This window comes from Panthera leo, chromosome A1, assembly GCF_018350215.1.
Source record: "Panthera leo isolate Ple1 chromosome A1, P.leo_Ple1_pat1.1, whole genome shotgun sequence".
NCBI classification, from domain to species: domain Eukaryota; kingdom Metazoa; phylum Chordata; class Mammalia; order Carnivora; family Felidae; genus Panthera; species Panthera leo.
The window spans coordinates 45,627,338-45,693,069 of record NC_056679.1 but is presented as its reverse complement, the minus strand read 5'-3'; the positions used below and the strand labels follow the sequence as shown (position 1 = coordinate 45,693,069).

The 65,732-nt window shown below is 35.7% G+C and overlaps 1 long non-coding RNA gene and 1 pseudogene across 1 annotated transcript; one reads left to right on the top strand and one right to left on the bottom strand.

Moving 5' to 3' along the window:
- Window positions 1–20,415: 20,415 nt before the first annotated feature.
- On the top strand, window positions 20,416–31,438 carry LOC122199257. The gene is made up of 4 exons (XR_006193444.1): window positions 20,416–20,498; window positions 24,824–24,962; window positions 26,916–26,987; window positions 31,164–31,438. It is a non-coding gene; the product is annotated as an uncharacterized LOC122199257 (long non-coding RNA).
- A 1,109-nt stretch (window positions 31,439–32,547) lies between these two features.
- Window positions 32,548–53,647, bottom strand: LOC122229301 (annotated as a pseudogene).
- Between the last annotated feature and the right edge of the window lie 12,085 nt (window positions 53,648–65,732).

Here is a 65,732-nt window from a genome sequence, read left to right as displayed (position 1 = left end):
AATATGTACTGAACAAAGTATATAAAGAGCAGTGGAGGAATGTCAACACATAATATCCTGAGCTTTTTAGCTCTAGTGTAGAAATCTCCATAATTATGAGATTATACTTAATGCTAATTTTCTTCAAAAGCTGGTGCAATGAAAAGATAACTTTGGCTCTAAATTAAAATCTCAAATTTGTGTGTGATCCTAACAATTAAAATAGTTAAAATTTCTCTGATTCATATTTAAACTCTATTTTCTAAGAAGACAACAGATTTGTTTATTTAAGGGCTTGTTTTTTTTTTTTCCTTAAGTCAAAAGCATTATGGTTTTTTAGAAGTGGTCCCAAAATATAAGATGATATGAAAGTTTTATTTAATTTCAAACTATTGATACCCTTTCATAATTCAAGTCATTTGACTTTAAAACAAGCTCACAGTCAAAAAAAAATGTTGGCATATATAGTATTTGATTTTTATATTTTAGCATGGTTGAGCATACTTTTTGTAAATAAAATGCCTGTACCCTGGACATCATTATCAAAGGTTGGTGTTTTTTAAACATGATGGCAATTTGCTCACTCTTTTCAATGACATTTTAAATATGTTTCAAAAGGTGCCTGGAATTAATCACAAAAAGAAAAAAAAAACTTAACATTTCAACAAAGAAAATTGGTGGACACAACCTTAACCAAGTGATCAAAGTTATTAACATCATCACTAATAGGAAAAATCACCACCATGTGTCCATGGATGTGATACACTCAGGACACTTTGTCACTTATGTGGTATTCTTGCCCCCAAATTCATAACCCGAATGACGAGATATTACACAAACCCAAATTGGGGGATATTCTGTGACATAACCGCCTGTAATCTTTAAGAGTGTCAAGGTCATGAATGTTGAACAACTGAGAAACTCTTCCAGAGTGAACGAAACCAGACACATGACAATAAATGCAATGTGAGATGCTGAATCTGATCTTAAATCAGCAGAAAAATACACTTCTAAAGGACATCATTTTCACAAACTGAGGACATAATATTTAATGTGGAGTAAAAGTTAGACAAAGCATTGTATTAATGTTATATTTCCTAATTTTGATGATTATGGTCAAGTAAAAAAATTTCCTTGGTCTTAGAAAATATATGCGGGAGAACTTAGGGATATAGGACACCACGGTTCCAACTTATGGAACAAAATTCCAATCAAATAGTATCAAAAATTAAAACACATATATTAAAAAATACAAAGAAATAATAAGGCAATTGGAGTAAAATGTAAACATTTAAGTGAATCTGAATAAAGAGCAGAAACTCTGTACTACTCTTTACAACTTGTCTCTAAATTTGAAACTACATAAATTTTTAAAAAAATTACCCAAGGGTTAGGGTTAGGGGAAGGGGAAAATAATATTTACAGAGAGGGAGGAAGCAAACCATAAGAGACACTTAAATACAGAGAACAAACTGAGGGTTGATGGGGGGAGGAGGGGAGAATGTGATGGGCATCGAGGAGGGCACTTGTTGGGATGAGCATTGGGTGTTGTATGTAAGCGATGAATCATGGGAATCTACCCCCCAAACCAAGAGCACACCGTATATGCCGTATGGTAGCCAACTTGACAATAAATTGTATTTTTAAGAAAATTACCCAAGGGGCACTTGGGTGGCTCAGTCGGTTAAGGGACCGACTCTTGATTTCAGCTCAGGTCACGGCCTTGCAGTTCATGAGCTGGAGTCCCGCATCAGGCTCTGCACTATTAGTGTAGGATTCTGTGTCTCCCTCTCTCTGTGTGCCCCTCCCCCACATAAGCGCTCTCTCTCGCTCTCTCTTTCTCTCTCTCAAAATAAATAAACCTTTTTAAAAAATTACCCCAAACAACAGTGCTTGGGAAGTATACATTATTTATCTTTATAAGGAAATAGAGAGTGTTTTGAACATTTGATAAGCCCACTTCATTTGTTACAAAATATGTAGTCTGGACTAATTTAAAAATATGTAGTATTATTTTATTTGCTCTTATCAGCAACTGATAACTTGGATGAAAATGTCGTTTGTAATTTTTTTTTCTTATTTCAAAGATCAAAGAAATAGCTCATTTTTAAGACAGTTACAAGTCCAGGTGAATTCAGACCAGATGTTTTAAGGATTTAATTCCACTCTAAAATCTCCGATACACACGGTAGAGAATGTCTAAGATGGAATGACCGGCCAGAATTTCCTATTGAAGATTGGATATTCCTGGGTCAGCCTCCAAGTTAAATGTTTATTTTTCAAACTGTTTTATAGTGAAGTTTGGTTAAAAGACTTGGCACAGTGCTCTTCAGTTTAATTTTAAGCCTGACAGAAATGCTGGCCTCAGTGTGTGCATGTGTGTAATTTAGTTGCTGTGCTACTGGAAGTCTATGGAAGATTAATGAATGGTGAGGCTCAGTGGCAGTTGTGAAGGGATGCAGGATAGAGAAAACCAGCCACCATCTGTTCAGAATGTCTTTTGTAGTGCTTTTAAGGAAAACAGTTATCAGCAGGAGACAGAGGCAAACAATGGCTTTAAATATTAATGTTTCTGTTGCAAATAAATATTGCAATTGTACTTCTATTACTTCAACAAATAAATAGGCACATATTATATTGTGACCATACTGTATATTCAAATCAATGCTCCAAAAAGCAGGAAAATTACCAACAACTTAATATCTTTATCAATATTTACTCTCAATTACGATTTTCAGAGATATATATATATATAGTAAGCCCACAGACAAACTCTGAAAATCATTTCTTTTCCTTACAATTCACCTTTTTCTGTAGAATCACAGTCACCGTGGTCTCATACAACTTACACAACATGCATTAATTATGTTTGCATAGAGTCGTTATCCCAATCTAGCCTTCACATCTTTTAAAATTGTCCTTTTATAACTGAAATGCTATCAGTTATTTATGCTCACTCAAGAAACTCTAGATCAGTATTTTTCAAACTTTAACAGAAGACAGATCACCTGGGGGTCTTTTTAAAATGCAGATTTGATTCCTTAAGTCTAGGCTTGAACCTAGCTTTCTGGTGTTGCCCAAGTTGTTGGCGTATGGTTACACTCTGAATGTAAGGATAGAAATTTATCTTCATGAACCTTTTACTGCAAATAATGGTGAAGGAGTCATTTGTAAAATGCTAAAAATATACAACCCTCCCCCCCAAATTTTGTTGTCTACTTGTCTCAGTCTTTGCAAAGTTTCCCATTGACCCAGGCACCAGATAATAAAACAACAACAACAACAGAAACCCTTTAATGGCTATATCAATAGAACCAGTATTGAGCCAGTATTGGGTCTTTCATCAACATTTTTGGTTATGTCAAAAAATCATATATTAACAACTTATATATTTTATATTTACTAAAACCATGAATGTTAATCCTTGTGTCTATCTTTAATCCAAGGCTGAGGTATTTTATTTTAGTTATAAGTCTGTTGATTGGATTTCCTTGTCATCTTTCATGCACAGAAGTTACCCATAATTCATCACCTTAGATTTCCAGTTTCCATTTATTTCAAGTGAAGCAATAACTTAAGTATACCTGCAAAGCACTGTAATGAGACGATTTACGGCAACTTCCAATTTTTTACAATTAGCTCGTCTACACCTAATTCAAGTCCAATTGCTTTAGAAAACTTTTTTTTTATTAATCCAGAGCACTCAACATAATTTCCATAAAAATAAAAACATATGTTTTCTTTTTCTCTTATTTATTGTTGTTGCTGTTTATATAGTGATTAATTGTTATACCTTCAAGGACAAATACAGCCAAAATATGGAACTCGCTACTTGACATTGAAAGCAGAATTGTGTGTGTAAACTAGGGAGTGACTGACCCAAAAAGGGTCCACTCTGCCATTAGTATCCATCAGTTTGTTTCACACAGTGAATTGGGAATAGTATTGAATCAGGGAGGTGGAAAACAGTTAAGAAATCTTCTAATCTTAAAGAAAATCCAGTGGTTATCTGCATACTTAAAATTGTTTTTAAGTATTTCGGGGCACCTGGGTGGCTCAGTTGGTTGGGTGACCAACTTCAGCTCAGGTCATGATCTCACAGTTTGTGAGTTCGAGCCCCATGTCGGGCTCTGTGCTGACAGCTCAGAGCCTGGAGACTATTTCAGATTCTGTGTCTCCCCCTTTCTCTACCCCTCCCCTGCCCACGCTCTGTGTCTCTCTGTCTCTCAATAATAAATAAATGTTAAAAAAATTTAAAAATTTTTTTAAGTATTTCAATTCATAATCTCCAGAAATATTTTTTGCAATCGCTTTTGCCATTTCCCAGTTCTTTTGTATATTTGGCTGATCTTTCCTTCCACATTGAGTCATATTTGTTTCCCTATCACTCTGTCATACCTCTTCCACATTGAGTCCACATTGAGTCATATTTATTTCTCTATCACTCAGTTACACGTCTCAGTTTCTCTCTGTGTGTATATCTACCAAACCATTTTAAATTGTTCCTCTTTCATTCCCCCTCCTTTTTTCCCAAGTTTTACCTCTAATTCTCTTACTTCTGTATCGTAAAATATCCAGGGAGAAATGGCAAAACAGAATTGTGACAGTCTGAAATTATTTCCTTGAAAATGACTTGTTTATGTCTTACAAATATTTGCTAAATTTGTTATTTATTTGATCCATCAATTTGTAAGCCAAGATAGTAGTATATTAATTCATTAAGGCACTTGTGTCCCAAAAGAATGAAGTAATTCTGTTGCTTACTACTAGAGAATGTCATTTATGATAAGAATCATCTGAGTGATACAAAATGAAAGTGTCATTAAATACAGCACAAGTAAATACACATGAGCTCATTATCTAGGACCAAAAAGCCAGCAAAGGTCTTTTTTCTCTTAATAGCAATGTAATTACCTTAATGCTACCAATTGACAATGTGATCACAAAATATGAACAAAAAATATAACTAAGTTATCCACTCCTCTTTAAAAATTTGTGATTTTATAATTCTTTATGATTTCAATCATAGTACATGAGGGGCCCAATTATTTAAAAACTTAAAATATACTATAGTCAAAAACCATGCTAGCAAAAAATTATATAAAACATTTGTATACTTAAAAAGAAAATACATTTTTAAAATTAACTTAATTACTGGTTGTATAAGAAGTTTGGTTAAAGCTTTTGTATTCAGGTTTTATTCATCATTTTATGATTTAGTGGGAAAATGACTGGGTTGGAATTCTGAAAACTTCAAAACTTGTATTAATTCAGTTGTTTATTGACTATATAACATCAAGTAAATCATTTAATGTCTTGAAGTTTACTTTTTACTCTGTTTTACTGTGATTTTAATATGGCTTTTGAAATTATTATTTTCAGAAAGAAACATCTTGTAAAATATTTAAAAGCTAAAATAGGCAAAATGTAAAATATTAATGAATGATTTGTATATTACGTTGTACTTAAGCAGACATTTAGATTGAAATTAGAGTATGGAAGGCAAATTGTTCTAATCATTTATCTTTTCCTGGTGAATAGCAAGTCATTTTTATAACAATAGATGTTTTATTCAATTTCTCTTTGTTAATGATTTGAAGCAATTAACAGTAAGTAAGCCTCTCCAGGTTCGGGAATTAAACATTTATAGTATTTATCAGCATATAATTGTATTTCCGTGAGTTTTGCTGTACACACACACACCTCATACATGAAACAGTCACAGCCACAGCTGCCAACTTATGGGTCTATAAATGGAAATATTCTCCTTTATTCATTATTGGTTTGATCATTTTAAAGAAAGCATGCATTATTTACAGGGCACCTATATTAGGAAAACCGATTCAATGTGGTATTCAGGTTAATTACTTTATTCTTCTGGGGTTTTTGACCTGATTTCTATTTTGGTAGGCAAAATACAGTGAAAATTGGGATTAAACTGCTCTTGCCTGTAAATGAATTTCCAAAGTAAATAACTAAAGCAAATTTCAAAAACAAAAACAAAGACTGACTACACTAAAGGAGTTACTATACTCTCATGTAGATACACTAAATAAAATATTAACTAGAAGAAACCAACCAAAACTTTTTTCCTGATTTAATATATCTTTATGCAGGAGTTTTGTATGCAATTTTATCATATAAACTGCACTGATTGAGACATAGAATTTTAACTGAAATGTAAGGTTAGGGGATAAGAATGAGTGGTTCTAGTTATTCTTACCTTTCAACAATAAAATCACTGCACAACAGTTGAATAAAATGAATCCGAAAAGTTCTACAAATATAAGCAAGCAGTTAGCGTCGACAAACAGCTTAGCTAACTCATGCTGCTTAAACACATACTACAGAAATATGGCCCTAAGGCAAAACTGGTTTCTGTACTCTCCTGTCCTTTTCAAAGATCAGGTTATCTGCGTATGTCCCTCAGATGGCTGTACATTTGCCCAAAGTCACACAGTATCAGTGGTACTTGCTCAAAAATTAAAACTGTTTCTAATTTTCCAAGTTACCCACTAATGTCTTTTAGAACAAGAAGTCACATGTGGTGGGCAGAAATCCTCCCCTCCGCCCCACCACCATGCACATCTTCAAAGATTTTCAATCCTAATGGCCAAAACCTGTGAATAGGTTTCCTTACATGGCAAAATGTGATTAAGGTTAGGGACCACAAGCTGAGAAGATTAACCTGAATTATCCAGGTGAGCCCAAACTAATCACACAAATTCTTACAAGTAGAGAACCTTTTCCAGCTGTGGTCAAAGACTAATCGATGGCAGCAAGAGAAGGATTTGGCTTTGATCATGTCCAGTTGCAGGTCCCAAGATGCAGGGGGCCGTGTACAAGGAACTGAATTCTGCCAACAACCTAAATGGGCGTGGAAACGGATCCTCCTTTAGAGCCTTCGGAAAGGGATGCAGCAGTGCCAATACCTTGATTTTAACTGGGGTGAGGCTGTGTTGGAATTCTGACCTATAGAAGATAATAAATTCAGTTGCTCTAGGCCACTAAATTGGTGGTAATTTATTAACAGCTAATGAAACCTAATATAATCCAGAATCACATGCCCCACTTAATTGCCATATCTCTTTAGTCTACTTCATTTTGCAAGTTGTTCAGTCTTCGACTGACTTTCATATCCTCAACACTTTTGAAGATTGCAGGCAGATTAGAAAGCCCTTCGAATGTGGGTCTGTCTTTAGTGTCTGCGTGGCTTGATCTTGGTTATGTGCGTTTGGCAGAATACCATAGAAGTGATATAATGGTTCTTCTCATTGCGTTTTATCAGATGGAGGATTTTATTTTTTTTCCATTACTGGTAATATTTACTCTGCCCACACAAATAATGTACTGTCTCCCAGGCTTCTCGCACTGTGAAGTTACTATTTTTCCTTTGGCAATTCCTAAGAGTTGTATAGGGAGTACTTTGAATTATGTAATTATCACATCTGTCAGCAAATGTTCTATTTATTTATTTAGCTACTTATTTAAGTGGGGATTCTTGGTTCCTTTTTAATTCAAAGGTTAAAATCATTACTGTTATTATTTATTTAGATTCTACCATATCTCTTCAATGCGTATTCTTGTCGCTGTTCTTGGATTCTGACTTGGGTCATCTAGCTCTGAGGATACACTTAGGCACCAACACCCCAGGCCATGCCCCCTTGTAGACACCCCTTTCACTCTTGTTGGGCTTTGGTGCTTCTCACCAGGCTGATCCTTAATATGGATACCCACCTCACTCTATTGTGCTATGACTTCTCATATTCGCAGTTTTTAAATCTAGGTTAAAATTTCATTCGTTCTTCATGAAAGCCAGTAATCTGAGTTTGAGAATTTATCAGTTATTGTAACATGGTTTCATGATATCATGGTCTCAGTTGTGAAGTGTCATAGATATTCAGTGGGTTATTAATTATTCAGTTTTGTTAGTAAGGGAAGTTGCTCTTAGATTTATTCATTTATTCTACAGGTCTAGAGCAGAAAATTTAAAGAGTTCTGTGATAGAAACATTAAATGCCAAGAAATTTCATATTTTTGCATTCAGAAAAATTCATTAAGAAAATGTTCTATGAATTTGTATTCACCTCGTTAATTTACTTAAAATGCTAACATACAGCACATACACAAAAACAGTAGACTCAATGACTTGAAATGAAAGTATTTTAAATGATAAGTCAGAAAGCCTGGTTTCAAATATCTATCTTCTAATTTATGTTGGACAAATTAATTACTCTAAATCTGTTTCCCTATTTGTAAATAGAAGAATGATGTATGCTTTGCTCACTTTAAAATCAGGGGGAGGAGAATGAGCTATGGAGTCAGATAATTTTGGATTTAGATTTCTGTTTTGATATCAATAGTTATATGACTTTTGACAAATTGTTTAATTTTTCTGATCTTCCATTTGACCATGAGTGACATGGAGACAGTAATGGCTATCTCAGATCTGACGTAGGAATGAAATGGGATATAAATGGGATATTGTGTATTAACACCTAGACCAGTGGCTGTTAGGTATTACACTATTGTAGTATTTGACACATAGTAGCATCAACAGTTGAATAAGAGAGAGATTATATGAAAAGCTATGTTGTGATTTAATTGGCCCTCATTTTTAATGATTTCCTGACACTTTGTGTTTCTCCCTTTTGGCATTACCACAAGTGTGATGATTTATTTTCTAGTTACTTTTTAGGTCTTTATTTTCTACTGAAATGTAAAGAATAAAGGAACCATTTTTGTGCTCCCACAATACTCTAGTGTTCATGTGTAAAGTCTTTTTATAGTTATTTGTGTTCATCTGTATCTCCTTTCACTAAAGAGTGAACTTTTCTCAGGTAGTACCCATAGAGATTTTGACTCCTGAATAAGTATCTATGCATGTTAAATGAAGGAATAAAAACATGTATGAATGAAACCACAGAATACTTGTGTTTTTAAAAATCTGTTTGAATATAAGAAAATGCACTTCACTTTATGAAAACTTCATATGAGTTTTGAATATACTAAGATATTAATTTCTCATTAAATGAAACTGAATTCACTTTTATTTATCATAAATAAAAAGAGATGATTGAAATTAATACCATTCAAAAACCAAAATGTATTAAGACTCTAAGTCACAGTTTGGAAACAGATTGAGGAATTGTTTCAAATTGAAAGCTATCAGAAAGGAGAAGCTTGAAGAATGAATTTGTGATTTTCATTGATATTTTAATGAATTTCATCTAAAATATTAAAACTCTAAAATCTTAATAATTATGTTATTACTTAGACATGTTTGTATTTTTTTCTTGTTCTTAAATATTTCCCAACCAAGTTGTGAAATTTTTCAGATTTTCCATTTTTCATTAGATTTTTTTAATCTGGAAAAAAAGTAATATATGCCAAATTCTTGAATAGGGACATGCAGCCCTGGCCCAGGAGACTAAATAACCTGATATCCAATGGACAAGGTTGAAGAGAGTGTGGTGTTGGATATCTAAGTAATATTGTAAGTTACTGAAATGTAGTCAGAATGAGAATCCAGACTCATTAATGAATGAAGAGGGTAAATCACTGTATTATATATGATACAAAAGCAGTACTAAAATAATCTTCCAAACATGTATAGACATAATTTAGCCAGTGGAGACTCTTTAAACGGACTTGGGAATCTACCTGATAATTATGGTTAACAAAGCTCGGAGTTTAACTTAAAGATTTAAAGCAACAGGTCCTAGAAGGAAGATAGTGAAAGATCTCTGAGTGCCTAATACTATAGGATGGAATGTAACCTTTTAGGGACAGTGCTGTGGAGAATTAGAATGGCCCGGGAGTAATTCAAGGCCATCATCCCACTTCACCTCTTCATTTTTCTACATGACTAAAGAGATAAGTATCTTACAGATCATCTAAGCTACCCACTGGTGGTGGTTTCTGGATGTTGATTACCTGAATATTACCACTGTTCCCAAAAGGCTAGTACTAGAAATTTCACTATTGGTTTTATCGTGGCTTGGATAATTCTTATGCAAGATATATTACTGAGAGCATAATAATACTTTTAAGTTATTGTTAGGCAGTTGAACTTTAAAAGGAGTACCTTTTCTTTTGAGACATAGAGCATACAGGAGTAGGGAGAGGAGCAGAGGGAGAGAGAATCTTAAGCAGCCTCTCCACTCAGCATAGACTCCTATGTGGGGCTGGATTCCACGACCCTGGGATCATGACCTGAGCCAAAATCAAGAGTCAGATGCTCAATCCTGATTGAGCCACCCAGGCACCCTAAAAGGAGTATCTTTAAAGTACTTTCAAGACTGAAAATGTTCATGGTGGAGAAAATGAGAGTATTAGGTTTTTAGCGACTTAACTGCAGTTTTTAGTTTCCTCTGAAAAATCTTCAAATTCTTTTAAAAGATGTAAACCAGTTAATATTTTTTCCCTGCTTAATACCCTTCTATGAATCTTCATTAAATAGGATAAAACCTATACTTCTCAGAATATAGTCATCTGGATTATGGCCACCATTCATCTGTTTCCATTTAGCCATTTTTCACACTATGGAGGCCAGTTTCAGAAAACTGCTTACTGATTTCTCTATGCATTTTATGTAATGTTTTCTCTGCAGGAAATGACCCATTTATTTACCCAGCAAGCAAGTACCCATAGAAAAAAACTCTGAGCTCATATGCTAGCTCCTCTGTGAATTCTTGTCAGCTTACGCAGGGTTAAGTGATTTCTTCTTTGTGGTTCCCATATGTCTAATGACATTATTGTAGTTATGTTTATATGTTCATCTCTTCCATCAGTTCCTCAAAAAGGGAAGCATATTCTATACCTCTGTGATTCTCTAGTGCCTTGATATAACAGGTGTTTTATAAATCACTAACAAAGAATGACTAAGTGAAAGATAGGAAGGGAAATATTACTGAGATGTCAAACATTCAAAACAGAGATGAACAAGTAGGTTATAAGAATGAAAATTCATTACTTGACAATTCTTTGGGTACAACTAATCTAACTTTCCTTATATAACCACCTTTCCCATGGTCTATATGAAGAGTAGAGTTGAAATGATGTCATTATGTTCAGCGGTTACAGTGAATGTCATCCCTTAAACATACAGTGTCACCCTGTCTTTATTACTTTGTCAAAACTTCATCTCTACAGCTCAGTCCACCCCTTAACAATTGAACACTTGTTACTGTTTTCTTAGATATTTTTAAGATCTACCATTTCTAATTTGCTTTTTTTTTCTTTCCTGCACATGTATAATGTCATCTGTAATGCTTTTATTCAACTTCTTTTGTATCTGGCACTCAAATGATGTTGACATTAAGGCAGATAATTAATATAATTTTGCATAAACGCCATGGAAGCTTTGAGTTCATGTGTACACAATTTGTAATCTTCTGCAGAATTTGATGGAAATATTTTATTTTTATTTTAACACAGTAGACAGGTAGTTGAACAAAAATGACCTTTTCATATCATAAGGTCTTCAAATCCTCTACTGTGATTCAGTTTTGCATACTACACCTGCTGAGTTTCTAATGCAAACTATCACAGTGTGTGGTCCCTGCTACTGTAAACATGAATTCTTTCTCATTGTGATTTCATATCTTCAGCACTGATTATAATGATTCTTTGTCAGCTCAAAGCTGTCAACATTGTTCTCAAAGGACTGCAATCTTAGCTTAAAAAAATATAGATAGCTAGTCACACGGAATTAAAGGTGGACCAGTGCTCTCAAATATAAAAGACAAAAGGAAAATAAACGTTTCTCTCTTCTCTCACTGACAAGAAAAAGAAATGGACTGTGTGGTTTGGGTTTTGTCAGAGCACCTTACTAATGAAATTCAATATTTTTTAATGAAGTACTTGGCATCACTTTTTTTTCATTTTACTACAGCAATATTCTAAATATAAGCCTCTGATAGTTATTCTTCTGCTTAATCCTCCTTAACACATTTCCTTTTTCATAAAAAGTGATAAACTACACAAACACTCAACTGCCTGATTACCCAAATACCTCTGCTAATTTGCCAAGGTTAGCAGAAATGGGGCGTACAGTATATTGTTGGCTATGCATGGATGAAGGGTGCAGAAACAGCACAAGGCTATATATTTCACACTCCATAAACAAAATGGTGAAACACACACTAGAAAGGTGCAATACTTATCTAATCTAAATTCAGGAAACATCAGTAGCTTTGATCTCTATTAGGTTAAATCACTGTCTCTTCAAGGAATGACCAAATCATTAACCCAACAAACCAGTTGATGAAAACACTCATATGTATGAATACTGAGTAAGCAACATTTCTGATGCAGTGAAAAATAACTCCACATAATTGAGCAGAACAATAATGACTGGAGTAGCTCTAAAGCTTTATCCCCTCTTTGATCTATTTGTCCATTCATACAAAAAGTATATTGAGTATCTACGAACTGAACAAAGTGCGAGGCAATGAAATAATAAAGATAAATAACAATTTCTGATACCCTGAAGCTCATGGAACAGCCAGATATATAGACAAATTAATAAAACAGAGCACAGTTAGTGCTTGTATCAGTAAGGATAATCTACGTCATAACCAATGTCCCCCAAATCACAGTGGTTTTTAACAACTAAGATTGTCATCATGGTTGCACTGTGGTTCTTCCCTATGTCATTTTCACTGTAGAACTCAAGCTAAAGGAATAGCCTCCCTGTGAAACATTTCTGACTTCAAATTTTCTGCCTGGAAGAGGCACCCATCAATTCCACTCATATTTTACTCGCCAGACCAAATAACACAGCCAAGATTGACATCATCCTGCTGGAAAAGTTTAATCCTCCCTTTGCAAGGAGCAGGGAAAAGTTTGAATGTAATTATGCAGCTCTTACGGTACCACAAAAGAGGAGTAGACCCAGTGCTTTTGTAAGATAATGTGCAAATCAGTGTTAATTCTGGAAAAATCTGGTGTGAGGAGGACTTCAGAGAGGAGGTGACAATCGAAGCAGGTCTTGAACAATAAATACATTCTGTCACACGTTACCCTATCTCGTGTCATAAAAGGGGGAAAGGTAATTCTCTATAGAAATTCAGAGGGAGGCTTAGAGATATAAAAGAGAATGGCATACTTGGGTATGAGTGAGAAATTCAGGATTGGAAATGTATTTTGCAGAAAGGGAAAGGGAAAGGTAGTGACTTAAGGCCAAATAAAGGGTCTTGAAGACTAGACTATGGGAATTGAAGTATATTATAACTTGATTTGAGGAATCAAAAAAGATATTTAAATGGGAAAGGGATATGGGCTGTAAGCAGATCCTTCTGGTCTCATAGGGTCATGTGACATCATGGACAATTAGACAATAAATTTCAGTTCTGAAATAGGGGAGAAACAGTAAGAATGGGAAAGAATGAACTATTTTTTCTTGGGAAGTTTTAATTTGTTCAAACACCTTAGTTAACATAGCTAGTTGGTCACTGAGTTAAAAGAAATTAAATACAGGGAAGAAAAGACATTTATTGAGTGACCCCCCCCCCCAACCAACTTTAAGCTTTATATATTAAAACACTGTATTTTTTAAAGTTATAAATTACTTACTTTAATAAATTGTGAGAAAATATACATAACATGAAATTTACCATCGTAACCATTTTTCAGTACACAGTTCAGTGGCATTAGGTGCATACACATTGTGAATCATCACTATCACACATTCATAGAATTTTGTTTTTTTTCTTGAAAAACTAAAACTCTGAACCCATTATACAACTCTCCATGATCCCCTGTCCTCAACCCCTGGCAAACATCAGTCTACTTTCTGTACCTGTGAATTTGACTGGGTACCTCATATGAGTGTTTTAATGGTATTGAAAGGAAAAAGAGATAATCACGAATAATTATATGGGGGATATTTTTTTAGTGTATCACTTATATTATAATAAACCAATTCATTAAATGATTATGAAATTTGCTCTCTCAGTGCTCCCACGGCCGTGTGAGTTTAGTGATTCAGTGGAGGGGCTCACGTGACTTAGCATAAAATTATACCTATGACTCACATTTATTACAGAAAAAAAAAGTACAGGAACATCCAGGAAAAAAAAATACATAGATAAGGGCTGGAATAATCAGTCAAAGAGGCTTTTTTGTCCTTCCTCCAGAGATGAACATTTTTGTCCACCAGCAAACTGCAGGAATATGTACCAGTATCCTTGCCCAAAAAAAGCCTAAGTCTTCAAATTCAAATTTCTTAAAGAGAACAAATCATATATCTGTCATGTGACCAGCCATGGTGCAGACCCCAATCGGGGCATCAGATGAACAACCCTAAATCTTCATGTTTACTCTGAGCATGCTAACAACCTGGTCCATCTTGATGTCCCTCTTTGGGTATGTAAAGTAGTATCATTCCCCAGCAACCGGGAAAATTCCACTTGGTTGGTTCTCAGAGTTTGACCAAGTGTAATCATCATGGCTACCAACATAAGCAAGAACAGAATCAAACAGGGCTGCTGAATTAACCTTTTCCTTGCATGTGCCTATTTTATTTTTTAATGTTTGCAAATACTCAGCATCTATGCAGAAAATTTCAATTTCACTATAGTCATCTATTTTAAAAAATAGTTGGTTTTAAAAAAACCAAAAACCTTATAAGTATTATTGATATGTACTCAATCTTTAAAAAATCCTTTGAGGGGTGCCTGGGTGGCTCAGTTGGTTGAGCAACCGACTTTGGCTGAGGTCATGATCTCACAGTTTATTGGTTCAAGCCCCTGTGGCTTACTGCTACCAGTGCAGAGCCCTCTTTGGATCATCTGTCCCCCTCTCTCTGCCCCTCCCCTGCTAATGCTCTTTCTGTCTCTAAAAAATGAATAAAGAGTTTTTAAGAAGTAAAAATAAAAATAAAAAATCATTTGAGTTCCTAGCATTACATACAATGTGCATGTAAGTCAATAGTACTTCTAGTTAATAGAGAAAAACTTGTCTCCTTAACTTGTAGTTATTCCAATAAAAAATCTTATTGTATTGGTCAGTGTTCCCTGCAGAATCTAGAAAATTGTCCAGGGCCAAAGGGCAACTGAAGGACAATTCTGGGTGCTTAAGGTTAGGTAAGGAGCATCAGGATAATATTCCTTGGAGCCCAAATTTCAAAATTATGTTAGGTCTTCCTATATTACTGTACATAGAAATTGCTTCTCTTTTTCTAACCAGCCTGTCTTTTTAGCTTTTCCCTACAGTACCTCAATAAGGTGACATGAGTATTCAATTTCAGAAAAATGGCTTGTGATTTACTCATGAATACAGGTTTTTGGTGGAAATCAAACTAGAATCCTAGACTTCTACTTTGTTTCTGTTTTTATAGAAGATTCTAGTTTAATTCTGGCTGGTCAGAAAACATATTTTATACAATTTTAATCTTAAAAAATGTATTCATACTTGTTTTGTGGCCCAGCATGTAGTCCATCCAGAAAAAGTATTTCATGAAGAATTAAAATAATTTGTATCCTACAGTCTTTGGGTGACTTGTTTTAAAAATATCAATTCATACAATTTATCAGTTTACTTAATAATGTTGTTCTAATCTTTTACATTTTTGCTGATCTTTATCTAGTTGTCTTATAAACTATTTAGAATGAGGAAATTGAATTCACTGAGGATTATTGACAAATTTCCTATTTATACTTTCAATTCTGTCAGTTTTGCTTCAGCTATTTTGGGGTCAGTTATTAAGTACCTAAACATTTTCCTCATGAGCTTACCCCTTTATCACTATGAAATGTCATCCTTTGTCTATAATAACATTTCTTATAGTCCATTTTATTTCATATTAATAGAGCCACTCCAGCTCTTCCATGGATGTTCTTTGCCATATATATAAATGGCCATCCTTTTACTTTCAACTTATTTGTGTTTCTGAATCTATGGTGTGTTCTTTGCAAACACTATATAGTTGAGTCTTGGTTTTTTAACTGGTCTCACTATCTCTGCTTTTTTAGTTCACCTATATTGTTGAATTTATATCTGCCATTTCAGTATTTGCTTTCAGTTTGTGTGTTGTATCATTGTTGTTCTTCTGCAGCTTTTTTGCTGCCTTATTTTGTAGCATCTATATATTTTTTTTATTGTGACATTTTATTCTTCTGTTGACTTTTAAACTATATAATTTTGCCTTATTTTCCTAATGGTTTCTCTTGAGAACACAATCTGCATTTTATGTTATCACAGTTGATTTCAGAATATTAAACTAATGATGATAAAATATAGAGCCTTGACTCCAATGTAGGTTTATTTCCCTCCCCATCCTCTCTGCTATGACTGAAATCCCAAGTCCACTGAAATGTTTTGAGCAAGAGAGAGAGATGGATTCAGGTATGCATGCCTGGCCTCTCCTAACCATGTCTGCAGGAAACCATATTTATGGAAACCTTGCCTGTCTAGAAGATCAAGACTGTCTGAATGAAGGGATATGGTTTTGCTTCAGCTCTGATACTGCTTAAAGCATGTTGTGTTATAGAGTTCGTCCCTCCTGTGGTAAGGAGCTTGTGTCCATGGCCTTTTCTAGATCAGTTGGGGTTACTCTGAATCAGCTTATGCTGCATCTCAGGGTAAGATAAAATGTGTCCATCCTTCTGTTCCTCACAGAGCTTGGTGCCCATATCCCAGTGTGCCCAAGCAAATGCTAGTTGCTGTGTTCTACCAGCTTGTGCCTGGCTCTTGCCCCCGAACCATCTTCCTTCGCCAGTTTTTATACACTGTAGGAACTCACTGAAGTAAATGTGACTCTTGCAACAAAATGTTTTTGAGCCTTAAAGATAGCCCATCATTAAGACAAATTTTCTTTTCCAGAAAAAAATATTTCATATGTATAAATATTAGTAATAAAGCACAATTTTTGAAATGACAGTGTGCCACCACAGAAATGTTCGTGTGCTTTCAATGATGGACATATGAGTCTAAAATGAGTCTAAAATCAGGTCTTCCTCTTTTTATTATCAACAAAATGAGACTGTGTATGACAGATGTTGCATTGCCTTTTCCAGGAAGTAGGCAGAAGCCAAGTTGTGGGCTGTCCTAACATGAGGAGGCAATGCATGTCAGACCCAGGGACCACCAGGACATTGAAGTAGAGGATGAATTAGGATCAGATACCTCAAGTGATGAGCTGTGTTAATAAGGACAAAAAAAAAGAGATCTAAAATTCAGAAGCAAAGTACTGTGATACAAAGGGTTTATCAGAAATGTCAAATAAAAGATAGAAGAGGGAGGCAAATAAACTTGTGAACTTGTGATCCAGAATGTTCCTTAAATGTAAGGTTATTTCTCTTGACTCTCCTAGCCCTACGTATGTTCAAACGGATCCTTCTTTAGGGAGGATTCAGGATTATGAAATGCTACTTAACTTAATAGGTGTAGTTTGATTGATCAAGTAGAGCAAATTTAAACTGATTTGTCTTGCCATGTAAATTTCATATTTAGGAATTTGAGGATTGTGCCCACTAAAGGCAGAAAGCTTCTTCCCTACACACTTCTGTTACTTCCATAAACCATGGTTATGAATCATGTGGTCCATTGAAGTTGTTGGGAACTCTATACTGACCATATTTTAGTTATTATGGACACTAAATAGATTTTAGAGCAGAATGTTAAAAAAGAAGGGAGTTGTAGAGTTTACCCCCATGAAAATAGAATGATGTGTGGGGCTGAAATAAAGGAAAAGAAGAGAATTCACATGGGTTCTCCAATAGAAAGAATACAAAAATTATGCCAACTCTGAACTTCCTTCTTATACCCACCCCCTCCTTGTTGGAAAATATACTAAGAAAAGATCTTTGAATTCTAGCCTGTAAGGAATAGGAATAAAGTAGGAAAAATATTAGAGCATTTGGTTTTCTTAGAGGACGTAGAGCGTCCAATATTCCTGTGAATTCCTTCAAAGTCGGAAGACTTCAAACCTTCTTTCCCTGTGCATGGTGTGATCTTCTGGATGTGCCAGTATGAAGCACATTACTTTATAGGCACAATGGAAAAACACATAGGGTAGTTAAAGTTTTTAATTTGAAAAATAAATTAACATTATATCACATAATTTATGGGAAATGTGCAATATATTTTATTGACTGCATGTAGAACTTGGAAATATGATTTATGTGAATTTGCTATTTCAGCATGATGAATTGATTGTCACATTGAGGATTATGGAATTAGCTGGAAGAACAGATGATTAACCACCACAGCCTTTTGGCTAGTGAAGTTTTACCTTCTGATTTTTGAACATTAATAAATCATACTTCAGCATATGGGACTATTTTGGCAATAGAGCCGCTATCAATTTAATCATCTCAAACCAGAAAGCAATGTGTATGTTGCAAATGCTGCAGACATGAAAAACAGTTACTAAGAACAATTGAGCATTATTCTTATAGTCACATTAATTACAGCTGAAACAAACCTTGAAGAGCTAAGAAAACATAGCACAACTTATCTACTATTTACTAGAGAAAAAAAAAGGAATCAATATAGCCATTAATTGCATAAATAGCAATAAATACCTTGGCTGCTGTCCAGGAAGTGTACCAACTGAGAGAATTTTTCGTACTGCTGGTTTCATTACACAGATCATAGTCACAGTAAAGCAAGCAGTGGACTGCTGTTCAATAAACTACATTTAATGTTACTCAATTATGATCATCGTGCTCAGATATAATACTAATAGGAATGTCAACCGCGATTACATTTTCAGATTTATGTAAAATAATTCAAATGCTATTTGCTATCCCTCAGATACAAGGTTCATCCGGTTGTTTATGCAGTTGGTCGATATTGATCGTGCACAGCAAGTAGCATAGTAGAGGCCCAATGGCAAGTATATATAATATCCCTTGTGCCAGCTGCCAGGGTGCTGTGCCAAGCACCGGGGGCGGCATGCCAAGTCATCAAGCAGACAGCACACCTCTGCAAAGCTGCCTTGTTTTTTTTTCAATATTTTTTTTTGAATTGCTCACATGTGCCATGAATAATTCTTGCCAACATTACCCAGCATGAAACAGAAATGAAGGCAATGAAATGTCTTTCTTAGAGAATTCTTTTCAGAGCTAAATGAATCTAGTGAAGATATCATTCTAGCATCATTATATGTTGTTATGTATGGCTGGGGCTGTGTCATTTAGCAAAGTATTACTCAGTGGGCCAAGCAGCTGGTATATATGATTTTGTATACCACCTGCAAAAAATATGCCAAACCATACAATCAACCACCTGGCCAAGAGAGTAGGGTAGCTAAACACCACTTTGCTGTTGCACCCACATTTTCAGGAAGTTCGAGAACATAAACAGACACAGGCAGAATGAACATTGTACAAGATAAGGTTTGTTAAAGCTTTTCTGTTCAATAAAGCATATAGTGCCTGCTGTTCAGAGTACTGTTGAACAGATTTGCTTTATTTCTAATGAAGGTGTTTGGGCATTTTCCTGGCACAAATGGAGTAAAATTATGTACTTAAAACAACATTTTCGAACAACAACACAACAAACCACCACTTCAATTGCACTGCAACAGATTGGAAAAAATGAAAATAGATATAAACTGAAACTCGATAATGAATTAGTGTCATTACTATGGATGAATCATTCATTTAGGAAGATCTTGCCTCGTCTTAAACAACCTGTATGCCTAGCAACCTCCACTGCATTTCTTTCTGCCTAAAACATGGGTTTATTATAATAGTCTCCACACATTACTCGTAGGGAAAATATTTTACAGGTGGCCTCTTTACTTATTTGGCTATAAGTGAATATGAGAGTAATTTGATTGTAAACTCATCTTTGTATCACCAGATTTCCAGTGTCAGCAATGTCAATCTCATCATCTCCCCTTTCCACTGGCTCAGCACTAGCTTGCTTTCTGTGGCGACGCACCTTTTAAAGTTCTAGTCCCTCATTGTTTGACAGATTACTGGAGGAAGAACTAATAACTAGATGAGGGTATTCAATGAGAAACAAAGGGAGTTGTTGCCTACAGACCAAGGTCTCTTGCTCTCATTATCTCTGTGTCTAGGGGTTTAAGCTCATTAGACTCTCCCTTTTGTCTCTTTTTAATATAAAAAGACGATTTGGGACTTGACTTCATCGTAACTCCTTACGTAAAATATTCTGGAATTTTCAACACTTCTAGAAGTTCTGCTACATAATACTAGTTTTCAACTTAGCTGCCTCTTTGTTTTCAGGGGGGTTGGTTATCTCCCACCCCATTTTTTTTTCATCTTTCACTTGAAGAGAAGATTCTCACATTAGAGCTTTTAACATTATTGTAGGTTTGTAAAAATATATGAAGGTATTTTTCCAGTAATTTCAAATGTATGGTTGTTACTTCTGTTTCTTCTAGGAAAATGAAAACAAAGGGGAAAGAAAAATAGAACTTTTAAAATCTATTAAAAATATATTGTGTATATTAAATGCAAAAAATAGAACATAGATGGCATGATTTTTTAATTCAAAGTGAATTCTAGACAAGATGAACCAAAGCATAAAATTTTCTTACTGTAAGTATATGATAATATATTAAATAATATTTTGAGTTGTTTGTTTACATTTCAACTTTGGCATTGTGGTAGTTAATTTTCTGTGTCAACATGGCTATGTCATGAGCTGCCCAGTTTTTTTGGTTAAACATTATTTCTGGGTATGTCTGTGACTGTGTTTCTGGATGAGATTAACATTTGATTCAGTAGATTTAGAAAAGCAGATTGTCCTCTCCAGTGTGGGTGGGAATTTTCACATCTGTTGAAGGGCTGTAAGGACAAAAATGTGGAGGAAGAAAGAATTCACTCTCTGCCTCACCATTTAAGCTGACACTTTGGTCTTCCCAGCCCTAGGATTCCTGGCTCTCAGGCCTTCAGACTCATATTGGAACTATACTGCTGACTCCTGGGTCTCTAGCTTCCTAACTGCAGATTGTGGGACTTCTCAGCCTTCATAATTGTGTAGGCTGATTACTTAGAATGAGTAAATATGTATATAATATATATTAATTATAATATACAAATATTTATTTTTCATTTGAGATGAAAAATGTGGAAGCTTCAAATTCTCATTCAGTAAATGACTTTTGGGTCTCCTGGTAGAAACTCTTCTCTCCTAAACCTGAAAGCTACATCTCAGCAGACATAACTCAAAGTCAGAAGTTTGGAAACGAAAATTTTGTATGGCTGTCATTAGGAATTATAGTGAGAAGTATCCCTTGATTCCTAGACCCATGTATTCTACTTATGGGAGAAACGGCTCCAAATATTCACTGCTGGTTAGAGCATATACCTCATGCTATAGGACACTACCACAATCTCTGAAATCATTAGCTCCCATTAGGAACAATGACTCTTGAAAAGGCTATTCTGCCATTGCATGAGCCCTCTGGCTTCTAGTGACAGGGTGCCTTGTAATATCAGTGAATCCCATGAATATTAGCCCATTGAATCATTTCTTTTGCTCAAAAATGAAACGTTTGATCAAAATTTGTGAGGTATGAGAAGCATGGTATAAAATTATTCATCCTCTAAGTCTGTGACTGGTGCTACAGGCTGATGCATGGTTGGTAGTCAGTGATGGCAATTCAATATATACAAGAACTATTTCCTCTTTCCAGTGAAAGCAAATTGCCTCTACCATCTTCTGTTCATTGGAACAGATAAAAATGCATTTGAAGTAGCAGTATAAGCATTTCAGTTGCCTGGGCCTCAATTGCTTTTCCCCATTCCATCTCTGAAATGGAAGCTGCGTTTGGAGTTACTCTCTGATTATGATAACTATTGTCATTCTCCAAGGCCCAACTATCTACCCCAAAGGTCAAATGGATGAGTTATTGAAGAAGCAATATCAAATACTCCCAGTGAATCTTTCGGATCTTGGATGGTAGCACTAATGTCTGCTATTCTTTCAAGAATACAGTACCACTTTGTTTATTTTTGTATGGAGGGAGATTTCTATAGGCAGATTCTACTTATATGTTCTTACCACGAAGCACTATTCTGGAAAGGCAGTGGTTAAGTTCTGCCTGGTGCTGTGTATCTATTTCAACTGAACAACACAGGAACTGTACAAATAATCACAGAATAAATCCACAGGAAGGCACTGAATGCACTGTGAGACAGACTCACATAAACTCCATTGATCATAGGATCTGATGGTGATAGGAGTCCCACAGTGGTGTTTTGGTTCTCTAGAAATTAATATCATCAAAGAACAAACTTCTGATATGCCAGAGAAATATTGATATTTCCAATTCTCTGGTACACGGTTATTCTTCTAAATACTTGTATGCTTCTGTGGGGGAGGTCTACAACTTGGGTCTCTAGGAATTGGGTGAAGGACTATGATTCTTCAAAAGGGAGGGGACTTTAAGTCAGGCCTCTGTTCTGTAGACTTGTAGTATTTTGGACATTTTTGGACTGCCCATCTCTTGGTTCAAAGAGGCCTATAAGCAATTAGTTACTGCCAAAGATGAATGAACTTCAAGTTCTGAATGCCACACTTACTCACTTGTCTATTTTGATAGCCATGTCTACCTTATCTCTTTTAATTATTGACTTCGCTTGTCCTCTAGATCCTAGGATCCTATATCTACATTCAAATGAGGTAGTCCATTTCAATGGAATTTATGGACATTATGTCTCACAATCATTCCTGACCTATGAAGTATAGACACACCCCCTTAATCAATGTACTTTCCATTGCCATAATGAAGGGAGTACTTTCTTTGCTATTCTTTGAGGCATATAATAAATTTAATCCAGTGTCCCCATCTCTTAAAGTCTTTGGATTCCTTTGGCTATCTGAATTTCATTGCCATCTGTCACCACTAACTCCAGCTTTTAGTCAAACAAAATGAGAAAAACAACTGAGCCTCACTCATTTGCTCAAACCAACTTCGATGTAAAATTGTGTTATTCAACACTGGACTAGCCACATGAGTCTACTAGGCACTAGAAATGTTGCTAATATGACAGAGGGATTAATGTCTAATTTTTTTTTAATTTTAATTAATTTCAATTTATGTGTCAAAACACAGACTATAAAATAATTTTCTCTCTAAAACAACTTCATTGTTTAGGGAGGATTACATTTTACTTTAACTGTTCCATTCTGTAAGATATTGTTGAATGATAATGTACCTCTTTGGCGCTTAGGTCCTAGTGTTATGCAGAAACCCATCACTTATCAAGTTAGTGTCAACTGATTTAGTTGAATATTTTTTTACACAATAATGTAACATTGAATATGTTCATTTAAATATTTTATATAGGCAGGTGATATCTAGATAAAAATAGTTGTTAATCTACCATTATAGTGTTTATAATATATAAAATTTATTGTTATTTAATTGCTATGTAAATAACTATTTTTCTAAATAATTTCTATGGACAAATTTATAAATTTGAAATAGAGACATGTTATTGGTACAGAATTAAGTGGGGATGCAGAAACTAGTAACACAAACACAACAGTAAAGGAAAAAAGATACTGGAGAAAAATACATTGCAAATTTTGCCACAAATGGCAATTACTGTTTGACATGGTAGAACAAAATGAGAAAGCTGTGTGTCTTGTAAAAAAACAAAAAAACAACAATCAACAGAATAATGTGAACAATACTAGGAGATATATTTAGCAAAGGCATAGTTCATTTGATAAGAAGATTTTTTTCTTTATCTCAACACCCAAAAAATAACTAATAAATTCATTCTCCTGAAATCAGAATTAAATGTTCAACAAAAATATTTTAAAAGCTTTTTAAAAGAATCTGAACTTGAAAATTTATTCACCTGTAAGATGATTTGTATACTTGCACCATGGAATATATTTTTAGGTGGAGAAATGGTAAGAAATTATTTTATATAAATTCTGAAAATTTTGTAAATGTTAATTAGGGACTTAAGAAAAAAGACTATCCATAGAATCAAAGACTTCTAAAAATATGAAAAATCAATGGAATCAAAATTAGAAAAATTGCAAATGATTTTTAATTTAAGAAGACTCATGAAGTAGATAAAAATACCCTTAATATTTTGAGTATTTTGTATCAACAAAGCTCCAGATTTATAAACAAATTCCCATTTGTGGAATAAAAAGTAAAATTTGTGAATACACATATACACATATGAATATATTATACATATATGTATATTTGAATATTTTTATTTTTCAAAGAAGAATTTTAGCTATATGTGAAAAAATAGTTTTACATCAGACACTACGTATGTTTGGTCAAAATCTATATTTATTGTAATTCTGTACAAGAGACTGATATTCTCCTTTTATTCCATTCTGCTGCATGTTACATATTAGAAATATCTGTACTCAGTTTTCTAGAGCCACCTCTGTGAAAGGTGCAAATGGATGTAATTGTCAAAATGATTCATTTGCATATATATACATGCAAATGCTCTGAATCAGTATTAGTTTATGGAATTAAAAAAAATATATGATGAATTTAACAATCTTGTGTTCTTTACCCACTCTCATTCATTGAGTCATGGAAGATTTATTTACAAAGATTTATCGTACTGTTCATTCCAATTCAAGATTTTCTTGGAACAAAAGAAACACTTACCAAATATGCAATAATAAAAAAATGGCAGTGTGATTTACATTTTCAATCATGAAATCATACTGCTCATGAACAAGCTAAATTTGGAGCTTCAAGGAAAGGAAGAGCTTCTATGTGTCTTAGCTAGACAGGTACACAAATTTATATTGAAATTGAAACTTTTCATTATACAAATCAATAATAATGTTATATTTACACAAGAAGGATTGAATTTATCTAACTTGGGTAGCAATAGTTTTGAAAATTATATGCTTTTTCTTCTAGGTCAAAATAATTCTTGTAGTATTGATGAACCAGTTTTGTTAAAGTCGATGTAAATATTTATGGAAAATCATATTTTGGTATTTGAAATTTTTGAAGTCTGTTTGATACATCTTGGAGATGTAAATCTACTTTCTCAACTGTAAGTTTTTTTACGTGTAAATAAATCAAGTGTTTCTGATGCAAGCTTAGCATCTGAACTGAGCTGTGCTGTAAGTGTAAAGTCATGCTGGACTTTGAAGAGGCAGTAAAAACAGAGTAAAATACATCCTTAATATTTATATAGATTTTGTTTGGAAATAACAATATTTTGGATATATCAGATAAAAATACATTAGTAAAATTTATTTCATCTATTATTTTTTACTTTTTATGTGACAACTAAAATTGAAATTACATATATAATCCCTATTACATTTCTAATGGACAGTACAGGGTCTGATATATATACACACACACACACACACACACACATATATATATTCATGTGAATGATTTTAATCCATGCAAAGGCATGTTCTTTTTTAAATTTATTTATTTTTATTTTTGTCTTGTGTTTCAGAAATTACTCCCACACAATAATTTTAGTTTTTTTGCCCAATATAACTAACCACAGTCTTGCATTTCTTGTAAGTGTCTGGTATATAAGTGTCTGGTCCCCTAGACACCACATGCTGGAAAATGTAAAGGGCTGATAGACACTGGCAGGTGGTGGGTGTGGACATGAGCTAATACCCCTCCAGGCTCTGTAAGCAAGGCTTGCTTCTGCTGGTAAGTTAGGCTCAGTGGGAGTGGAAGTTTGAGGGTAATTTGAATGAAATAAATCCTTTCAAATATCATTATTCTCAGTATCGGTCTTCCGTTCTTTCCCAGTGTGTGCTCCAATGAGTACATAAGATATGAGAATTTAATGTATTTTGTATTTTCTCAACCCAGAACATCTGGCTCTGATTTTCTTTTAGGGCAATCATATAAATTTCTTTTTTCTTTTCTTTTCTTTTCTTTTTTTCTTTTTTTTCTTTCTTTCTTTCTTTCTTTCTTTCTTTCTTTCTTTCTTTCTTTCTTTCTTTCTTTCTTTCTTTCTTTCTTTCTTTCTTTCTTTCTTTCTTTCTTTCTTTCTTTCCTGTGTCTTTATTCAAGAACTTAAGACTTAAAGCCTATCATGTTATAGCAGCTTAAACTCTCCAGTGCATGAAATAGTCATTCACTTATGTTCCTATATTCCTTATTCTCTTAGTAGCCTCCATTTCATCTGCTTAAGGGGCATCAACAGGGATAACTTAGGCAACTCATTTGCAATTTGCCATGTACAAATTACTGGTATTCTTTTCAGAAATAAATTAATATACTGCTATCAAGAGCAACCCAACATAAAGTCCAAATACCGATCACTAGAACTGTGTTATCAGTTAGTGTATTGTGTGAGTTTCAGTGACAGATGGAGCCTACTCTAGATAATTTTTACAAGAAAGAAATTTAATAGATGTAATTGTTTAAAACTGTTGGTTGATAAGGTATAGAATCCAGGAATGGCTGTCACAACGATGACTTTGAACTGACCTCCCAAGAGAGCTACAAGCTCTACCATTTCTGAACTCTGGGGAATTGAAAACTATCACCACGACTTCAGGCTTCTGGATTACATTGTCATTGTCATGACCTCAGCCAGAAAGTAAATATTTGCCTGATGATTTGTGAGCATCTGCAGTATTTGTTCACAGAGTAGTCTACGCTTACCCGTGGTTTCCCTTTACATAGTTTCAGTTACCCATTATAACTGCAGTGTGGAAGCCAATGATCCTCCTCTGACATATGGGTAGAAGGTCAATGGTAACCTAATGCTAGCTATGTCACAGTGCCTACATCATTCACCTCACTTCATCTCATGTGACATATATGCATTTTATCATCTCACATCCTCGCAAGAAGAAAAGGGTGAGTGCAGTACAATAAGATATTTTGGGAGAGATTGACCACATTCACATAACTTTTATTATAGTATATTATTGTAATTATTCTATTTTATTATTAATTATTGTTCATCTTTATTATAAAGGAAGTCTGTAAATAATATCAAACACATTTATTTCAACAGGAAAATATTACAGTTCTGAACTTTTATGTACCTATATAGCTCTCTCAGTGGATTAAGGGGACAAAAACTTCTGTAAGTGTCCAGATAATTTGAACAACATAATTAACAAGCTTTATTTACATGTATAATCCTGAAAAGTAATACATAATAAGGGGGATATTTTAAGTTATTATAAGGTTTACGTAAGAGGGAGACATTATCTCTATCTTCCAACATTATTTGCTGTACAAAAATTCTGGGGGTGCCTGGGTGGCTCGGTCGATTAAGCGTTCAACTTCGGCTCAGGTCATGATCTTACACTTGGTGGGTGTGTGCCCACCAACTGTAAGGTCTGTGCTTACAGCTCAGAGCTGTACTGACAGCTCAGAGCTTGGAACCTGCTTCAGATTCGGTCTCCCTGTTTCCCTGCCCCTCCCCCACTCACACTCTGTTTCTCTTTCTCTCTCTCAAAAATAAATAAACAAAAAAAAATCTGTAAAATAAAATCCTGGACAAAGGGCAGTTAGTACCTTGCTTGCGTGATATAAAAAAATCCAAAAGATCAGTGGATCTTGTCTCCCACTAATGACTCCATTGAAAGATGCCAGTTTCAGATAACTTACTAATTGTATTAAAATTATATCATCAAATGTAATTTATGTTGCCTCTTAAATCCTGAAAGTCTTACCACAAGTTTGACTTTGTCTTTGTTCTAAGAGGTATACAAATGCACTAACCTGTCTTTCACCTTTGAGGGTATAGCGGATTGTATGATTTATTTAGAATTCTCTCTTTACCTTCACCCATGCCATAGTTCACACAGGAAAAGTATAATTCCCAGCCTCATTGACTTTTGGCCATATAACTTACTTTGTTCAGTGGAAGCTGAGCTGGCTTTAAATGTGCTTGTATGGACTTGCCTGATTGGGCATGCACTCTAACTACCCTACACTGCACCATAAGAAATAAAAACACTCTAAATAATGACTGCTTCTTCAACTTTGGTCCTGAAATGAAAGATTACAGAGCTGGTGTGAGCTCAATCTATAGCCTGAAACAGACACTACACCTACTCCACATATATATGTGCAGAAAAACAAATGCATGTGTTGTAAGCCATTAAGATTTTATAACTGATTTTGTATAGAATTATTCCAACACAAGTTGACTAATACAGGGGCGGGGCGGGGCGGGGGGAAGTTTATGCCCCAGACCACTGGACACATAAAAAATGTACTTAAGTGTAAATGCCTGAGTTTTCATGGGAATGGTTTCTGAATTAGTTTGAATAAGGAATTTTTCAGAAGATTTCTCTGAAACTGAGCATGATTCAGTGTTCCATTCTGGTTCCTTCCTCAAGATGCTGTGTGACATTTCTCTTCACCTCAGCCATATGTGTATTGCATGTGAACAAACCTCTGTGTCTACAGGGTGGCTCACTAAGCAGGGAAATTACATTCCAACCTCAAGACCTCCAAGTTGAAAGGGGAATTCACTAGTAATGTCCATTAAAGTAAAGCTTTTTTACTGTTAATCCAGTTCCTGGGTGATTGTTTGAAGTTCTACGATGGAAATCTTCTAATCCTCCAACTTATAGTAGAAACTTTTTTGTTTCCAAAGTATTTTCATATGCTTTTATTATTTTATTACAAAAATATTATAAAATAATCAAGAAAATATTTGTAATATCTCCATTTTTAAAGAACAATGAGGAATCAGACCATACATAAACTGATAAGAAAAGTAACATACTAAGATTTTGCCCAATACAAGTTGGGGGAATGCTCCTTAGATAATGAGGAAATAGTTTCTTAATAAAACACTCTGTTGATGAATAAAACTTTAATTTTCAAATGACAGCTTGAGAAAAATATCTCTGAATGAAAAAATTTGCATATTTTTGGTTCTATAAGACTTCAATTTTGTGAGATATCCTTGTTGTTAAAGTATCTTTTGTGGTAGGATGGAGTCTACAAATATTTATTTTATATCTGTGTACTTATACATACACAGATAATCTTTAGAAGTTTCAAAACTTTTAATAAATGTTTATTATGTATGACCTAAAGAGCTCAGATAAAGTAAGAATAAGTGACTTGTAAATAACTAATGTCAGTAAAGACCCAACTGCTATTACTTAATCATACTCGTATTCTACAGCAAAATAGCCATATAAGGGTCATTACTGAGAAGAATGTCAAATTGGCCGATTTAATGTTACTTAGGGCTTACTTTATCTATATAACTGTCTCAGATAAGAATTGCAAGCTAATAATAATTGCATTAGTGTCAGAAGTGTAGGGGACACCTATGGTTTATTTAGTAGGGAGAGAGAGTTTTAATGTTCTAAATTGAGTTTTACTCTCTAAGATAGTTAAAATAGCGTATGTAAAATATTCAAGCATCCATTAATGGTTGATATCTGAGAAATACAATATTGTTTGAAATATTTTAGAGTCTTCCAGTCCAAACTGCTTATTAAAAGGCATGGGGTTGCTTAAATATACTATTGATACATCTAAATAAAATTGCTATAATTTCATGAAGTAAAACAAGCTATTTTTTAAAAAAAGTAAAACTTTTTTTAAGTTACAGGTCATCAGGACCTTCATAGATTTAAAGAGTTTTCTCCTCTTGGTATCAGGTTGCATTCTCTAAATTCATATATCTAGTGGAAAAATCTACAAAAGTAAATTTGTAATAGCAAGCTTTGAAATAATATATTCCATATATGACCATGGTTCTCAGCTAATACACACACACACACACACACACACACACACACGCACGCACGCACACAAAATCCATATTTGACACTGAGCCATCAGAAACAATTATGAAACAGTAAAAATTACAGAAAACTCAGAACAACCTCAAAGCTATTTTTGGAAGTGGAGCTTTTCCACCTAAGTTCCTAATTTTCAAAGATGTTGACCCCCTAGCATATATGCATCACTCTTGTGAACTAAGTAATAAGCACCTTAAAAATATCTGCCATCATCACAACAGTAGTTTGTTTTATTTTAAAACATTTATATATTGAAAACATTGAAAATAATTTGTTACTACATTTTTATTCATAGAAACACAAATGAACATAGAATAGCAGCAAAATATAGATGGATAATATGCAAAAAGAGACCGTTCGATGAGCGTGATTAATTCATTGTTAGCATGAATCTATGCTAACTAATGTAGCGTGGCAGCAGGTAGGTGTATCTAGAGAGGAGTTGTGGAGCACCTATGGAGAGAGTTTCTCTTTTCTATTCAGAATGAAAAATTTGGGAATTGATGACAAAGGCAAACTTTGCTCCCATTGCTACATCAGCAAATACGGCCGTAGTTAGAAAGATGAAACGTCTAGATGTCCAAAGGGGCCCATTTTAGGTTTATATCTTTTGTTTGAAGTTCAGCTTGTCAAATATTCCAGAACAACTGGTCAAACTGTCTGGAGTATGCCTGGCCGGGAACCACCAAATAACAGGAAAACATATGGATACTGTGCTTTACAATTCACAAAATTCACAAAGCATTTTACCACACATGATCTCATTTGTTCTTCATAACAATGCAGGTATATTGGTAGGTTAAACATTATATTCTGCAAGTTCAAAGGTAAATGCTGAAATGAGAGAATTTAAGTGATTCATACATGGACACACAAATTGTAGTAGCAGACCCAGGACCTAGACCAAAGTTTTCTAATTCTAATTACAGACTCCTTTCTATTACCTCTGCTCTCATAAGAAGGTTGAAAACGTGCATTTCATTAAGATTTAATGTATGTCATAATTTTATTAAATGTTAAATATGTGAAAATTCTTCTAAATGAATTCAGCCTGGCTAGGAACTTAGTTGCTCTTGAGGCAATCAACATCAGGAAATATCATTTTTCAGGGTATTATTGGGTTAAAATTCGTATACCATAGGCCTCCTACTTGGGTGATAATTGTGTTAGTGGTATGATAAACCTTTATAAGGGTAGCACAACTTGCAGCATTTTAACATTCTCAGGGAAATGTTCTAAAAGCAAAAATGAATGGGATGAAAGAGAAAGATCTAGGTGTTTCTCTGTAAGTGTGTACATGTGAGTATTTTTTTCCACATATATTATACTTGACATGCCAAATTCCAGTTCAATCTTGGAAATGCAATAAAACAATGATCATTATAGAAAGCTCTACTCCTACATTCAAGAAGCTTATAGTCTAGGAAGGGAGACTGATACTAATCAAATAATAATTTTCATGTATTCATTCATTCATTCAGCTAATATTTACGAAACACTTACAAGTGAGAAATTATTCTGTGTGCTGGTAATGTAAACATCACAGCTATGAAGTGATGCAACTGGGATGCCACATTTCCTGCAACTGAGGGACACAACTTGATCTGTCTGAATGCAGAGGTCTTGTGAACAATTAACCATCTCACCACCCTTCTTCATCTACCAAGAAAATGACAACTGAAGCTGGAAATTTATTTGAAGTTTATTATTTGGTTCAGAAATACATACAATTTTACATGATTTAATAATATATTTATATTTTATGCCATATGATAATAATACATTACAATATATTGTAATAATATGAAGGTATTAGTTTTCATCACCCTTGCCCCCAATTTAAGTAAAATTGATTCGTGAAAGCAGATGTCTTTCTGAGACTTGTTTGGGAAATTGTAAGCAATTATTTCAGCTGCAGCATTATTTTTAAATATGTTCTAAAAAGTACAGGAACCGTGGCACTGCTGTGGCTCAGTCAGTTCAGCCTCCAACTTCGGCGCAGGTCATGATCTCACGGTTCATGAGTTTGAGTCCCACGTAGGGCTCTGTGCTGACAGCTAAGAGGCTGGAGCCTGCTTGGAATTCTGTGTCTCCCCCTCTCTCTAACCCCTCCTCCACTCATGCTCTGTCTCTGTCTCTCAAAAGTAAATAAATGTCAAAAATGAATAGAAATTAAAAAGTACAGGAACTAAGACTGGAGATAGAGAATATGAAACTGTTCTGTAGACCCATAAATGTAAAGGCAAAATGATGTTGTATTTGGAGAAGACTTATTGCAATCTTTTTCATACTATTAGAACTATTAACACCTACCTTGTAGAAGAGTGACAAGATGATCTATGTATAGGCTTCTCTCAGAGTATAGAACACATGGTAGGATATCAATAAATATTAAAATATATATAGTCTTGAGTACTTTTGCAATAGCTCAATTTAGAAGTGATGAGGGGTTCATCACTTATTCTTAAAATAAAATTTATGCAAAGTGTGCAACAAATAAAACCTATAGAAAACAGATGTTTCCATCACAATCTGTTGCTTTTCCAAATAATATTTTGAAAACACATTCCTTCAGCCATTATACAGTTCTTAAAATACAAAAGATATTAAATGTTTATTTATTTTTGAGAAAGAGTAATGGGGGGAGGGGCAGAGAGAGGGAGATAGGATCCAAAGTGGGTTCTGCCCTGACAGCAGAGAGCCCAATGTGGAGCTTGAACTCATGGACCATGAGATTATGACCAAACCAAAGTCTGACACTTAACTGACTGAGCCACCCAGGTACCCCCAAAAGAAATTAAATCTGTAAGAAAGCCTAGTAGATGGGATTCTGTTCACAGGACTTGGTACTTGGTGGTTTATGCTTCAGTACATGTCACACCATTCACCTCCATTCATGCCACCTTGCCCATAGTAACCTCCACTGCCTATCATGGCTATAACCACTCAAACCACCAGGAGTACCAATCCTTCGCTGGAATTGTCCCCCATTTCCATCCTTCCAATGGATCCATAATCTCTCTCATTATCCATTCCATCTCTGCTACAGCACCCATTCCAGAACCTCCCATGCCAGACTAGAATTCGAGAAGAGTTTAATGTATTGGTATTGCATCTATTCTTACCGTTAGACATGGTAGCTACTGCATCCTTATATGTTACAAACTCTACATCTGCTTCTCCTGTTGCTCTGTCATCAGCTCCAATATCAGTATCAACTCATATTGGATTTAGTTATGGGGAAAATTAGTGATGTCATTTTCAGTTGAATTAAAAGGTAATCCTCCCATATGTACAAAATGACCACCGAAAAAACCTGAACTTGCATCACTAGCTCCCCCTAGCCATGCCCATCAATATCAACTCTCAATCTGGCATCAAAGCCATCATTTCCATAGCCATAATTATTATAGCCATAATAGTTACCAAAGCCTCCATAACTAGGGACACTGGGGGAGAAAAAGACAGGACAGATGCCAGAGATGGAACAAATGTGTTATTAACAGAATTCTATTTAGCTAAAAAATACATAGAGCCTAATGTGTGTCAAGCATTGTGCTGAATGCTTTGAAATACAGCCGAGCCCTAATTTGATATAAAACACAAGAAAAAGATAATCCCATAGTTTGGAAACAGTATGACTATGAGAAAGATATTTAAATGAATAAGAATAAAGATGTCAGAAAGTTGGATCTTGATTGCTGGTACAGGTGAAAGAAGACACATCATTTGATTCAACTCTTAATAGGAAACTTGTTTTTGTTTCTAAATAACAAAGTAAAATGCTGCAGTTCTTGTTATTATTTTTGGGAACTATTTGGAAAAATCTTTTCCATCAATGCCTCCCCTCCCTCCAGTTACAGTATGATAGCTTTGATGAATACTTGACTTAGAATAAATGACCTCCTTTCTTCTCACTGGTAGTTTTACATAGCCAGAAAAAGCTGCCAAAACTTCAGAATGGGAAGTATGAAAATGTGGCTCAAACATCATTATTTCATATAGTATATGTATATACACATATATATATTTACTAATTTCCCTTCTAACATTTTTAGAATATTGATACTTTACTCTTCATTTGTTTTAATATAAGGCTCCAGATTTTATCTTCAATCTGAAATTTTCCTTTCAAAGAGAGATAAGAATTTAAATTTTTTAAAGTTTGTTTGTTTGTTTGTTTGTTTGTTTATTTAGAGAATGAGCAGGGAAGGGGCAGCGGAGAGGGACGCAGAGGATCCAAAACAGTCTCTGTGCTGACAGCAGAGAGCCTGACATGGGCTCAAACTCACAAACTTTGAGATCATGACCTGAGCTGAAGTCCGACACTTTGACTGACTGAGGTACCCAGGCGCCCTGAGTGAGATAAGGATATGAATGACTTTCCTTTTTGCCAGTCTAGGTGCCCCGATGAATATTGGTTTATAGGTATTCAAGTACTGAAACCTCTCAGAATCGATTGATTTCTCAAAGTTTCTTTCATATAGGAAATCTTTTCCTCTTACCTCGAAAAAGTTATTATTATCAATATTATGGAGACCGACAGAGAGATGAAAGGTATGGGACATTTTCTAAAATAAGGTGTCTGTGGCATGTGTGTGTGTGTGTGTGTGTGTGTGTGTGTGTGTGTGTGTGTGTGTTTGCACGCATGTGTGGTGTGTACACACATGCGTGTGCTCATCCATACCCATTGGTGGTGGTAAAATATTTTCTTTCCCCTTTACAAATAAAAATGTCTTATTCTAAAGAAGATACATAAACTATCAAATGCAATGTGATGTTTTTGTTAAATAATAAGCAACGGAAGCATACAGAAATAAATATTTCTCATGGAGGTAAAATATATACAACTATAAAATCATAAATATACTGGAGAATTATAATATGAATTTGTAAATTGTATGCAAATAGCTTGAAACCAGATCTATAAAGACATATAAATAAAGCAACAAGACTGAAAGGTTTATATGTTGGCTTGTTTATAGAGTAGCACAAACATTTTTCTTTTTTAATTGGCAATTAATTTTCGGCAGCCATCTAGGTACTTTCATGTCAAATTACTTTTCCTACACTAAACAAGATTAGGCATCCAAGCAGCAAAGCACTTACGTGAAAAGTGAGAAACTGACTGTCAAGTAGATATTTTCCACCTATAACCAATTAAAATGTTTCTTTTTTGATGAATGGGTGTTGTAATTTCACATTTTGTATTTTTACCTAAGCACATACCTGTGTAACATCCCAGTTCACAAAGGCTAAAAAAGATGGGTACTGAGATTTCTTTTATTCCTTTTATTCAATACACCTTCAGAATGAAGCAAGCATTTTTGTGCTGTTTCAAAGACAGAGCTTTCTTATGCTACTGCACACAAAAATATAGCAACAGTTCATGTACGTATATATGTTTAGGGGCATATATGTGTGTATGTGTGTATAAGTGTATCAACACACGTGTTTTTATAAACCTCAAAAAATATTTTAATCAAATGATTTTTAGTCTCTTGGTTCCTTGTAGATTATCATTTCACATTAAAATGTAGAGATGTCTGTATTTAAAAATTAAACCATTGACACATCAGGTAAAAAAGTAATGTATTATTGATAATCTTCAAGTGAATGACATAAAAAGGAAAATATTGATTTTTTGGAAGATGTCTCATTTTTCTTACTTCACAGAAGACTGATGCAGGTTCATGAGCCTATCAATATTATTTGAATTAATGCATATTCCCTGCTATTGATTGCCTTAACAATGATTGTCATAACTGATTTATGGGCACTTATGCCTGTTAAATATTTTAAGAGGTAAATATCAGATTTGTATATATAAGTAGTTTGACTTGAATAAACAACAGGGTTGGATGTTAACATTATACCTTTTGATTTAATCCATATTATAATACATTATGCAAGATGTATTTTTAAGATAGCAGCAAAAATTCCAACTAAAGTTGATATTAGATCACATTGTTTACTAGAGTTAAGTGCAGAATTCTCTCTAAGGCTAACAAAGTATTTTCAGTTTTGAGGTAGAAATTCTCATGTCATTTGGAAATGTAGCTAATGTATCTATGAGAAAAACTAGGTCTATCAAGCCAAAATATAAAATTTGAGTATCATTGTAATATACATAAAATTGATTTGTTCTTACTGCTTAGAATAGATCAGGATATAAGATTATATTTCAGCTTTCTATGGTGACTGATACCCAATACTTTCCAAATAAATGAGACAAGTTGTGATGGTGTGAGAGGCAAAAAGGGGGTATATATGTATATATCATCTTATAATTAGTATGAGTATCTTTGACTTCAAATGTGAGATATGATTACTACAGTCATTTACCAAGGACCTGCTTTTTTATTTTTTTATTTTTTTTTTCAATATATGAAATTTATTGTCAAATTGGTTTTGACAATAAATACAACACCCAGTGCTCATCCCAAAAGGTGCCCTCCTCAATACCCATCACCCACCCTCCCCTCCCTCCCACCCCCCATCAACCCTCAGTTTGTTCTCAGTTTTTAACAGTCTCTTATGCTTTGGCTCTCTCCCACTCTAACCTCTTTTTTTTTTTTTTCCTTCCCCTCCCCCATGGGTTTCTGTTAAGTTTCTCAGGATCCACATAAGAGTGAAACCATATGGTATCTGTCTTTCTCCGTATGGCTTATTTCACTTATAATCACACTCTCCAGTTCCATCCACGTTGCTACAAAGGGCCATATTTCGTTCTTTCTCATTGCCATGTAGTACTCCATTGTGTATATAAACCACAATTTCTTTATCCATTCATCAGTTGATGGACTTTTAGGCTCTTTCCACAATTTGGCTATTGTTGAGAGTGCTGCTATAAACATTGGGGTACAAGTGTCCCCATGCATCGGTACTCCTGTATCCCTTGGGTAAATTCCTAGCAGTGCTATTGCTGGGTCATAGGGTAGGTCTATTTTTAATTTTCCGAGGAACCTCCACACTGTTTTCCAGAATGGCTGCACCAATTTGCATTCCCACCAACAGTGCAAGAGGGTTCCCGTTTCTCCACATCCTCTCCAGCATCTATAGTCTCCTGATTTGTTCACATTTTGGCCACTCTGACTGGCGTGAGGTGGTATCTGAGTGTGGTTTTGATTTGTATTTCCCTGATGAGGAGCGACGTTGAGCATCTTTTCATGTGCCTGTTGGCCATCCGGATGTCTTCTTTAGAGAAGTGTCTATTCATGTTTTCTGCCCATTTCTTCACTGGGTTATTTGTTTTTCGGGTGTGGAGTTTGGTGAGCTCTTTATAGATTTTGGATACTAGCCCTTTGTCCGATATGCCATTTGCAAATATCTTTTCCCATTCAGTTGGTTGCCTTTTAGTTTTGTTGGTTGTTTCCCTTGCTGTGCAGAAGCTTTTTATCTTCATAAGGTCCCAGTAATTCATTTTTGCTTTTAATTCCCTTGCCTTTGGGGATGTGTCAAGTAAGAGATTGCTACGGCTGAGGTCAGAGAGGAAGGACCTGCTTTTTTAAAGATGAGTTTATTGAGGTATCACATATGCATCTTAAATTCATTTGGTTTAAGAGTATAATTAAATGGTTTTTCAAATTGACAGACAAGTATAAAAATTACCACAATCTAATTGTAGAAAATTTTTGTTACCTCAAACAGATACATGGTGCTCACTACGGTCACTTCCTGTTCCTAAACCCAGTCCCAGACAACCACTGATCTACTTACTGTTTCTAAAGATTTACTGTTTCTGGACACTTCACATAAATAAAATCACCCAAAATGTGGTCTTTTGCATCTGGCTTCTTTCATGTAGCGTAATATTTTAGTGGTTGATCCATGTTGTAGTATGTGTCAGCCTTTCATTCATTTTTATTGCCAAATGCAATTCCATTGTATGGATAACCACAGCTCTATACATTCACCAGTTGATGGATGCGTTTTTTTCACTTTTTGGCTATTAAAAGTATTTTTGCTATGATCATTCATGCAGAAATCTTACTGTGGACATATGTTTTCATTTCTCTTGCATATTCTAAACATGGGATTGCTTGATTATATGGTAAATTTGTACTTAACTCTTTAAGAAACTGCTAAAATGTCTTCTAAATTGGCCAAGCCATTTGACATTCCTACCTACAATGCATGATGGTTCCAGTTTTGCTACATCCTTGACAATATGTTTTACATTTTCTTTTGATTGTAGCTATCCTAGTAGATGTGAAGTGGTAAATCACTGTGGTTTTGATTTGCATTTCCCTAATGGCTAATGATGTACATCTTTTCCTAAGCTTATTAACCATTGCATATCTTTGTCAAGAAATGAATTTTCAAATTCTTTGTCCATTTTAAACTAGATTATCTGTCTCTTTTTTTTTTTGGTTTTGGTATTATATGTAAGAAATCATTATCTAATCCAAGGTCATAAGGAGTTATTCTTATATTTTCCTATTCCTAAGGGTTTTATAATGTTAGCTTTTACATTTAAATCAATGATTCATTTTGAATGATTTTTTTTTATGGTGTGAGGTAGGAATCAAAATTCATTCTTCTGCATGTGGATATTGTCTCAGCACCATTTGTTGAAAAGATTATATTCCCCCCCATTGAATTGCCTATTTTCCCCCCATATGCATATCACAGTTTACTTCTCCTTCTCCTCCTCCTCCTCCTCTTCCTCCTCCTTCTCCTTTTTCTTCTTTTCTTTTTTTGCATGTCTCTTAACTTTTTCTTGAAAATTGTGCATTTTAGGTAATATAACAAATCAGAATCTTAACTCCACCTACCCCCTTAGGGTTGATGCTATCATTTATTTGTTTAGTGAATTGGCAAAAATAATTCTATGATGTTTATTGCCATTACAATATGCAGTTGTTTTCTTGTGTTTGTCTTTTTACCTGACTAGTAATTGGCCCAGGTCAGCATAAGCTTGTTATTGGTCAACAGGTGTGCTTAAGTTCCCTTGGCCTGCTGGATATTTAATTTTGCAATTAAATGCATGTGTGTTTGGAGGTTGCTATCATAGTTCAGAGTTTACATTTTTTCCCTCTATCCTCCACCCCTTTTGATTAGAACTGATAGCATGGATTTTCCTGTATGATTCTATTTTAGAGGATGCAACCTTGGGCATGTACATAGTCTTCCAGACTGCTACAATGGATGTGATTTTATTGTTAAACCTGGCTTCTTAGTAATTATTTCTGAGTCACAGTAGCTTATTGTTTGGCAGTGTTTGGTTAGAGATTGTGTTTAAGCTCCTAGTTCCAGTGAAGCTTTTACTCTTTGCTATGGATCTGTGTGTGACTTGGGGAATGTTTTCGTTTCTGTCCCATCTCCTGCTCTCATTTTTCCTCAGTTCATTCAGCTTGTGCACAGCCTTTCTGTACCCAAGGGTTAAATGTGATCCTAGTAGTTCTTCATGGATATCTATTTGCTTGGTTCTCTCTGTTAAAATATGTGATTGCTCTGCTCTTTTTTTTTTTTTTTTCTACTGGTAGAGCTATGTGTACCTTTTGTTGCTCTCTGCCAAGATCACCATCGTTTATGACATCTCCCCTTTGTCCCTTAGGCATGGAATTCTTCATGCTCTTTTCCAAGCAAAGTCAATTTTCTCAGATAGAACTGTGAAACTCTTTGCTCCTGTGCTGTGTCTTTCCCATTGGGTATAAGCTTTTCATTAACTCACAAGATCTAGGACAGGAACAATGATGCATTTCGACTGGAGTCACACCTTTGCTCTATGACCAAGAACTGTGCAAAGCTGGAGAGTGTTCCCATATTACTGGCTGGAACCAGTTCTTGGAACCTCCACCCTAGAAGCAAGATGGGTTGGGGATCAGGGTTCGGTATTCTGGTCTTGTAATGTCTGGAATAGAGATTTTGCCCTGTGCGTGGGGACTGGGTGTTAGAAGGGAGTCTTGGCCCTCAGGGCTGTGTTGGCCCAAAACATTACTTCAGCCACATGGAGTTGGGGACAATGAGAAATACCAGCTGCCTGCCCATCTCATGTTAATACAGTTGCTTAGATTGGGAACTAGAAGGGGAAGAAGCCCCGTAAGATGAAGCTTTTTGAGTGGAATGCAAAGAGTTGTAGCTTAAATGCCACAGATTCTTAATGTTCTTATTAAAATGTAGTAGATGTTATTGAATGAATGTTTGGTCACCTGTTATATGCTTTCAGAAAAATTTACTTAAAATTGAGTAAAAACACTTAAAATGTTGATTTTTTGAAAAATAATTTTCTGCAGGGGCGCCTGGGTGGCTCAGTTGGTTAAGCGTCTGACTTCAGTTCGGGTCATGATCTCACAGTCTGTGGGTTAGAGCCCTGCATCAGGCTCTGTGCTGACAGCTTGGGAGCCTAGAGCCTGCTTCAGATTCTGTGTCTCCCTCTCTCTCTGCCCCTACCCTGCTCACACTCTGTCTGTCTGTCTCTCTCTCAAAACCAAATAAACTTAAAAAAATAAATAAAAAATAAATAAAATAATTTTCTGCATATAAATGGTTGTTTGGTTGCAAAGAGTTTGCTGAGCTTCTGACTCTGCCTTTTCAAAAGAAATCAGTCTCTTAAGGAACTTACTTTTAAAGATAAATATTTTGTTTCTATTTTCAAAAAAATATTCAAAAAATATTCAAAAAAATAAACATTTTAGGGACTCAAATATATGATAAGCTTTTGTAAATATTACTAAACTCAAATGTTTCTGTCAAAATGAATATTTTGACTAAAAATGCAAAATGGCAACCCTTTACAACATATAATACCATTATCATTCATGTTTTTTTTCCTTCTGAACAGTCTTTATTTAATTGTTCATGATAAAGTACTATTTGATATCACCAACACCAAAGTCATTGTTAGCATAAATTTTAATTGATAATTTATAGCCTAATTGCTAATCCCATTCTGCCCTAATTTATAATTCTACCTATGTCATAAATATGAATGGATAGTTTCCAACATATACTATCAAGCATTGGTTCAAGGACTTCCTTTAATTACTTCCATTATTACTGATCCTGTGGTGTAGGTGGGAGAAATTTGGGTAACCCTTTGGATGCTACCACTGTTTTATGTGTCAAAATTGGATTAGAAACTATGCATAATGCAAATAACCATGTAATTATTTTGAATTTACAATGTATTTACTATGTAATTGCATAGTAAGTACCATATAATTACAAGATGATTACATGATTATTTCTGCCTTTTACACAGCTTTAAAAGCAAAAGATTTTGTTGCAATTATTATTGGCATTTATTGGTAAGTGTTACATAGTAGGGAACAAAATATTTATCATGTAATCAACGAAGCAAGCAACTGTTATTGTGTCTTTTCAGTTGCGAAATTATATTTTAAAGTTATTGAAGTGAACCTGAAACTGGCCTAAAAAATAAAGTTTATTAATTAAAAAAAAGTTATTGCACTCAAAGAGTTAGCCATAAGTACAAGGCATAACTTGATATATCTAAGATAGCTGATTATTCTGGCTATCGTTCTGTTTACTACAGTTGTGTATTTTTAATTGAAGCTCTGAAATTGAAGTTGATTTTTTAAAATATTCCGAGAAAATTTTAATGGGCCAGAGGAGAAACTCAAGAACTTAAGTAAAAATGATACTTACAAATATCCATACTTATAAGAATAAACCATATCATTACTTTTTTTGTTTACCAATACTTTAATTTCCCCAGATTTATTGAGAAATCATTGACATACATCACTGTATAAGTTTAGGGTATACAGCATGATGGTTTGATTTATATTTATTGTGTAATGCTAACCACAATGGGTTCATCCAACATCCGTCTTCTCATATAGTACAATAAAAAGAAAAGAGGAAAAAAAATTTCCTTGTGATGAGAACTCAGGATTTACTCTCTTATCAAGTTTGCTATCTATCACACAACTGTGTTAGGTATGGTCATCGTGCTGTACGTCATATCCCTACTATGTATTTATCTTGTATCTGGCGGTTTATATCTTGACCACCTTCTTACAATTCCCCCTCACCCCACCCTTTTCCTTTTGTAACCACAAGTGTGATCTCTTTTACTATGAGTTTGAGGGTCTTTGTTTTGTTTTGGGGGATTTTTTTAGATTCCACATGTAACAGATCATACAAGTTGTTGCAAATGATAGGATTTTCTCATTTTTTATGGCTGAGTAATACTCCTTCATATATATACCACAACTTCTTCATTCATCCACTAATGGACACTTAGTCTGTTTATGTATCTTGGCTATGGCAAATAATGGACATGGGAGTACAGATATCTTTTTGAGTTGGTGTTTTGAATTAGTGTTTTTAAGTTAGTGTTCTTCATGTGTTTGTGAATTTTCCAGTTTTCTTCTTGCTGTTGATTTCTAGTTTCATGCCATTGTGGTCAGAGAAGATACTTGGCATGATTTGGATAGGCCAGGCTGTGCACCAGAGCCCCTGGCCAGGTGAGCCCCTGGTTTGCTATGAAAATGAGGGAAGCCACAGGCTATGCTCTCTGTTTAAGTGTCACTCTATTTAGGGCTGTTGAATAGGCCATGGGAGCTTCTCATGTACCCTGGTGAGGTTCCCTGGCTGTACACACTAAAGTCTGTATTCTGTGATGAGTGGGGCTATGAATTAGATTCTCTGCCTGGGCTCAGGGGGAGAAGTAGCTCTAAAGCTGGGAAAACTCTTTGTTTGCTGCTTTAACTCAAGCTGACCCATACCCCAAGTTTCTGGCTGAACAAGGTCACTACCTTTGCTTTGCACGCTATAGCCTCTGCCTGCCCTCCTCAGGGCTCACTGCAGCATGCAGAGAGACACTGCCGGGCCACACAGATCCCAGGAGTTGCTGCCAGCCCTTCTGGTCAAATGGGCTGAAAAGACACATCCCATGCTGGGCGGGGCTATATTTCAGCAACTTTGCCTGGGCAGGAGGGGGAGAGGCTGTTCCAGGTTACTCTTATTTTCCAAAACAGGCTCTCTGTGTGGGAGACGCTGGAACCTACCCTCAGCCTTGGCTCTGAATTAATCCTCCTGACTGTGTATAACATGGGGCTTCCTCATGTCTGATATTGGCTTTGCTTCAGAGGTAACTGCTCTGCCTACCCACCTCTTGGCTGGAGCACCACAGGACCATGTAGTTTCTAGTACTTATCACTAGTCCTTCTGGTCAGATGGGGCCAGAAGACATTCTCCACAGAGGGTAAGGCTGTGGTTCTGCTCCTTGCCTGGGAGTAGACAAACCTAGTTCTAGGGACCAGCAAAACTCCTCGTTTGAAGATTCAAATATGGCAGATCTGCACCTGACCAAATCCTGTGGTCACAGCGTGCCACCAACTTGCTTCTGTGGATGAGCAAAGCCAAGATCCATATGCTGGTTGTTGCAAGCAACAAATTAGGTAGGTTGTTACCTACCCCCTTTATTTGTCACAGTCAGATCCCCAGTGGTTTAGTTCCATAGATTTCCCTGCAATTCCTGTGATATGAGATCAGAGGAAGGGCTCCCAAAAAGTACCCCCAGTGCTGGGGTGGGTGTTGTCTCCATAGGTTCTTTTTCCCCACTGGAGGAACCAGAGACTCTGAGGAGTCTTCTGTGCATGGTGCTGCACTGACCCGAGGGAGGGGCAATGTGGCCCATGGGTAGCCATGTCCATTACCCTTCTAATGTTGTCTGTCTTGGTAACCATGGTACAGGGGGTGCTTCAGCTTCACACCATGTTCTGGGATTCTCTCAGTGGCATCTTGTTGTGGAATAGTTGTGGGATGTTCTTGTGAGGAGACAACCTATTTTGCCATCTTAATGACGTTACTTACCCATACCTTTTTTAACTTTATAAAAATAAGCATTTTATTTTAGAGCAATATTAGAGTTACAGGAAAATAATACAGTTGGTACAGAGTTTCCACATACCCTACACACCCAATTTCTGTTATTATTAACATCTTGCATCGATACGGTATACCTCTTGGTTGTGACAGTTTCTCAGACTTTCCTAGTTTCTGATGACCTTGAAGAATATTTGACTTTTGAAGAATATTGGTAAAGTATTTATAGAATATCTCTCAATTGGGTTTTGTTGAATGCTTTTCTTGGGATTGGACTGTGATTATGTGTTTTGGGGAGGTGGAGCACAAGGACAATGAAGATTATATTAGCACACTGAGGTGCTAATAAGATCAGATTATATTAAGAATACATAAAATAAGTATGATTTATAACTATTATTATTAACCTTGATTGCCTGGGTAACGCAGTATTTCTCTGAGTTCTTAACTGTGAAGTCATTCTTTCTTCCCTCTTTCTATGCTATACTCTTGAAAGGATGTCAGTGTTTGCATCCCACACATAAGAATAAGGAAGTTATAGTCAATCTCCTTGAGGGCAGAATATCTGCATAAATTATTTGGAATTCTTCTGTACAGTAGGTATATCTATTTTCCCCACTTATTTACTCAGTCATTTATTTGTACCATTATGACCTCATGGACAGGTATTTTTTACTTTAAGTTCTGATCTAAAACTGTATGATGTTGCTCAAATTGTTTCATTTTTGGCCATTTGATGCTTTTTCTGTTGGCTCCTATGTCCCTTAGACATCCTGGGTATTTTCAATTTTTTTTGAGCAATTATTATAAAGCACTATGTGCACTTGAATGAAGGTTTTTGTGTGGACATGTTATCAGATCTGCTGAGTAAATATCTAGAAGTGTGATTGCTGGAGTGTGTGGTAAGACTTTGATTAGTTTTATAGGAAACTGAGAATCTGTCTTCCAAAGTGGTTCTACCATTGTGTTCTCACCAGTAATAAAAGAGAGTTCCTTCTGCTTCATATGGTTGTCAACAATTGAAACTGCAGATTTTTGGATTTATTCATTGAAATAGATATACAGTAGTATCTCATTGTTGCCTTAATTTGCAATTATATGATAAACCATATTTAACATATTTTCAAATACTTACTTGCCATCTACATATCTTCTTTGGTGAGGCACCTGTTAGATCTGTTGCCTATTTTTCAATTGAATTGTTTACTTTTTTATCGTTGAGTTTCAGAGTTCATTATATAATTTATATATATCATTCTTTATAAAATATGTGATTTTGAAATATTTTTTCATAGTCTGTGATTATATTGTGTTTCTCTTAATAGTGTCTTTTGCTGAGAAGAAGCATTTAATGTAAACAAAGTTTATTGATCAATATTTTGTTTCATGGATTGCGCTTTTTGTGTTGTGTCTGTTTTAGTTGACTAGGGATGTTGTTATAATGTACCAAACCTGAGCAGCTTAAACAACAGAAATGTATCCTCTCATAGTTCTGGAGGCTGGAATTCCAAGATTAAGGTGTCATTAGGGCCATGCTTTCCCCGAAAGTGTCAGGGAGGGGTCTGTCCAAAGTTTTTATCCTAGCTGCAGGTGTTCTTTGGTTTGTGGCAGCTTAATTCCAATTTTTATTTCAAGCATTCCCTCTGTGTCCAGACTCCCTCTTTATATAAGGACACCAATCATATCAGATTAGAGGCCTCTCTTATCACAGTAAGGTCTCATCTTGCCTTAACTAATTGCATTTCTGCCATCCTATTTCCAAATAAGGCCATATTAGGAGGTACTAAGAGTTGGGACTTCAACATACATATTTTAGGGGACCCAGTTTAACCCATAATAGCCACTAAAACTCACCACCAAACTCATGGCCACATAGATGTTCTCCTATGCTCTCTTTCAGATGTTCAGTAGAATTGCATTTGACATTTAGGTCAGTGATCCATTTTGGGTAATTTTTTTGAAAGTTGTAAGATTAGTGTCTAGGTTTATTTATTTATTTATTTTTTGCATATGGAGTTGTAGTTGTTACTTTACCACTTGGTGAAAACATTAGGCTTCCTTCATTGAATTGCCTTTGATCCTTTGCCAAATACTAACTGACTATACTTGTATGGGCATTTTTCTGGGCCCTCTCTTCTGTTCCATTGATCTATATATCTACTGTTTCACCAATACCATGCGGTCTTAACTACTACACCTTTGAAATAAGTTTTGAAATCAACTTGTGTAAGTCCTCTAACTTTTTTTGCCCTTCAGTATTGTGTTAGCTATTCTAGTTCTTTTGCTTTTCAATATGAACTGCAGAATGAGATAAATTTTCTCAAAAACATGACAGCATTTCTTGAAAATTCGAGCAATCATAGCTAAGAGAACAAAATATTGGCCTTTGTCTCTATCTATGGCTAACATAGCTTCTTGTCAGAGCGACTCAGTTATTGGACATAGAAACTTCTGCCTTCTAAGAGAACAAGGCAGGAGTGACTTCTGTAGCCCTCAGTTAATGCCTCAGATATGAAAGCATGGAGAGGAGATTCGTGTGCGACTTTATAGTGCAGATCTGCTTCTGCTGACATAGGCTGCATTGTTAATTGAAATATTACCCTTTTCTGTTGCTGATACATGCTACTGGCTCACACCTAGAGAAGCTTGAAAACCTAGGCAGTGCATTTCAATATTACTGAACATACAAATCACCAAAGGATATTATTGAAATTTACATTGTGATTCAATGTCTGGTTTGGGCCATGATTTTGTCTCTAACAAGCTCTTAAGTGATGTTGCCGGTTCTACTGACTACACTTTGAGCAGCAGAGAGCTAGAGAGGTTTTTCGTCAAACTTTGGCATGCACAAAATGACTTAGGCTGTTTGTTAACATACAGATTATTGGGCTTCATCTACAGAATTTCTGATCCAGTGGAATTGCCAATCCAGTGGAAGGCTCTTCTGGTAGGCAGGTTACTATCACTGGTTCTCCTGCCAGTATTAGTCTGGCCCAAATCTAATCAATGCCAGGCTTTCCTCTGAGAAGGGCATGGGGTGCAGCTAGAACAGTGTAGGTTCACTTATAACCCCTTTCTGCTGTTTTCCCACGATCCAACTGTGTAATTTCTGGTCAGTGGTTCCAGGTTTTAAATAATTTGTAAGTGTTCAGTTTCTACACAACTTTATCGTCCGCTAAGAATTTAAAAATCACATTCTCTGTTCAGCTGTTAATTCTGGTATCCATATTTAGTTTTATAAGCTACTCCCTGTTTTTAGTTTTGTTTTGGGTTTTTGGCTCATTAATTTTATTTCTGTCGATAAGAAATGTAAGAGTGGAATGTTAATAAGTTTCAGTTTAGTTCTGTAATGTCAAGAATTTAAAAATTTAAAAAATGGATTGGTTAAAAAAAAATCTAAAATGATCTAAAAACCACATGTGAAAACATTGATCCCGAATTCTAACCTACAACTACTCCAAAATGGAGAAGTACCAGGATCCCAGCCCATTTGACAGGTTGGAGAAAAAAAAATTTTTTTCTCCCTACACCTCACCGCTTATTGACTCAGCTATTGGCTACAAGATGGAAAGGCTGATCTGCATGTATTTTGAGGGAATTCACACTTACTGGCAGTGCTGATGGTTGTAATTAAAATGGTCCAGCTACTAACAAAGATGATTTTATGTTAGCTTTTTTACCTACATAGACTGTAGTATCATTACTGTAAATAGCATTATTTTAACTAATATGTAAATAAAATTTCATCCATAATGAAAATATGAGGCCGAAATCGTCATGAAAGGAACAGCTTTGAATCCAAATGACAGCCCCGCCTTAGTTTAAAGCTAGGTTCTCTTTTCTGCTTATTATGGATCTTTGATAAGAAATACAATTGCTGAGAAGTTTGTTTTGCTTGCTGTTTGCTACGAGCATTGTGAGACCTTTCCTGATTGTAACCCACTGTAGAATGGGCTGTAAAACTTCCTAAATGTAGTCTGATATGTAATGAAATGAGTGATTGTATACAAACTAACCGGCATTTCTCGCTTCTGTAAACCTGCTTGCTTAGCACATTCCTCACCTACCCCCTTCCCCCTTTCTTCCTCCCGCCACAAGTAAAAAAACCTCCCCTGTGCTATTTGTCTCTGTCTATAAAAACGCTATACCAACCCTAATCGTGGCCTCTTGTGTCACCGGTAACGAGTGCGCAGAGGACCAGGTTCGAACCTGCAATAAACGACCCTTGCCGCTTGGCTTTGACTTACGACTCTGGTGGTCTTTTGTGGGAGGTTTTGGAACTTCAGGCATTACAGTCACTCATACATTATATTGTAACTACATATTTCTAAGAATTCTAAAAAATATAGACAAAGATAGGTAAGTAAAGTCGACTTGCTATTTAAGGGGTCTCAGTGGTTCAAAGGAGAAAAACCAAGCCGCAAAATCAGAATAGTTTACTCACATGACATTAATATAATTGAAGAAACCAGACAGAATTTATCATTTTTTCATACAAATTTCTGTGATGATTCAAAAAACTATTGCGGGGTGCCTGGGTGGCTCAATCAGTTAAGTGTCTGACTTCAACTCAGGTCATGGTCTCACAGTTAGTGGGTTCCAGCCTGTGTCCGGGTCTGCGCTGACAGCTCAGAGACTGGAGCCTGCTTTGGATTCTGTGTGTCCCTCTCTCTTTGCCCCTCCCCTGCTTGTGTGCTCTTTCTCTCTCAAAAATAAATAAATAAACATTAAAAATGTACTTAAAACTGTAATGTGCGATGTGACAATTAGATAACATTTTCTGGAAATAATAATAACAAGCCCACAGAATGACTTGTGAAATGTAAATAAATCAAGAGGAAAAAAACAACAACAGAATAAAATAGACTCCATCTTGTGGGAAATGGCTGTAATCTTCCCCAGCTGCTAATGGCTACTCAAACAGTTGCTGAGTCTTAATGCCTGAACTCTTCTCTTTCTCCCACATTTTGCACTTAATTATTCAGCAAATCCACTTGGTCCTGCCTTCCATTTACATACTGAACTTAATCACCCCCACCATCCCTGCTGCTAATACACTAGTCCAGACAACATTTTTCTTTTACTTGGGTATTAACATACCTGCTTAAATGCCCCCTTTGTTTTCCTTATGTGCCCAGCAGAGTATCCTCAACATTGGCTCAGAGTGATCCTTATCAGGCAGATCATATCAGGCAGATCAAATCACTGCTCTTTTCAAAGTTCTTTAGTGGCTTTTTACCACTTGATATAAACTCATTTCTTACTAATCCTCCAAAGCAGCCCACACCCAGGCCCCTGGTAGTAATCTTCCCACCACCCCTTCGCCCTTCTCCCCTTGCTCATTCCAGTCTTCACACCTGCTGGTCATGCCCCTGGCTCAAGGTCTTTGTTGTTTCCTTTGCCTGCTTCTCCAGAAATCTGAAAGCGTTGCTCCCCCACCTACTTCAGCCTTTGATCAAATGTCATCTTCACAATCAGACCTTTCTTGACTGCCCTAAAGTAGTAACTGCTTCTCTTCTCCCACTTCCTCTTCTTCTTCCCTACTTTATATCTCTCCAGAGCACTTATTATTATCTGACATAAAACATATTTTTCTGATTTGTTGTTTGTAGTATCCTATAACATAAGCTGTAAGAAAGTATTTTTTTGGGGGGTGGAGACTTTATCATTCATTGCTGTATACCTCGTACTTAACAAAGTGCTTAATAATTTAAAACAAAAATACAAACAATTGAAAATTAACAGTGAAAATTTAAAAAAGTGTGAAAGACAAATCCAGAGGATCTTATAACTGAATAATAGAAGTTCAATGGAAAAGAAAACAAGGTAGGTGAAGAAAAAATAGTCAAAATAGAGAATGCCTTCCTAAAATAATTTTTAGGTTACAAGTGCACAGAAAATGACTGGGTAGAATAAATAAGTGTATAGACTGTAGCAATAAAGATAAGTCTGGAAACTTGTCAGACATAACAGGTTACCAGCCAAGAATGAGAACCAGTCTGCCATTTTTTTCAAAACTAAAATTTAAAAAACATGTAACAGCGTTTATGAACTTATACTAGAAACAGTGGTGTTTGTGAGGGAAACAAAAAGCAACTCATGGACCCCCTGTTTGTGATGGAGATTGTTAGCTTCTACTATAGTATTAGGTTTGTATCTGGCCCAATGTCTGCTCAGCCACAACATACTTCCCCATCACTGAGGTTAGCTGAGGCCACATAACTAAGTTTTTGTTTTTGTTTTTGTACGTTTATTTATTTATTTTGAGAGTTAAAGAGAGAGTGTGAGTGGAGGAGGGGCAGAGAGAGAGAGGGAGTGAGAGAATCCAAAGTAGGCATCGTGCTTTCAGCACAGAGCCTGATTTAGGGCTTTAACTCAAGAACTTGGAAAACATGACCTGAGTTGAAATCAAGAGTTGGATGCGGGGGAACCTGGGTGGCTCAGTTGGTTAAGCATCCGAGTTCAGCTCAGGTCATGATCTCCCTGTTTCTGAGTTCAAGCACCGCCTAGGGCTCTATGCTGACAGTTCAGAGCCTGGAGCCTGTTTCAGATTCTGTGTCTCCCTCTCTCTCTTCCCTTCTCTCTCCCACTCATGCTCTGTCTCTCGAAAGAAAGAAAGGAAAGAAAGAAAGAAACACTAAAACAGCCAGACCAAAAAAGAGTCAGGTGCTTAACTGACTGAGCCATCTAGGTGCCCGTGTTTAAGTTCTTGACAGTGAGGAACAGATGTGATTATGTACTTGCCTGTGGCCTGAGACATTTGGATGTGCTTTGTTCACCATACCTCTTTCCTTCCCCAGTTTCTACTACCTAGAAAACTCAGTGCCCAGGTGAGTTTAAAAGAAACCTAGGTCTCTCATCAACTCTGAGGAGCAGAGTTGCTTTACACATCCAGATTGTTCACATCAGTGCAAGAAAGAAGAAACCTTCCCCCAAATGAAGAATTCTTATTTCTTAGCTCAGTGGGCAGATGTAGTGCCAGGCAAAGTGGAGGAATAAATTACAGTAAAAGCTTGGATTGGAAATAACTTGTTCTGTGAGTGTTCCACAAAATGAACAAACATTACTAATAAATTTTAACTTGATATACGAGTGATGGCTTGCAATAGTACATGATGCCGAATGTCACATAATCACATCTGAGACAATGGTTCCTCTCTCTCTCTCTCTCTCTCTCTCGCTTGCTCGCTATGGGATTATGATTGATCATCTCCCATGCTCGGATGCTTGGTCTCAGGCCTCGGTGTTTGGCAGAAATCATTGATTTTTTCAGAATGTTTGAAGGTGCCCACAACTGACACTAGTGGTTTTTTTTGGCATTTCAAAGCACCTATGGACATTCCTTTGCTTTTCCATTCAAGAGTAAGCTTAGGAATGCTTTGGTTCATCCTAGGTCTGGCTGCAGATATAGATCCTTTCCTCTGCCTTATTGCCAGTTACATTAAATACTGTGTATGACAAGAGTTTATTAATACTGTACTGTAGTCAGTATCCGTGTGAGCATATACAATGGCAGAAGATTCCGTTCAGCCAATAGATAGCAGTGATTCTGTTAGTGATAGTGAAAGTCGCCCTACACAGTAACCCTCCTCTCTTGTCTCCCTCACACCAGCCATGAAAGTTTTCAAAGGAAAGTGCAGGTTAATTTGTTTATTTTTCTTTATATTTTATATTTTCTTTATTATTTTGTATTATATTACAGTGTTGTAATCATTTTTATATGAATATTTTTGGGTGGTGGAATGAATCATCCAAGTTTCCATTATCTTATGGGGAAAATCATTTTAATATACAAGTGCTTTGGATTACAAGCATGTTTCCAGGGCAAATTGTGCTTGTAAACTAAGGTTTTAATGTACACACATGGATGTATATTTAGATATATTTCTGAAATTGAAGGAGAGAGAAATAAAAGTTTTCATTTTTTAGCCACTGAATTTTGAGTCTTTCCATTATAAAGTACAGCCTTCATCCAAAACAATTCACTACTACCCATTTGCCTTTTCTCTAAAGATTATTTAATTAAATATTTTATAGGAGGAAAGAGTCACTTTTACTTCTCAATATATCTCTCTAATGTTGAAATGATGTGTGAGTTACTTTTTACTGTTTTTTTCCTAATAAAAATATGGATTGTAGAAGAAACTAAAAAATCCATAATTCAGTATAGGTTGATGTGTCAAATAATTTAGCTGAATTGGTTATTAAGAAAAGAATCTATATCTATATCTATATATATATTTCTCATCATATAAGGCTTAATTCAAATATTTCCTTCTCCCATAGAATTCTGTTCATATTTCATTATAACTTGTGTAGCACATGATTTTATGAGAATCTAAATGTTACCTTCTCCTTCAAAATTGTGAAAACCTTAAAGACAAGAAATTCATCCTCTGCTGTGATTTATGAAGAAATACTATTCATACTGTTATCAAATAAGAGATGGACTTGATCAGACACCATAAAAATAAAGTGAAACCAGTAAGGTAAAGTGTAGATGGAAAATGCAAATTCTTATATTTGGGTTCAAAATAGCAATTTTATAAGGGGAAGATGAGAAAGGCCCAGCTTAACCACAGTTCATATAAAATGGCTTATGAGATTTTGTTAACTACATAGTCTGTGAGTCAACAATGTAACATGGCTGCCAAAATAAGCAATAAGCACAATGAAAATGTTTCACTTTGCCAGGCTCAATAAACATTATTTTGCTGTTCTGATGGCCTCTAATTAGGATAATTAAGAACTGAAGTGTCAACATTGGCCCCATCTACTAATTTCCTGATTGTTCATGGACTTTCGCCACTCCACATTTTGTTGCTCTGCATTCAACCACTCTGCTCTTTTTGTACCGCCTAAGAAAGGCCCATCACTCACCCTTAGCTGCTCTGATGCTCGTATTAGACAATTTTCATGAATGTCTACAGAGATGATGTGCTAAGGTATGCAGTCACAGAACTAGCAAGAGGTATTAGGCAATTGCTTTAATATCAGTTGTATCTTCGGCCAAACAGTAGTTTTAAGACTTTCTGATCGACACTAAATTTGATATTATAAATAGGAAGTATTCATTAAGACCGTCTTCAGTAAGGTCGTTACACAGAGTTTCATGGAAAGATAAAAAACTGAAAAATCTTGGAGAAATTCCTTAAAATTACATTTTGAAAGGCAAATGAGAGAGATGTGCCAGCCTGTGGTATTCAGGCACAGGAAATTTGCACACTTACGTAGGTATATCAAGAGTGACAGTATGGCTAATGTCTAGTCACTGGTTATTCAGATTGCATAATGGCATTCAATTGATAAATAACTTTGCTATTTTAAGAAGAGTATTTCATTATGGTATTAACACAATCCTTTATTATAGAGGATAACTCCTTCAACTTTCTCTGTCCTCAAATTATAGGTAAATGTCTTATCTCAAATCAGGGTGAAGAATGTCTCATCTGCCTGAGGTTCAATTTGTGTATGTTTCTCTCACCCAAGTCCATACACTACTTGTTTTCCCATCATTAAAAGCACAAGTCCTTTATTTTCCCTTATCTATTGCCACCATTCCAGATGTAAATATCTTAGATCAAGTTTCTGAAAAGCAAAGTCTGACACAGAGGTCTGAGTGCACATAAGTTATTAATGAAGGACTTTTCAAGAAAAACTTAAGGGAATAGAAGAAGATAGGAAAGGGAAAAATGCAACGCAAAAAATGTGAGTTCAGGTCAAGCCTAGTCTTCAGCTGACTTACATAAACTGCTCTGCTGCCTTGTTCACATTCAAGGCAAGATGATTGGCATTTAAAACCCTATATCAGGATATCATGGGCTGTGGGCTTCCCTCAGAGTTTGGGCCGACGTGTATGCTTCCTGGGTAAGGTGGCTCTTAATTGTCAGCCAGTGACAATTTCCGCAGAAAGAGTGGCATCTGCTCCTAGTAGCAGCCGACGACGTTCACAGCAGCTCAGAAATGGACTGTGACCACAGAACCTGGAAAGGGAATCTGGAGTGGCTGGGTGGGGGCATCATCCAGACATAGCTTTTCAAGAATTCTACGACCAAAATTCCAGAGGTAATTTACAAGAGGACAGTTACTTGGAGAGCTGCAGCCCACCAACACGGATGCTGCAGTTAGCACCAAAGCTGTAACTACCCCCAGAACTTCCCTTCATTCTCGTATAGCATTTCTGCTGGACTGGAGGCTTGCAAGGTACAATGAGCTGGACCCAAACATTGGAGAATGTTGGCATCTGGGTCTCAGGTCACCATGCACTTATCAGATGTGGATGTTGTACGTGCTCATTTACAGTAAAAACTGGGCATGTGGGTACCGCTGGTTGTCTCAATGGATCATTTGAATATCAAATATTTTTCTTCCTTCCCTAATTACAAAACAGAAGTCCTGCCCTTTGATAATAATTAGGGTCAGTGATCCCTGCCAAACTGTGTATTTGTGTAAAGAGTCCAAAGCGGCCCTATAGCAGTCCTAGATTTAGTCTCACTGTGTCTCCTGTTAGGAGGATCCACCCTTTGAGAATGAGCACTTCTGAACTCATAGATCCTAGAGTTTTAGGGATGAGATCAATGAGTTCCTCAAGTGGGTACCTGGAAGGATTTGTAAGTGGGGACTTGTAAGGGCTGAATTATACCCCTTCAAATTCATACGTTGAAGTTCTAACCTCTAGTACCTCAGAATGTGGCATTATTGGGCATAGAGCCTTTAAAGAAGCAATTAAGTTAAAATGAGGCTGTTAGGATGGGCCCTAATGCAATATGGCTACCATTTTTATAAGAAGAGGAATTTTGGACACAAAAAGAGTTATGACGAACACATGTGACCAGAGAAAAACTATGTGAGGGCACAGCAAGAAGGTGGTCATTTGTAAGCCAAGGAGAGAGATCTCAGAAGAAACTAAACCTGCCAACACCATGATCTTGGACTTCTAGCCTTTACAACTGTGAGAAATAAATTTTTGTGTTTTTTTTTATATCAGCCCCATCATAAGGCCACAGCTGCTTTTACTTCTTGTTTTTCAGACCAACACACTCTATTTACTAGAGATATAGTACTACATAATGACTATTTTTAAAGGAGCACACCCCATACTAAAGATTAGCACCCCTTCTTTGCAAGGATATGGTTTCTCCATACTACTCCTTTAGGCAAGTATCTTTGGGATGCTGTGGTAGGTAGTGACACCAGTGGATCCCATGGTTTTTTGAGTGTACTGTCATACTAACCTCACTGTAAAACAGGTCCCTTTATGTAAGGTGATATTGCATGATATCCCATGTCAATGAATAATGGCACTTATAGAATGGTGGAATAAGATTTGCATAATCTTTCCAACAATAATAAACTGGACAAATTTCTCAAAAACAATCATTGTGGTTCTCTGAAATTAAAAAAAAATGTGAAATTGTTTTTCTAAGAAAAATTACTGAATTTTATGTAAGAACAGTGGGAGACTATGGGGTTTTAGCCTAATATAGATCCTACCTCTCTACTCACACACACTCCAATCCTGCCCCGTCAGACAGTTCAGAACATGCAAAGCTCCATGACCAAAGTCATTACTGAAAACAATACTGATTTTGATGGCGACCAACCTTATAGCCACCTGAAGTTGTGATACTGGTTATGGCAAGCAACAGATGAGCAGATATGTCAGGAGTTTATCTAGAAGATCTGAGGAATAAGACATAGTTTTTTTGATAAGCTACCACATATCCTAGGTGGTCTCAATTATATATATGCATATAAGTATGCATATATATGCATAAGGATGCACATAAACTTTGGAGACACTGGAGAGGCCCTAGTCATCTTCATGTCCCTGCATGAATGTAAGGCCATGTGCAGCTTCATAGAAGACATGACAAGACTCAGGAAGAAGTAAAAACTTGGAGAATTGTAAACTGCCTGAATTATGAATGTATAGCTCATTCTTTACACAAATGCATTGCGGAGTAGAAACCTTACTGAATCCAGGTGTTTAAGCACTATCTCTGGTCAATCACTGGCTGACTATTAAGTTATATAATCCACCTGTGATCAGTAGGATCTAAACTGAATAAAAATCAGCAAATGAATAGATAAAATGAAAAGAGAGATCACTGGCTTCACAATGCACAATAGGCAAACTCTAAATAATTAGTCCAAGTAAGTGGGTAGAAATATAATAAAAAAAAAAAAAAAAAACAACTACCTGCAGATTCAATAGGCACAGGCACCAGAATCCAGAGTTGCTACAATATATTATCTAAAATGTTCAGTTTTCAATGAAGTATTATGAGACATACAAAGAAATAGGAATATGTGACACACACACGAAAATAAATCAATATAAACTGTCTGTGCAAGTCCAGATGTTGAACTTCACAAAGACTTCAAAGAAACCATTATAAATATGTTGAAGGAACTAAAGGAAACCATATTTAAAAAATTATAGGAAGGTATGAGAATGACTCCTTAAAGAGTAGATACCAGTAAAGAGGTACAAATTATAGAAAACTAGCCGATGGAAATTCTGGTGTTGAAAAATGAAAAAAAAAATTGCAATGAAAAATTCACCAGAAATACCTAAACTTGAAGACACAAGTTATGAAAAACAAGAATGAAAGAAGGGTCATCACTATTAACCTTACAGAAATGAAAATAATTATAAAGAAGTAATACAAACAACTTTTTACCAACAAATTAAATAGCTTAGATGGAATGGGCAAATTACCAGAAAGAGCCAAATTACCAAAATTGAGTCAAGAAGAATAAAAAATCTGAATAAGTGTATAACAAGTAAATAAATTAAGTTAGTGATTAAAAATCTTTAGAAACATAAAAGCCCAGGCTTTCCTAGAAACTCTATCAAACATTTCAAAGGAAATAATACTAATCATTCAAACACTCAGACAAGAGAGGTCTTTCTAATTAATTATGAGGTCAATATTAATACCTAAATATAAGGCTAAAGAAAGCCATCACACACATCTACAGACCATTAGCACTCATGAATAGAGACAAAAAATCCTCCGAAATGTTAGCAAACCCAATGCAGAAACATAAAAAGGACTATACACTGTGATCAAGTGGGATTTATCTCAGGAATGCAAAATTGGTTTAGCATTTGAAAATCAATTAGTGCAATACACAATTTTAATAGAATAAGGACAAAAAACATGATCATCCAATAATGCATTAAAAGCTTTTGACAGTATCTTCTCTTGATGATGGTCCAGATTTTGTACATTTTCATGTGTTATCATTTTTATTTAAATGCCAGATATGAAATGGAAGTACATAATATTTATGCTCAGAAAAGGGTAAGCTGCTTGCATCAGGCTGTTTGCTTGTGAGTTGAGGCAATGTAGTAAGTAGTGGTTTGGGGCTTTGCGGTTGCTTGTTGGATTCACTTCGCTGCATGCTTAAATTATTCGAAGGTAGTATAATCTTCCCTTAGCAGGGATCTGAGTGCCTAGAAGGTTTCTGTCAATTCTCTTGTTGGCCCTCAACCTTTGGCACACCAGGTGGTCTGCCCATCAGTGGTTGCCTCTCAGCTCTCTGTCCCCTCTTGCAGTTTTGCTGGCTACTGCCTTTGTTACCTTTCAATTTTCCCTCTTCAAACTCGGATTTCAGGAAGGCCCTAATACTCATGCCTCAGGTGACTTTTTCTCCAAGGCTCCCGGCTGGGGCTGGGCTCTCTGCCAGAGAGAGATGGGGAGTGTGGATTACTTAGGTAACATCCAGAGTGCCTGGAAAGTTTCCGTTTCTCCCAGGTCTTCCATTTCTGCCTGTACCCTGATGTCAACCTCTGTCGGCTCTCCCGATTGTTAAAAGGTCAACCGAAGCATATTAAAAATTTCAAGAGTTTATTTGAGCAAACATCGATTGGAATACGACATCGCCAAACTGGATGCGGCTAACAGCTCTCCCTCTACAGGTGGCCGGGAAAAGACTTACAGAGATCAGAAGGGGAAGCAAAGGAACTTATTTGATTGGCTACAACTTTAAGCTTAGTTGTTGCTGATTGGCTGTCCTCAGGTTTCCGGTTTGATTTTGTAACGCGGGAGGCTTTTGTACGCTTAGGTTTTGGTTTGCTCAGGCAGGCAGTCTGGGCTTTATAACCACCTCAGTCTATTGGCCTCCTTATTTAATTAATTTAACATTTTCTTTTCCAAGTTTTTTATAAATACTCACTGAAGCCCTCTGGAGGAATCAGCAGGTGAGAGCAGAGTCTCTTTGCGTCAGATCACATCATATTGAGCGTTTAAAATTTTATTTAATGTTCAGTTTTTTCTTCTTACCCATGTGTATGGCAGCTTCTTGGTCTCCCTCTCAATATGCAATAATCAAAGCAACAATTATTTCTTTCTCTTCTGGAGGGTACTCGTCATGTGTTATTTCTTTTATTTCATTAGGTTTTATTCGCTATCTCTGAACTTAAGTAAAAAAACAAACAATAACAAAAACTGACGTTTTGTTGGGGGTATCTGGTTTATTCTCTTTGTTAGGTTGGGAGAGATAAATTCTCTTGTGACTTTCTATGTCCTAAGTGGAAGAAATACCCGTTTCATTGATTCCTGTCTTTATCTGTATTATTTTATCTTCTACGTAATTTGGATTCATTTTGCCTGTAATTCTCTTGCTTCTTAACGCACAAACATACATTATTAATTTTATATGTTTCTTTTAAAAAGACTGTATAATTTTTTTCAGCACTGCTTTGACTACCTTCCACAATTTTGTAGGTAGTGCTTTTGCTATCATTTAGTTAGAAATATTTTGTAACCTTATTTATATTCACTCCTTTGAGTCAGAGATAATTTGAAATGTGTTGCTTAATTTCTAATATTTTCATGATTTTCTAGATATCTTACTGTAATTAATTTTTAATTTAATTATATTACAGTCAGAAAAATAATTTCTAAGATTTCAGATATTTTTGATATATATTGTGACCCATTTTGTCGCCCAGCTTATGGTTTATTATGGTAGGTGTTCCGTGGGTATGTGAAATCTTTTTTTCTGCAATGATTGGGATTTGTGTTCTGTAAGTCCCAACTAGGCAAGGTTGAATTTTCTAGTTGTTTTATCAGTTACTAAGAGTGGAACATTAAAATCTCCAATGATGACTGTGCACTAATCTATTTTTGCCTTTAGTTCTCCCAACGTTTATTCATGTATTGAATCTGTGCATCTGACTTTATGATTTGTATGCCTTCCTGATATAGCATCCCTTATATAACTGAAATACATTCCTTTTTGTGTCTTTGACTTTATGTCGATTTATCTTTGTGTGTATGTGTGTCCTTATTGTTTGTATGGTTTATCTTTTTTCATTCATTACTGTTTGACAGTGATGTATCTCTATTTAAAGTGTGTCTTTTATAAGAAGCAAATACTTACTTTCTGCCTATTTATCTGGTACAACAACCTCTGCATCATAATGGAGGTGTTTAGTTCATCACATTTAATGTTGTTATTGATCCAATCTGCTTTAAGCCTACCATCTTGCCATTTATTTTCAGTGTTTTCCTCTGATTTGTGTTCTTCTTTCCCTCCATTCATACCCAATATGGGAGTAATTATTTTTGGATTTTTGGAATTCCATTTTAATTCATCTACTGGAGGAATTATAGTTTTGATCTATATGTTTTCCCATAATTTTCTCAGTGTTTGCTATAGGAATTACAATACGTATCTTTATCATAGTCTACTTAGAGATAATATTGTTCTACTTGTGTAAAATGTTAAGAACTTTACATCTACATAATTCTACTTATTATCTTCCTGTTCTTTGTGCTATTTTCTCAAATACAGTAGTTTATTTCTCCATGAATTTTAAAATCCACAATATATATATATATTTTTTATTATTTTGAAAGTTACTGTCTTGTTTTAAAAAAATAATGTTTATTTATTTTTGAGAGAGAGAGGGGGACAAAGTGTGAGCAGGTCAGGGGCAGAGAGAGAGGGGTACACAGAATCCCAAGCAGACTCCAGGGTCTGAGCTATCGCACAGAGCCTGATCAGGGTGGGATGGGGTGGGGTGGCGTTGGGTGGGGCTTGAACTCATGAACCGCAAGATGGTGACCGGAGCCCAAGCCGGTCACTTAACTTACTGATCCATCCAGAGGGTCCTTTTATTTTTTCTTTTTGAAAAATGTTTATTTATTTTGAGGAGAGAGAGAGAGAGAGAGGGGGAGAGGGAGAGAGTGTGTGGGCATGTGTGTGTGAGTAAGAGATGAGGAGAGAGGGGGAGAAAGAGAATCCCCAGCAGGCTCTCTGCTGTTGGCACAGAGCCCAACTTGAGGCTGGAATTCACAAACCTTGAGTACAGACTTGTGTAGTTTTGTTTCTTAATCTAAAGATCAAGTTTCTTTGGGCGCCTGGGTGGCTCAGTTGGTTAAGCATCTGACTCTTGATTTCAGCTCGGGTCATGATCTCACGGTTCGTGAATTCGAGCCCCACTTTGGGCTCTGTGCTGGCAGCTTGGAGCCTGCTTGGGATTCTCTCTCTTTCTCTTTCTCTGCCCCTCCCTCACTCATGCCGTGTCTGCTTCTTTCAAACAAATAAATAAACTAAAAAAAAAAAAAAGATTAAGTTTCTTCAGCATTTCTTTTAGAGTGGGCTTGTTGGTGCTCAATTTTTGTTTATTCAACTGTATTTCACACTCACATTTGAAACTATTTGCTAGATATGGAGTTGTAAGCACTCTTTTTATTTTCCTTTCAACACTTTGAAGATCTTGTTCCATTGTATTCTTAATCCTCTTGTTTCTGATAAGATATCAAATGCTATTTTCTACAAATTACTGAGGCTTTTCTCGTTTTCTTGGTTTTTTGTTTTTTGGTTTTTTTTCTGTTCAGATTGAATAGTATCTCTTCATGGCCATTGACCCTTTCTTCTGACTCTAGTATATAGTTAAACTTGTCTCTTGGATGTTTATTTTAGTTTTCTATGATTTCTGTTCTGTCCTTTAAAAAAAAAAGAAGCAATTTCCATTCCTTTTCCGAGATTTCCCTCTGCTCATCATCATATCTACATGAAAAAAAAAAAAAATCTTAAACCAATTTATCATAACTATTTCAAAGTCATTGTCTGATAATTTCATATCTGGGTTTTCTTCAGACCTGTGTCTGTTGATTTCCCCTTCCCCTTTGATATGGACCGCACTTTCATATTTCTTGAACTATTTCTATTTTATTGTATTGTTTCTATATCTTGTTAAATTCATATTATATGTAACATGTAACTGTATACTTAATTTTCTGTTTACATTATTATATTTATATCATGTTACTGTTATGAGATGAATTGAGGGCTTCCATTACTTTACTACCACCTATATGCCATGCTTATAACTACTGAGTCTATTTTTTTTTCTCATTTTTTTTTCTGTGCTCAAAATTCACTTAATATACCTGCCTAGTGAACGTCCCCTTGACACTTAAAACCTAAAACAAAACTATTTTCCTCTTGGTGCCTTTTCTTTCTTTATATTAGTTTGTGACCTTAATACAACTCAGGATTGTAGTTTTTATATCTTATCTCTTCTCATCCTCTCATATCATAATTAATCATTGCTTTCTAAACATATTTTATTCAAATACATCAAAGTTATCTACAGTTTCATCCACTACTACTATTTAATATCAAGCCCTCATTCTTCCTTACCTGGATTATTTTAGTAGACAAATAACGTTTTCTGATTTCAGCTTTGTAGTTCTTCAGACTATCTACAGTGCAGTGCTAGTTGCTATAATGACAAAAAATATTGGTGGCTTTATGCAGTAGAAGTTCAGTTCTCACTCATGTGAAGTCCACTGGGTGGTGGTGGGCATGATGATGTCACTGCTCCATGTAGTCATTCAAAGACCCAGGCTGGTGGAGTTTGCCATTCTCAACCTGTGGCTCTATGGTCTCTTTGGATCTCAAGATCCTCTCCTGGATCGTCTACATCCAGCCAGCAGAAAGGGAAGAAGAATGGAAGATTATAAATGTTTTTATGATCCAAGTCTAGAAGTAGTATACTTTACTTTTGCATATTATCCAGTGGTATGAGACCTGTTCCCTGATAACTGTGAGGAGGGCAAAGAAATATAGTCTATCTGTGTACCCAGGATGGAAATGCAATAATGAAAACCTTGCCAGTTTCTTCAGTAGTCCACTCTTCAGGCAAATAAATATCTATCTTATCCTGTCTCCATAGTTTGAACACACTTCAACTTCTCTAAGTGAGATGGTTCATAAGTCCCTTTCAATCATTGCATTTACCACAGAGTCCACAATATGGGACAGTTTTTAATCCTGTTTTTGAGACTTGGTAGCCACTCATTCTAGGAAATAAAAATGTTATCTCTGTTCTTCCTGTCCCTCAATACACACACACACACACACACACACACACACACACACACACATCTCTTCAACATAATAAATATCTCATTTGGAAGGAATAAAATGGGTGAACATCAAGTCATGGTGCATAGTAATTTGGAAACTTTTTTGGTGGATAGTGTTAAATCTCCTACCCTGAATAAGGGGAGACCTTTGAATACACTCTCATTATAGTTTGTGACAGGAGCTCTTTTATCCATTGTTTGATCTCACTCCAGTATGTTCTTCCATGTCCATTATTTGACTGAGATGTGTATTGAAAGGCATTCTTTTTTGAAAACTCTATAGTGTTTCAGCCATTTCTGTAGACAACTTCTTGTCAGTGCAAGTTTAGCTTATAATTGTAAGCAAGTGTGAACTTAAACTTTGTTGATAATAATTTTTTCTCAAATACTAACTGCTTCCAGATAGTTTCAGGTGCCAGAAAACACATCCAAAGTTATTTCCTAGCTTTAATTCTCAATCTGTTTCTTTTCTTCCTCAGTCCCCTACCTCTGTCTCAACTTAACACTGGTGACCTTGAAGTTGACTGAGATAGTAGGCTTGATTGGGAAGACTGAATCCTTAATCTGAACTTTACTTGCATCATTTTTTTTCTCTTAAAAATCTTTCATGCCTTACTGTATATAGACTGAATGTTTGTGTCCTCCAAAAATTCATATTTTGAAGTGTTAACCCCCAAGGTGATACTTTTAGGACATAAGACCTTTTGGTGTTGATTAGGTCATGAGGATAGAGTCCTCATGAATGGGATAATTGCCCTCTTAAAAGACACCCCATGCAACTCCCTTGTTCCTTTGACCATGGGAAGACACAGTGAGAAGACAGGCATCAATGAACCAGGAAGGGGACTCTCACCAGACACCAAATCTGCTGCCACCTTGTTCTTAGACTTCCTGCCTCCAGAGCAGAAATAAATTGCTGTTGTTTTTAAGCCACCCAGTCTATTATAGTGATCTGAATTGACTAAAACAGAAGTCGATACCAAGAAATAGGAGTGTTGCTCTAACAAATAACCTAAAGATGTGGAAGCAGTTATGGAACTGGGTGATGGGGTAGAGGATGGAAGAGTTTTGAGCTGCCTGCTAGAAGAAGCCTGCATTGCCATAAATGAACTATTCTGGGTGATTTGCATGAGGGCTCAGAAAGAAAAAGGAGAGCTGTAGAGAAAGCCTGAGTCTCCTTAAAAAAATACCTAAAGAATTTTGAACAGAATGTGGATAGAAATGTAGATGGTCAAGGCCATTCTGATGAGGTCTCAGATGGAAATGAGAAATATATTATAGAAAACTGGTGGAAAGACCATCCTTGTGATAGAGTGGCAAAGAACTTAGCTGGGTTATGCTTGCGTTCTGGTGTTTCGCGAAAGATGGAATTTTCAAGGGACGAAATTGGATAGTTAACTGAAGAGCTTACCATTTCTTCAGCTAACTAAAGAGATTTCTAAGCAACGTGGTGAAAGTACAACGTGGTTTGTTCTGACTGCTTATAGTAAAATATGAGAAGAGAGAAGTGAGTTAAAGAGTGACTTAAAAGTGACATAATAATAAATAAACAAATCCATACTGAAAAAAAAAAAAAGGAGAAAGCATGTTCAGAAGAGAAAACTAAGGGTTTATCATTTGATAAGGAGGTAAGTATAGATGTGAATCATGGGCCTAATTAACATGTCAGCAGAGTGCCAGGTTTCATTCCTCAACTGGGGAAGAATGACCCAAAAAGTGGCTCAGAGATCATCAGGGGTACATCTTCAGTTTCAAAAAGAAGGGCCAGAGATAACCTCTGCCCAAAGCAGTAGGGGTAGGGCCAAACTACAAGGCATGACACCTAACCCAGTGGGTCCAGAAGGGGAGACCACTCACTTCACAGTGTGTATGATTGGACCTCCATTCCAGTGGTTCTGGGCAGAGAGTATCAAGCCAAAGGGAATTATTCTTAAACCCTCATATCTGATGGAGTCTGCCTTGTAGTTTGGACTTGCTTGGGACCTGTTACCCTTTATTCTTTGGAATAAGAATGTCTATTCTGTGCCTAACTGCTGTAGTTTCAAAGCACATAACTTGTTTGATTTCCCAAGTTTATAGTTGGAGAGCAACTGGCTTCAGGATGAATTGTACTTTGAGTCTCACCCATATCTGATTGAAAATATATTTAGATGAGACTTTGATTTTAGAGTTTAGAGTTGATGCTGGAATGAACTCAGACATTTAAGTATGGGACTGTTAAGATGTAGCAAACATATTTTGCATGTGAGAAGAACAGGGATTTCTTTGGGGAGCTAGCGGTAGAATGCTATGGACTGAATATTTGTGTTCCCCTCCCTTCCCTTATTCATACGATGAAATCCTAATCCCAGTGTTATGGTTTTAGGATGTGATTAAGTCATTAGGTTGGGGCCCTCATGAATAGGATTAGTCTTTACAAAAGAGGCCCCAGAAAGATCCCTTATCCCTTCCATCTTGTGAAGATACAGTGAGAAGACAATCATCTATGAACCAGGGAGTGGACTCAAATCAGACACTGGATTTGCTGCCACCTTGGGCTTGGACTTCCCAGTCTCCAGAACTGTGAAAGGTAAATTTCTGTTGTTTCTAAGCCACCCAGTCAATGGTATTATGTTATAATAGTCAAAATGGACTAAGCTTTCTCTTTTACTGTTGGGATCTAGAAGTACTCTTTTTTCCTAACCCTACAAAGCTGCAAAAATCTGTATTCCATCATTGTTTTGCTATTTTGTTTCTAAACTAAACAATTCTCACATCAACTGTTCTTTTTCTTCTAGTAACTACTGACCAATAAAGCAATGTTGTATGTTCAGATTTTTGTTGCAGGATCACCCAACTTCAAGGCACCAATGTTTATTACTTAGGGAAATAGTGCTAGCTATTATAACAAATAAATTCCCAAATTTCAGTGGCTTAAAACAATAAAAGTTTAATTCTTGCTCACAATTAGCCTCGTGTACACAGTGCGAAAAACTCTATTCATTCATAGGGACCAGAAAACTAAAAGTTCCACCATATTTGGCAAACAAGCAGCCTGTCTCTGCCAGTTTTCTTCTTGAAATGCAACTCTAATAATATCATTTTCCCTGATGACATCCTTCCTATGAATCCCTTATTACACTGAGAATAAAATCCAAGCTCCTTCACATGCCATGCAAAGATTTCTTTGTTTTGAAGTTGCCCACTTTATGACCAGGAGTACATTGCTGCTTAAATGTATCTGCATTTTCCATCTGTTTACCTTATCATATAATGTTCCCTCTTTTTGGAGCTCAATCCTCCTCCATTACTATGAGGCACTAACACATTCATCCTGCAGAATCCAACTCAAATGTCACCTCTTGATGGCTTCCCTAATTCCACATCTAACAGAGATAATCAACTCTTCTTTGTGTGTAACACTTTGAAATTAATTATGATTTTATGTGTAACCTGATGCATCCTATACATTTTTGTAATGTCTTCTTATTCAAGCTCATACAAATTCTAAAAGTATGTTTTCCTCGACACCAAGCACAGTGCCTATAGTGAAGGGAAAGCAGCCAAAAGGATGTCACTAAAATACATTGCATGATTAGCACTTTCTAAGACACATTATAGTAGCACTAAAAGTTTTAATATTTTTAAGAACTATGAATTCAGATGACTGTGATTCACAGAACTTAGTTTTGTAAATAAATAAATAAACATTTGCATTTTTCTGACCCTATGATTATCTTTCTTGAAATTCAATCCCCTTTTTTGTTTTTCAGAATAAAAAAAGTCATTTTTTTTATTTTGATCTAACTTCCTGATAAATTGTTAAGTTTAAAGTTATATATGCCATGCATATATAGTGTGTATAAATATATCTAT